We start from the raw sequence: 72,089 nt of genomic DNA on the forward strand, positions 1-72,089 counted from the left end.
GTAGTTGTCCCCTCCCCTTGTAGTGCCCCTAGTAGTAGTCCCCCCTTTGTAGTGCCCCTGTAGTAGTCCCCCCCTTGGAGTGCCCCCAGTAGTAGTCCCCTCAGTTGTAGTCCCCCCCTTGAAGTGCCCCCAGTTATAATCCCCAGTAGTGGTCCCCCCTTGTAGTGCTGCCCCCCTGTAGTGCCCCCAGTAGTGGTTGCCCCTTTGTAGTGCCCCCAGTAGTAGTCCCTCCCTCTTGTAGTGCACCCAGTAGTGGTTCCCCCTTTGTAGTGCCCCCAGTAGTGGTTCCCCCTTTGTAGTGCCCCCAGTAGTAGTAGTCCCCCCTTGTATTGCCCCCATTAGTAGTAGTCCCCCCCCTGCAGTGCCTCCAGTAGTGGTTCCCCCCTTGTTGTGCCCCCAGTAGTGGTCTCCCCCTTGTAGTGCCAGCCTCCCCCCCAGTAGACACACGTAGTAAAAAAAACCAGAAAAAAACACTTACCTGAATCCCCGCTCCCGCCGTCGCCATCCGCTGCTCCGTCTGTCCTTCCCGGACTGGGCCGCTCTGCATTATGGGAGAGACGTCATATGACATCATGACGCCTCTCCCATTGCCCACTGCGGGAGCCGGAAGATGGAGCAGCTCCTGCAGTGGGCGCAGCAGCAGCTAATGAGAGTCTGACAGACTCTCATTGGCTGCTGATCAAAACAAACACACAGATGCCGGTGCCGGTGGCTGTGTGTTTGTCACTTGTGTAGTGCTGACCGAACTCCGTCCGGTCAGCGCTACACACGCGGTGCAGTCTGTGTCACAGTGCCACAGACTGCCCGCAGCCCGCATGACGCTGCGGCCCGGGGGGGCACATGGCACCCTGCCCCCCGGTCCAGCCCGCCACTGCCTGACAGTCAGTAAGGCACTCCTTACTGGACAATTGTTTACTTCTGCAACATTTTCCAAGATGCTTTGATGTATTTGTCAGCATTATCTTATTTTTATTTTAATAAAGAATGATTAAAGTGATGCGCTATACCATATACAGATAGAAAGACATTTATTTGTACACATTTTCATATGTATTATTATGTACAGTAGTAGCGTCTAATCCAAAGTAATGTGAAAGTCATTTACATCTATATACAATAAAAATGTAAAGTGTAAGGTTTAGATCAGTGGAAGTAGGAGCAAATAATTACCATCTCATCACAATAATATCACTTTTACATTTGACTGCCGGGTCGCACCCGGGATTATGTTCACGTGCCCATCCCAGGTGCAACCTGGCTGAGACCTTGTCAGTCTGGCAGCCCGACCCGACACTAATGCCGGGTTGATGACGTCATCTGCATCACGTGGTGAGCCAGCACTTGGAGATGATCTTATCTCCAAACTCCAGCTCTTCCTACGCAGTGAACGGGACCCGGGTCGCATCCCCCCAGGTTACCCATTCACACTTCATCACGAGCCGGATTGAACACATGTTTAATCCTTCTCGTGACCAGGGTTTAAATGCCGGGTCACTCGACCCGGCTTATTTCAACCTGGCCCTTTCACACTGCACAATAACCCAGGTTGCTTTGCGTTCACGTGTATAAACCCGGGTTATTGCTGCAAGTGTAAATGGGGTATAAATCTGAAACCTACTTATCAATAAAGAAAAGCTTGGTCTGATAAAAATAAAATAATATAAGATCTGTCTTTGGTGGATAAGCACTCTCTGTAACAGATGAAATAATGTACTGTTTGATCTGGAGCATGAAACACAACATAATAAGCCTAAGAAACAATACTTGCTGCGTTTGTTTCACAGAAGGTAATTGTTTGCGAACATCCTGACTGCGGAAACAGTATAAAAAAGGTTCTTTTGATCTCTCTAGAAAATATTTAGGGACATTTTGATTGCTGTGAAAATACCACCATCATTATATTTAATTTATACTTAAGTATAGATAGAATTATGTAAAACTTTGCACAAATAACATGTTTATGCAAGATACAAGAACAACTGTTGTGCCTCCAGAAACTCAATGGCCCTCATTCAGAGCCGCACGTTAACAACAGTACGCTCGTTCCGAGCGATGTTTGCACATCTGCGCATGCGTACGCTTTTTAGTACGCATGCGCGAACCAGTCAGTGCGGCCGAAAATCCTTTGTACGCTATATAGCGAGTGCCGGCTATTTTGAGTGACAGAATGAGGCGTATGTGGGTGGTAACAGGGGAAGGTGCTTGAAAATGGGGAGTGGAGATCCGAACGCAGGCGTGCTTAAAGGTCAAAACGGGCGTTTTATGGGTGTGTATATTTAAAACAGCAGCGTCATTGACCACGTCACTGGGTTATTTTATAGCCCGAACTGCACGCAAATTTGTGGTAGCAAACACCAACCACAAGAATAGCGAGCAGTTCATACGCTGGTCGATGTACTCGATTAATCTAATAAATAGCGGACATGACGTAGGATGCGTGCGGCCAGGGGGCGTTTTTAACAAATAAACGAGCGTATGTTTTGCTCGCTCGTTCAGACTTAGAGGCGTGAACAGACTGCAATGTGCGTACGGATCATTTGAATAGCCACCCCTTGTTTTTAAACGAACGACCGCAAATAGCGTACGGCTCTGAATGAGGGCCAATATCTTTTCCTTTTAATTGTGTTCCAAAAAGCAGTTAGTTCTCCTATCACCAATTAACTCATACGTATACCAGGAGAGGCTACAACTGCCAACAAATAGGATTACAAGGTTACTAAGCTTGCACAGAACAACTGAATAGTGTGCCTGATTCAGCTTCGATCGCAACTGCTAATAAGCACACAATCGGCCGATTGTGGCATTCTGCGCATGCATATGCATCGCAGTGTGCATGCGTGAACCGACCACTGCGATCGCAGAGACTACGCAGACCCACTGCAGAGTGATTGACAGGAAGTACTGTTTGTGGGTGGAGACGGGGGGGTGGTTGTGAAACGCAGGCGTGCCGGTGCGTTTGAACACCGTTGCATGGACGTGCATAAATTATCCACTGCGATGCCATACACAGCCTGAGGCCTCATAGTGTGCGATGAAGTTAGTCATTTCTGAGTAGGGTCTGACCTTGTGCAAGTGTGCGCGAGGCTGCTATGGTACTCGATTGTACCGATGGTTTCGCAGTCTTGCTAAACATTATGGATGTGTGTAAGATAAGGTGGGCGTCCTTATGTTGTGCTGCTGCGGCATAGCGATCACAATGTATTAGCATACTATCGCAGTGAGACTAAAGTGCGTAATCGCTATTCCATTCGCAGTTGTGATCGGTAGTGAATCAGGCCTAGTATTTGCTTTCAATTTAACCACACACTAAAGGACACAACAGGTCATATTCGGCCTAGTTAGTATGGTTATTTTTATTCTGAATTGACCAAATTGGCTGTATAAATTGCTATGTGTGGTTATATTTATTGAGTGTATTCAGAAAGAGGTTTCACCATCTGTGCATAGCATTGTAGAGGGCAGTTCATACTTGCTTATCCCTCCACTACGCCCTCCCCCCATCCGCACTGCCCATCTATGCCGCACAATGCCCCCTGCTGTGCCAAAGCCTCTCTGCTAACACAGGAGGCCATACTCGGACAGAGAAACTGCACCTGCCATAAGGATGGTGCAAGTTTTAATGGTGTGACCGAGGGTACATCTAATCCAATCCAACCAATCTGCATTTCTGCATCTATGGATACTGACAGTGTGCATCTCAGTCCTTGCACATTCGGACACACACATGTACACCAGAAGATGGCTTTGTAAGGGTGACTGCCAAAAGTCGCAGACATTAAAGCTGCTGCATCTGACTCAGATTTGATCCCAGATTTGGTCCCTTGATGCTCTTCTCTTCTCACTATTTGTAAATGCTAATATTCTTGGTGCTTGTAATTAATGTTACAAGACTGGGTAGCTGGACTCTGCATACATCATTTGTATTCTCACTGCAGGCATTTATGTAGACCTTGTGTTCTCTTCCTCGCTCTTGCCAATGTTCCTTCTGGTTCTCCTTTTCTTTGCCAATCTCAAATTGGTTTACTGTTTCCTGTGTTGAATTAATCGAAGTAAGTGTTAGTGTACCATTTGTTCTGATTAACTGTCTTCCTGTTTTCATAGTTTGTTTTCTGCTATCAGAAGTGAAAAGTAGACTTGTAAAACCTTTAAACCTGTAACCAACTACAACAAGGCTGTTATTATTAGACATGCACTGGTTACTAATGTATCTAATGTGGTCCAATACCCTTTACAGTGCCTCCACCCAAGACTATGACATGTTATTATTATCCTTTATTTATATGGCACCGCAAGTGTTCCGCAGTGCCTTACAGAGTACATAAAATAACAAGTAAACAAGATACGAGTAACTTGCAGTACATTACAGTGCAGGACAAGGACATGGTTTATATACATAGCTGCAGTACCGATTAAAACACTCACAATAAGCAGCAGAGAATTAGCAGTCAAGTGTTAGGTGCCCTTGTGGGGAGTAAGGAGAAGAAGAAAATGTAAAGAGAAGCACATGAGGGAAGAGGTCCCTGCTCGTGAGAGCTTACATTCTAAAGGGGAGGGGCAGACAGACAGGCGTGACACAGAAGGGGAAGATAGGGAGGAAAGAGCATGAAGTGGGTTAGGATGAGAGCTGGAAGGCCTTGATGAAGTAGTGGGTCTTGAGAGCCCGTTTGAAGATTTGTAGAGAGGTGGAGAGTCTGATAGGGCGAGAGAGAGCATTCCAAAGGTAGGGAGCAGTGCAGGCAAGATCTTGGAGGCGGGAGTGGGAGGAAGTAATCAGTTGGCAAGAGAGGCAGAATGCATTTGTTGAGTGAAGTGGACGGGCAGTAGTGTGAAGGGAGAGAAGGTCAGAAATGTAAGTGGGAGAGGATTTGGTGAGGGCTTTGTAGGTAAGTGTAAGAAACTTGAATTGGCATCAGAAGGGGAAGGGGAGCCAGTGTAAGGGCTTGAAGGAGAGGGGAAGCAGATGTAGAATATCTGGAGAGGAAGATGAGCTGAGCAGCAGCATTGAGGACCGCTTGTAGTGGAGAGAGGTAGGAGACTGGGAGGCCAGTTAGGAGAAGGTTACAGTAGTCTAATCTGGAGATGACCAGCGAGTGGATGAGTGTTTTAGTAGCATCCTGGCTGAGGAAGGGTCTAATCCTGGAAATATTTTTTAGGTGGAACCGCCAGGACTGCGTGAGGTGCTGAATGTGTAATTTAAAAGAGGGAGGAGTCTAGGATAACTCCAAGACAGCGCACTTTGGGACTAGAGGAGATAGTTGTGCCATCAATAGCTAATGAAATTGTGGGACGTGAGGTAATGGAAGAGGGTGAGAAGATGATCAGCTCAGTCTTAGACATGTTAAGTTTATGAAAGCGCTGGGACATCCAGGAAGAGATAGCAGAGAGACAATTGGAGATATGGGTAAGGAGCGAGGGGGAGAGGTCAGGGGTGGAAAGGTAGATCTGAGTATCATCAGCATAGAAATGATATTGGAGGTCAAAAGAGTTGATGAGTTCACCTAAAGAGGATGTCTATAGGGAGAATAGGAGAGGTCCAAGAACAGAACCTTGGGGAACTCCTACTGCTAGTGGAAGTGGGGGTGAAGATGAGTCATGAGAGGAGACAGAAGGAGCGATCAGAGAGGTAGGAGGACAGCCTGGAGAGGGCAGTGCCAAGTAGACCAAGAGAGTGAAGGATTTGCAGAAGAAGAGGGTGGTCTACAGTGTCAAATGCAGCAGAGAGATCAAGGAGAATGAGCAGAGAGTAGTGGCCCTTGGATTTGGCAATAAGGAGGTCATTGCATACTTTCTTGAGGGCAGTTTCAGTGGAGTGGAGAGAACGGAAGCCAGATTGAAATGAGTCAAGGAGGGAGTGGGCGGAAAGAAAGGTGGTAAGGCGGTTGTAAACAATACGCGCAAGGTGTTTGGAAGCAAAAGGAAGGAGAGTGATGGGTCGGTAGTTGGAGAGTATGTTAATATCAAGGGTAGGTTTTTTAAGAATGAGAGAGACAAGGGGATGTTTGAATGCAGAAGGGACAGTGCTAGATGATAGGGAAAGATTGAGGAGCTGGGCAAGAAGGAAACAAGTAACAGAGGAGACGGGAAGTGATAGGGTCACCGGGGGAGGTGGAAGGAGGAGAGGACTGGATGAGGGCCATGGGGAGAAGGATGTCATAGTTGGTGAGACAGATGGGGAGGGGTGGTCAAGGAAAGGAGGGGCAGGAGTGCTGCGGGTCTGATGGGATATGATGTCCTCATGGGGATATGTTTAGGAAGCCGGCGGCCGCAATCCCGACTGCTGGCTTCCCGAATCTACTATCCCGCCTAGGGATAAATGACCGGCGTCTAAAATCTAGTCACCTGTCATTTTGCCGGCGCCGGGAAACAGGCGCCTGGCATCCCGATTGAAGGGATGCCGGGCACAGTGAGCGGAAAGCCGCGGGGGGAGGGTTAGGTTTAGGGCCCCTGGGGGGGAATTAGGGTTAGGCACCCCCCCGGGAGGGTTAGGGTTAGGCTAGGGGGAGGGAGGGTTAGGGTTAGGCACCCCCGGGGGGACTTAGGGTTAGGCACCCCCCCGGGGGACTTAGGTTTAGGCATCGGGGAAGGGGGGGTTAGGGTTAGGCACTTAGAGGGGCAGGTTAGGGTTAGGCACTTGGGGGGGGTTAGGGTTAGGCACCCCTAAGGAGGGTTAGGGTTAGGGGGGTTGGTTAGGTTAGTAAGTACTCACCTTAGGGACGATTGGGATTTCCAGCACTGTTGGACTTCCGCTGCCGGGCTCTGCTGTTTTGTTGGGCTGCCGCAGCCGGGAGTCGAGCCGCTGGTCCTGCGGCAGCCGGCTATTCATACTGTATGTATAGAGTCAATTTTAGATGTAAAGTAGGTGGCAAAGTCAAGGGCAGAGAGTGAGGAGGGGAGGCGAGGAGGGGAAGGACAGAGGAGGGAGTTGAAAGTGGCACCGGGGGTTTGAGGACTGGGAGGAGATGAGGTTCTTGATTGGAGAAGGACAGGGCAGTACTGTAGTATGAGAGAATACATTTGAAATGGAGGAAGTCAGCCTTAGAGTGTGATTTCCTCCACTGATGCTCGGCAATTCATGAACACTTTTGCAGGTATCTGGTGCATTTGGAATGCCAGGGTTGTGGTGTGGATCTGCGAGGGTAAGTAGTTATTGCCAGAGCAACACAGTCAAGAGCAGAAGTAAGGGAGGCATTGTAGAGGGAAGTGGCTTGTTCAGGACAGGAGAGAGAAAGGATAGGTGAAATAAGAGAGTCCAACAGGGAGGAAAAAGCAGCAGTGTCAATAGCCTCAATGTTACGCTTAGTAATGGTAGCCTTAGGAGGTAGAGGAGGGAAAGGAGATAGGGATAAGTTAAAAGAGAGAAGGTGATGGTCAGAGAGAGGGAAAGGGGAATTGGAGTAATCCGAAATATCACAACGGTGGGTAAAGACAAGGTCAAGTGAGTGTCCACTGTTATAGGAGGGTGATGAGGTCCATTTGGCGAGACCAAATGAAGAGGTGAGGGTAAGGAGTTTAGCGGCAGAGGATTCTGTGGGAATGTCAATAGGAATGTTAAAATCACCTAGGATAATGGAGGGAAGATCTGAGGAGAGAAAGTGAGGGAGCCAGGAAGCAAAATTGTCAATGAATTTGGGGGGAGGGCCAGGGGGACGGTAAATGACAGCTACTCTGAGGTTTACTGGTTGGAAGAGGCGTATAGCATGAACCTCATATGTGGGGAATGTAAGGGATGGTTCAGAGGGTATTAGCTGGTAGGAATAACTGGTGGACCCACAGGACGAGGGGTATGAGAGAAGGTGAGGCCCCCAGAGGAGAGAGCAGCTGGAGAAGTGGTGTCAGAGGGTGAAATCCAGGTTTCAGTGATGGCTAGGAGAAGTAGGGAGTTGGAGATGAAAAGGTCATGGGTGGGGACCAGTTTATTACAGACTGCCCTGGCATTCCAGATGGCACAGGATAGAGGAATAGCATTTGTGGGGAGATGTGAATAAGATTATCAGGGTTACTGTAGCGTGGAGGTGAGATTAATTTTGGGGACCAATATGAATAGTGTTTAGTGATGGTGCGGGCACATGAGCTAAAAAGGGAACCTGTAGGAGTATGCAGGGAAGGACATACCCGCACCCTTTAATGCGGACTTGGGAACGCCTCTAAGTTAAGTCTTTTACAGACTTATTTTACTGTTATGGTACAATACCTGATACTACTTTAAATTACCTTTCGTCTCCCAGCCTTCTTTTAATTCAGCATAAAATACATTAATGAATAACACTTGTTGAGTAACGTAGTTTATCTAACAGAACCTGTTTTTCTGCAGTCACTTCCTGACAAGACTGACACAATGTTATCACTAAGGCACAGTTTCAAGTCACAAAAAATAACAGTGAGAAAGAGTGTTCAATTTAACACATACCCTTCACATTAGATGTTTAAGTACATAACTGGTGCTGTCCAATTACACCAATCTTCAAGTAAGTGTTTAAATAACTCCTTGTTTGCTGCCACAGATTTACTGCTAAATTCTCACATTATCTAAACTCTTACCCTATTACATTTGTCCCAAAGTGACAGATTCAGAGTTCCACATTGGCCGCGATTCAATTCAATGTGATGTTGAATATCCACGGGAGTGTTTGGTCGGGCTAAAAGATAACTTCTCACACCGGTCAGTGTAGCGCGGCGCTAGCAGCCTCGTGGCCAGCACTTTAGTCGGAGATTAAACACCCAGATTAAGTCGCGAGAACTAGCATTCTATGACTTAACAGTGCGCTGAATTGAATAGCTACTGGAGCTCCCTCCCATGGCTATTCAACATCGCATTGAATTGAATTGCGGCCAATGAGGGTTATAATGTATCTTTATCCTACTAATCTGAAACATATATCTGTGTCAATTTATTGTCAGGGGAATACCTCCCTGAAGATAGATTCTTCACATATGTATTTCATCCACCAATTGTGAGGATCTCAATCCTTACAATTATATACAATATCAGGTTCTCTGATATGAGAATCATATACACACTAGTGTGTACATAATTCTAGTATAAGAGAACCAGAAATTGTATATAATTGTGAGTAAGGATTACGAACCTCACAATCCTTACTTTGTTTTCACACCCTTCTCACATTATTTTAGTAACACTGAAATGTATGAGCTGACTTTTGGAGGAGAATTCACTAAATTCTCCTCCAAAACATCCAGTTCGCATTTTTTAAGTCAGGAGATCACATTTCCCATACGTGTTATGGGAAATTAAACCTGCTCAAATGTACCAATGTGAAATTGTCAAAAATCAATGGATACAGCCTTGCGCTATCTACGCCATCCTCAGATGGCGTAGAGAGAGGCTCCCTCCATGCAGCAAGTCCGATAAGCCGGTATTTACATGAAGAGAGGAAGGACAGAACCTTTCAGCTCTTTCCCTCCCCCACTCTTCCCCTATCTCCTGCCATGGAGTGCACAGAACAGCCAGAAGAGTTTTAATTGTGCTGACCCGTCTGTCCCACAGCCTCCACTGTGTGCACCCTACAGCCTCCACTGACATCCAAGTGCACACTGCACACTTTGCTATGCTGCATGTGGTAACAAAAAAATAAAGTTCACTTTCCTTAGTATGAAGAAGACTGTCACTCATATGTATGAGTCCATCTGGCAATGAACGGGTGCACTGCACAATCCGCTGGGGCTGCCAGACTCGAGCTACTGTGCATGTGCGGAACAATCGCAATTGCGCAATCCGTGTGTTGCATTTTTTTGCCGAGACAGAGCTTTCTCGCAGCTCTGTCCTGGCACATAGATTTTGATTCATTCATGCAATATTTTTAAATATTGCAATGTGAATTTTGCTGATGTTATCTCATCACAAACGCATTTCAAATGCGAGTTGTCATAACTGGGGGCTTTGGAGATCCACAATAAAAGCTCCATTACTTTAGTCTGTGTAATAGTTTTACCATGATCGGTACAGTTGTATTAATTACCCATAAATACGGGCTTTAATTGTAATTCAGAGGCCTGTGTATTAATATAGGAATCATGGAACTGTCGTGATTATTAAGGTTCTGTATCATGGTGGATATTTTCATTTTTAATTAAAATATTCCTGCTATGTTCCAAGGGTATTTCACTCGGGACATCGGCTGTGGTAACTGCTGTCCCTGTGAGGCATCTATTTCTGAGCATGCTAAAATGTCAATTACGCCCATCTTTATAGGCTTCAGTTGTTGTCATATATCCTACTGGAAAGATAGCTAATAAATTGGATTGGTTGATCAAAAAAAAAATATACTGGGATCAGGCCCTGTCTCATCCTGGAACTACCAAAACCCTCATGCCCACCCTTATTATCACTCATCTCATCTCGATTATTGCAACCTTCTCCTCACCAACCTTCTGAGCTCCTGCCTACAGTCTATCCTCAACAGCACTGCCTGCCTCATTTTCCTCTCACATCGCTACAACTTCCCTGCCCTCTGGCAGTACCTCCACTGTGTCCATGCCCTATTCAGATTAAAGTTGAAACTACTCTCACTCACATACAAATCCTTCCACAAATCCTCTCCTCCTTACATCTCCAACCTAATTTCCACACACATTCTGCCTCACCCACTCTCCTGAGGCAGTGCTGGATATTACTGCCCGTGACCTAAGGTGCACTCTCACACTTTACTTCAGCCTATGAAGAACTACAGTACCATTGCTCTGCTAGACCTCCTCTTGTATCCCTTCTCCCCGTCTGCGTGGCTTTCCTACCTCGTCCTTGAGCCCCTCGCTCGAGGCCACAAATCAAGGCATGTGTGCTTCTAGAAAGACCTGGAAAGCTGAGAACATTCATTAAACACCAGCACAAAACCACCTGAATTTACTATTACATGTCCACAAAAATAAAATGCTGTCCAGCTCCTATTTGCAGCAGTGAAAAGGTCTTCTCCTGTATTTCCTTTTATTATTTCACCTTCAACTTCAATAATAAATACACTTTAAATATATATATACATATATACTAGGGGTGAGCGGGTTCGGATTTCTGAAATCCGAACCCCCCCGAGCCCCCCCGATCCGAGTCCGATCCGAGTCAGGCTCGACTTTTCCCGCCTGACTCGGATCTGAAATCGAGGCAAAACGTCATCATCCCGCCTTCCGAGTCTCGCGGGTTTTGGATCCTATATAAGGTACCCGCGTCGGCGCCATTTTCTCACTCGGCTGTGGACAGTGAAGAGGGAGGGTGGGAGTTAGGGCTGTGTAGTGTAGTGTAGTGTAGTGCTGCTGTTGTCCACTACTTCAAAGTCCATAGGGGCTGGCTGTGTTGTGCTGTGCTGCTGTTGTTAATAGGGGCTGTGTCCACTACTTCAAAGTCCATAGGGGCTGGCTGGACTGTGTTGTGCAGTCAGTTCTCCATAGGGGCTGTGTCCACTCCAAAGTCCTGTGCAGTGTCCCAGTCCTAAAGGAGTGCTGTAGTGTTGTCCAGGGGGTGCTCTGTCCATCAGGGGTGCTCCCCCCAAGTGCTAAAAAAATAATATATTTTCTGTGTTTGTGAATTGTGTGCGCAGTAGCCGCACGTGCATCAACAAAGTAGTGCCAAGCGTGCGCCTGTGTCATAAGTAAAGGGCCGGCTGGCTTGACCGTTAAGGGTGCTGTAACCCCCGAAAGTACACTCCAGTCCAAACCAAAAAAAAAATTATTTTCTGTGTTTGTGAATTGTGTGCGCAGTAGCCGCACGTGCATCAACAAAGTAGTGCCAAGCGTGCGCCTGTGTCATAAGTAAAGGGCCGGCTGGCTTGACCGTTAAGGGTGCTGTAACCCCCGAAAGTACACTCCAGTCCAAACCAAAAAAAAAAATATTTTCTGTGTTTGTGAATTGTGTGCGCAGTAGCCGCACGTGCATCAACAAAGTAGTGCCAAGCGTGCGCCTGTGTCATAAGTAAAGGGCCGGCTGGCTTGACCGTTAAAGGGTGCTGTAACCCCCAAAGTACACTCCAGTCCAAACCAAAAAAAAAATTATTTTCTGTGTTTGTGAATTGTGTGCGCAGTAGCCGCACGTGCATCAACAAAGTAGTGCCAAGCGTGCGCCTGTGTCATAAGTAAAGGGCCGGCTGGCTTGACCGTTAAAGGGTGCTGTAACCCCCGAAAGTACACTCCAGTCCAAACCAAAAAAAAATTATTTTCTGTGTTTGTGAATTGTGTGCGCAGTAGCCGCACGTGCATCAACAAAGTAGTGCCAAGAGTGCGCCTGTGTCATAAGTAAAGGGCCGGCTGGCTTGACCGTTAAAGGGTGCTGTAACCCCCGAAAGTACACTCCAGTCCAAACCAAAAAAAAATTATTTTCTGTGTTTGTGAATTGTGTGCGCAGTAGCCGCACGTGCATCAACAAAGTAGTGCCAAGCGTGCGCCTGTGTCATAAGTAAAGGGCCGGCTGGCTTGACCGTTAAAGGGTGCTGTAACCCCCGAAAGTACACTCCAGTCCAAACCCAAAAAAAATTATTTTCTGTGTTTGTGAATTGTGTGCGCAGTAGCCGCACGTGCATCAACAAAGTAGTGCCAAGCGTGCGCCTGTGTCATAAGTAAAGGGCCGGCTGGCTTGACCGTTAAAGGGTGCTGTAACCCCCAAAGTACACTCCAGTCCAAACCAAAAAAAAAATTATTTTCTGTGTTTGTGAATTGTGTGCGCAGTAGCCGCACGTGCATCAACAAAGTAGTGCCAAGAGTGCGCCTGTGTCATAAGTAAAGGGCCGGCTGGCTTGACCGTTAAAGGGTGCTGTAACCCCCGAAAGTACACTCCAGTCCAAACCAAAAAAAAATTATTTTCTGTGTTTGTGAATTGTGTGCGCAGTAGCCGCACGTGCATCAACAAAGTAGTGCCAAGCGTGCGCCTGTGTCATAAGTAAAGGGCCGGCTGGCTTGACCGTTAAGGGTGCTGTAACCCCCGAAAGTACACTCCAGTCCAAACCAAAAAAAAATTATTTTCTGTGTTTGTGAATTGTGTGCGCAGTAGCCGCACGTGCATCAACAAAGTAGTGCCAAGCGTGCGCCTGTGTCATAAGTAAAGGGCCGGCTGGCTTGACCGTTAAAGGGTGCTGTAACCCCCAAAGTACACTCCAGTCCAAACCAAAAAAAAAATTATTTTCTGTGTTTGTGAATTGTGTGCGCAGTAGCCGCACGTGCATCAACAAAGTAGTGCCAAGCGTGCGCCTGTGTCATAAGTAAAGGGCCAGCTGGCTTGACCGTTAAAGGGTGCTGTAACCCCCGAAAGTACACTCCAGTCCAAACCAAAAAAAAATTATTTTCTGTGTTTGTGAATTGTGTGCGCAGTAGCCGCACGTGCATCAACAAAGTAGTGCCAAGCGTGCGCCTGTGTCATAAAGTAAAGGGCCGGCTGGCTTGACCGTTAAAGGGTGCTGTAACCCCCGAAAGTACACTCCAGTCCAAACCAAAAAAAAATTATTTTCTGTGTTTGTGAATTGTGTGCGCAGTAGCCGCACGTGCATCAACAAAGTAGTGCCAAGCGTGCGCCTGTGTCATAAGTAAAGGGCCGGCTGGCTTGACCGTTAAGGGTGCTGTAACCCCCGAAAGTACACTCCAGTCCAAACCAAAAAAAAATTATTTTCTGTGTTTGTGAATTGTGTGCGCAGTAGCCGCACGTGCATCAACAAAGTAGTGCCAAGAGTGCGCCTGTGTCATAAGTAAAGGGCCGGCTGGCTTGACCGTTAAAGGGTGCTGAAACCCACAAAGTACACTCCAGTCCAAACCAAAAAAAAAATTATTTTCTGTGTTTAGCCGCACGTATATATCAAATCGATATAACATAAATGGAGGACCAAACTTTCTCCGATAAAAATAAAATAGAGAAAGATCAAGAACCACTTCCTCCTAGTGCTGAAGCTGCTGCCACTAGTCATGACATAGACGATAACATGCCATCAACGTCGTCTGCCAAGGCCGATGCCCAATGTCATAGTAGAGGGCACATACAATCCCAAATGGCAAAGTTCAGGAAAATGACCTTGAAAAAGACATTTAAATCAGCTGAAGAGAAACGTAAACTTGCCAATATGCCATTTACGACACGGAGTGGCAAGGAACGGCTAAGGTCGATCCCTAGTATGTTCATGACTAGTGGTTCAGCTTCACATGACGATGGAAGCCCTCCTCCCACTAAAAAAATCAAAAGAGTTAAGCTGGCAAAAGCACAGCGAAGAACTGTGCTTTCTAAGAAGATATCACAAATCCCCAAGGAGAGTCCAAGTGTGGTGGTGGTTGCGATGCCTGACCTTCCCAGCACTGGACGGGAAGAGGTGGCTCTTTCCACCATTTGCACGCCCCCTGCAAGTGCTGAAAGGAGCACCCACAGTCCACTTGCTGATATGCAAATTGAAGATGTCACTGTTGAAGTACAACAGGATGAGGATACTGGTGTAGCTGGCGCTGAGGAGGAAGTTGGCGAGGAGGATTCTGATGGTGATGTGGTTTGTTTAAATCAGGCTCCGGGGTAGACAGTTGTTGTCCGTGGGATGAAAAAGCCCATCACGGTCATGCCTGGGCAGAAGACCAAACATTCCACCTCTTTGGTCTGGCAATATTTCTATCCAAATCCGGACAACAACTGTCTTGCCATATGTACCATATGTAAAGGTGAAATAAGTAGGGGTAGGGACGTCAACCACCTAGGAACATCCTAGGTGGTTGACGCGTTCATAAAAAGTTACTGTCAAGTTCAGAAACTTTGGCTAAGCCCGTAAGCAGTCCAGGGACACCTAAATCCCGTTGTCCTGTTGTATCCAAGCGCCTGCAAACCACACCGTCAACTCCCTCCTCGTCAATTTCCTCCTTAGTCAGGATCGGAAGTAGTCCTGCAGGCCATGTCACTGGCATGACTGACTCTCCTATCCGGGATTCCTCTGGAGGATCCTGCATTGCTACGCCTACTGCTGCCGCTGCTGCTGTTGCTGCTGCTGGGAGTCGTTCATCATCCCAGAGAGGAAGTAGGAACACCACTACTTTTACTAAACAATTGACCCTCCAACAGTCCTTAGCGAGGAGGATGAAGTACGACAGCAGTCATCCTGAAGCAAAACGTATAACTGAGGCCTTGACTGCTATGTTGGTGTTAGACGTGCGTCCGGTATCCGCCATTAGTGCAGTGGGATTTAGACAATTGATGGAGGTAGTGTGTCCCCGGTTCCAAATCCCGTCTAGATTCCACTTCACTAGGCAGGCGATACCGAGACTGTACAGAAACGTCAGAAAAAGTGTCCTCAGTGTCCTGAAAAATGCTGTTGTACACAATGTCCACTTAACCACGGACATGTGGACAAGTGGAACAGGGCAGACTAAGGACTATATGACTGTGACAGCCCACTGGGTAGATGTATCACCTTACGCAGCAACAGCAGCAGCGTCACCAGTAGCAGCATCTCAGAAACGCCAGCTCGTTACAAGGCAGGCTACGCTGTGTATCACCGGTTTCAGTAAGAGGCACACCGCCGACAACCTCTTAGAGAAACTGAGGGAAATCATCGCCCAGTGGCTTACCCCACTTAGACTCTCCTGGGGATTTGTGATATCTGACAACGCCACCAATATTGTGCGGGCATTACATCTGGGCAAATTCCAGCACGTCCCATGTTTTGCTCACACAATAAACTTGGTGGTGCAGAATTTTCTGAAAAGCGACAGGGGCGTGCAGGAGACGCTTTGGGTGGCCCGAAAAATTTCTGGCCACTTTCGCCATTCAGCGACTGCGTGCCGAAGACTGGAGCGCCAGCAAACACTCTTGAACCTGCCCCGCCATCACCTGAAGCAAGAGGTTGTGACGCGGTGGAACTCAACCCTCTATATGCTTCAGAGGATGGAGGAGCAGCAAAAGGCCATACAAGCCTATACATCCACCTATGACATAGGCAAAGGAGGGGGTATGCACCTGACTCAAGCGCAGTGGAGAATGATTTCCGTGTTGTGCAAGGTTCTCCAGCCCTTCGAACTTGCCACACGTGAAGTCAGTTCAGACACAGCCAGCTTGAGTCAGGTCATTCCCCTCATCAGGCTTTTGCAGAAGCAGCTGGAGAAAGTGAAGGAGGAGCTAAGACGGAGCGATTCCGCTCGGCATGTGGGACTTGTAGATGAAGCCCTTCATTCGCTTTGCCAGGATTCCAGGGTGGTCAATCTGTTGAAATCAGACCACTACATTTTGGCCACCGTGCTTGATCCTAGGTTTAAAGCCTATGTGGTGTCTCTCTTTCCGGCCGACACAAGCCTGCAGAGGTGCAAAGACCTGCTGGTGAACACACTGTCAGCTGAAGCGGAACGTGACACGTCAACGGCTCCTTCTTCATTTTCTCCCGCAACTGGGGCTGCCAGGAAAAAACTTTGGTATCCTAAGCAACCCGCTGGCGGTGATGCAGGGCAGGCAGGACCAAGTTTGGACATCTGGTCCGGACTGAAGGACCTGGCAACAATTTCTGACATGTCTACTGTCACTGCATATGATACTGTCACCATTGACAGAATGGTGGAGGATTACATCGGTGACAGCATCCAAGTAGGCATGTCAGACAGTCCATACCTGTACTGGCAGGAAAAAGAGGCAATTTGGAGGCCCCTGTACAAGCTGGCTCTATTTTACCTGAGTTGCCCCCCCTCCAGTGTGTACTCCGAAAGAGTGTTTAGTGCAGCCGGGAACCTTGTCAGCGAAAGGCGTAGGAGGTTGCTTCCACAGAATGTGGAGAAGATGATGTTCATCAAAATGAATTATCAGCTCTTCCAGGGAGACCAGCCTCCAGAAGGTACAGAGGGACCTGTGGTGGTGGATTCAAGTGGGGACGAGTTAATACTTTGTGAGGATGAGGATGTACACACTGAAGAGGGTGAGGAATCGGTGGATGAGGAGGATGAGGATGACATCTTGCCTCCGTAGAGCCAGTTTGTGCAGGGACACATTAATTGCCAGCTTGTTTTGTGGGGGCCCAAACGAACCAATCATTTCAGCCACAGTTGTGTGGCAGACCCTGGCGCTGAAATGATTGATTTGTTAAAGTGTGCATGTCCTGTTTATACAACATAAGGGTGGGTGGGAGGGCCCAAGGACAATTCCATCTTGCACTTCTTTTTTTTCTTTGCATTATGTACAGTTTGGGGCCTAGTTTTTCAAACTGCCATCCTGTCTGCCACTGCAGTGTCACTCCTAGATGGGTCACGTGTTTGTGCCGCCCACTCGTGTCGCTTAGCATAGTCATCCAGCTACCTCGGTGCAACCTTTTGGACATGAAAACACTATTGTGAGGTGTGAGGTGTTCAGAATAGACTGGAAATGAGTGGAAATTAAGGTTATTGAGGTTAATAATAGCATAGGAGCAGAGAAACCAACAAATTCTGTGATTTTAGCTGTTTTTATGCTTTTTAAAAAAAAAATACAGATCCAAAACACAAAACCCAGAACCCAAAACACGGAAGGGTGGTTTTGGCAAAACCAATCCAGATCCAAAACACGAAGAAAGATCCAGATCCAAAACCAAAACACAAAACACGAAAAGTGGCCGGTGCACACCCCTAATATATACTACAAATCTTATTCCCAACAGTACCTAGAAAAAGAAAAACACCTGTCTAAGGGGCACAAAGCTTTAAGGATTAAACTGAATAAACAAAAACTGAGGAAAGTGATTGGTGATGCTGATGATTATTGTTGAGTGATAGGCAGCTGACTATTGCTACCTATATGATCACTAATAGGTCTCAGTGCCTGTGTACACATCTGCCCCTTTTTCCCATATTCCTTCAGTACACACCTTATATCTGCATCCCCCAATAACTGGCTTTTTGTATGCCTAAATACCTGCGGTGCCAAGCTTTGCACAAGCACTACTGTGCATCTTTGTCACTATTATAACTAAAATGTCAAAGACACCTAAAGCCGGGTACACACAGGAGTGACCGGTAATCGGTCCGATGTTCAGGGCGATTTGCCTTCACCTGGACATTGCATGATTGCCGGCACACATTACCCGATTTAATGAATGACGTAATCATCACTCGTCCTATCCTTTATTAATATGTATGGTACCGCATGTGATATAGTGTGATTGGAGATGCAGCGCTGCCAACCAGATGAAATCACATGCAACTGGCCAAATTGGGCTGATATCACTCCAGTTTGTACCTGGTGTAAATATAGAAGTTACTAATGTCTTAATGTCTAAGGCCATGTAATGGTTTCCTGCCTTCTGATTCATTGTTCTCTAGAACCAATTTACATAAATGTTTGCCCATATTGAGTTATTGTTTTCCCTCAGTATTCAAAATAGTTTGGCTTATTTCTAATCAACGGTTATATGTGATAAATTCAGGACATGCATTTATAAGGTAAGTAATCAGAGCAGGGGTGTATTAAGAGAGGAGGGGGCCCATGTGCAGTCTCCGTCTAGGGCCCCCTCCTCTCTCTCCTGACGGCCAGCAGCGCATTGAGCGCAGTGGCGCAGAAGTACACTCTGGGCACTAGTCTCTGCCCAGAGTCTACTGTGCATGTACATGTCACCGGGAAAATGGCTCGGCCGTCATTTTCCCGGCCGTAAGGAAATCGCCGGGAAAATGAAGACTGTGTCATTTTCCCAGCGATTTCTCTGATGCACATGCGCAAAACACCAGGAAAATGGTAGCGGCGGCCATTTTTCCTGCGATTTTGACAGTGCTGATACTGCTGATTTTGGACTCCGGAGAGGTAAGTATTAAAAATATGGGTGCAGGGTGTGCGGTGCGGGCCCCCCGTGTGCCCCGCACAGTAGCGGATTTACTGCTAGGCACCCCAGGGCGCCGCTTAGGGCCAGGCGAGTCCATGTCCAAGAGGGGCACAAACAGGGGGGGGGGGGCTGGTGGCACACACTATCCCACTGCCTGGCCCTGGGGATTGCTACAAACTGGGGGGGCTGGAGAGCACACTATTACGCTGTCTGAGCCTGACCCTTAGGATTGCTACAAGCGGGGAGGGCGCACACACTATTATACTGTCTGAGCCTGGCGCTGAGGATTGCTACAAACAAAGGAGGGTGGGTGGGGGGCACACACTATCACACTGTCTGAGCCTATAAAGGGGGGGAGGCGGGGGGCACGCACTATTATACCGCATGGGCCTGGTCCTGAGGATTACTATAAAGGGGGGGAGGCGAGGGGCACACACTGTTACACCGTCTGAGCCTGGTCCTGAGGATTGCTATAAAAGGGGGGAGGCGGGGACACACAGTATTACACCGTCTGAGCCTGGTCCTTAGGATTGCTATAAAGGGGGGGAGACGGGGGGCACACACTATTACACCGTCTGAGCCTGATCCTGAGGATTGCTGCAAACAAGATGTTTTGCAGAGGTCTAAATCCGCCTCTGGCCCCTCTCACCCTGCACCGTTATAGGAACGCTTCAGAGGGATGCTATCATGCCTTCTTATTTAAAGCAGATATGTATTAATCTAATCGTATTAAAAAGCACTTCGGAACCTTATGGGAGAACTAGAAGTTGCACATATCGCTGACTTGGGGCCAAATGTAACAGGGTGAGAGTTTAGAAAATATGAGAGTTTTCTCACACTTTTTAAACTGGGCCAATATAATAGAGTCCGAGAACAAAGCAACAGAACAAACTCGCATGCTTTTTAGACTCAAAAACTCTCACGATTTAAAATCTCATCCAAATGTTTTCCCGTTTTAAAGATAAAACTCGACCAATGTGAGAGTTTACTAGTAAGCTCTTACATTTTCTAACCTCTCACCCTATTACATTTGGCCCTTGGTGTCCCAGCCTGGCCACAAAAGTACCCTCAGCCTCCTCCATCTGCATCACTCTCATCTCCCTCCCCATCTGCGCAACATAAAAAGCAGTCCCAGGGGTAAATGTAATAGACTGCGCAAAGCATCGGGCAAGTCTGCAATGTTTTAACGTGCCAGTCATTTAAAAGGCAAAACCAGGTTGGTTGTGTTTCCGCTCCCCTCTTGGCTGCATAGACATTAGCCTCAGTGTGGCTTTTTCTGCTCCCTGGCCATTTTGTTTCATCCCCAGTGGACACTCTCAGTTGGAGGCGTGCACAGTGAATGTTAGTGGTGACATAATCAGGTGTGTGCTAACAGGGTGATGTATTTCTTGCCCCCCCCAAGAGAAATGTTAGATATCTAAACAAATAGTTAAGAGCTTACCAGGTCCTGCAGAATATAGAAATGTATTTCTCAGCTTCCTCTTACAATGTGTCACCAACATGTAAAAATGGATGACCTGTCAGCTTGTGTTGTAACTGTGCCTTTCACAAGGTTTGTTTGTTAACACACTCTACTAATATTGTCAAAATAGATAAGCAAGTATACAGTATATCTACTTTAAACAGGATATTTCAAATCTTCAGTACATGACTGTGGTTTCCTGTAAATACAGTATTTGGACACTTAAAAAAATGTGTTAATACAAAGTATGTGGTTTTGCACAGTACAAACATCCCGATTTGTGCACATACAAAGGAGCTAACCCACATACTACATTTAAGGTCTGTGCTACATTCCGTGGGTCTGGCTGGTCTCTTCCTTACTTTCAACTTAATTCTTTCTCCTTAAATACTGCTCTGTTTAGACCCATTTCTGTTTTCACAACTAATTACCTGAGTTAGAAGACAAGAAGTGCAGGTCTTTAGAAGTGGAGATGTTGTCCATAGCTACCTTTCAGATTATACTTTACATTTATTTAGCGCCTTCTAGAAGATAATAGCTAGAATCTGATTGGTTGCTATAGGCAACGGAATCAGTATGATTTACTGCCGGCCGCATGGCCGGCGGTACAAATCCCGACAGTGGAAGCCCAGCAGTGAAGATCCTGACAGGTGAGTATTTTTTCTATTTACTAACCTAAGCTCCCCCTAACCATAACCCTCCCTTAGGGGTGCCTAACCCTAACCTGCCCCCCTTCCCCGCAGCCAACCCCAAGTCTCTCAGGGGGGTGCCTAACCCTAACCTCCCCCGGGGATGCCTAACCCTAACCCCCCTTCCCCTAGCATAACCCTAACCTCCCGGGGGGTGTCTATGTTCAGCATTACATTGGGTGCCTATAAATGTGCTTTCCCATATAACGTGCCTAGATGGTACTAAAGGTGTCCAATTATTTTGTATGCATTCTGTGTTGAAAACCCCAAAGATGATACAAGCAGCATTCTAAAAACTACTCCCACAATGGAACACTGCTGCATTTTTAATATTCATGTCAATGAACAATTCTTTTCAATGAAGATGTATGCTACATGTAGAAACCCCACTGAAATTAATTGGCCATTAACATGAATGGACCTTCACAGGATTGTTTTTTTTCCCACTTTGATAGAGATTCAGTGGATCTATATTGATGTGTGATCAAAGCAGTATGTCCCCAAAATTGCCACTATCTCCAGAAAATCACACCCATTGTCAACATGGGAAACCTGTTGCTTTTGTTGAATGGGAAAGTTCCTGTTAAATCAATGGCAGCGCTTTGAGTGGAACAGTTCATATTAAACTTTGTGTTTTTTTTTTTGTTTCTTGCAAGGGGGTAGGGGAAGGGGGACGGGGGCGGCGCCAAAACAATTTTATTTTGCCCCCCCCCAAATAAAATCATTCCGATGCCCCTGATTACAAGAGAATATCATGGATTTCATTAAAGACATTTTCTGTATATTACTAAAATATTTCATATTGAATAAAAAAATCAGCACTTGGAATACAAGAATCATTTTATTTTTTATTTGTCTCCTTCCCCTAACCCTAACTTAGTGGTGCATAACCCTAACCTCCCCTCTTAGTGCCTAACCCTAACCTCCCCCCGTTGGTGCATAAACCTAACCCCCCCTTCCCAGGGGGGTGCCTAACCCTAACCTCCTCCCAGGGGTGCCTAACCCTAACCCCCCCTTTCCCTAGCCTAACCCTCCCGCGGGGTGGCTAAGCCCAAGTCCCCCCGGGGGTTCCTAAAGCTAACCCCCCCTCCCCCTGCAGCTAAAACCTAAGACACCCGGCTTACCTTCGTTCAGTATGCAGGGTTTCAGGATTTCGTCGTGGAGCTAATGATAGGCGTCTGGATTTCTACGACTATCTTTAGTCCCATGTCGTGCTTTTAGCGTCGGGAGTTCGGTGGCTGGGATATCCTGACTACATCCTGTTTGGACCTGTCCAGGGCATGGATGTAACTATAATGGGTTCAGGATGTTCTGTGCACATGGACCCCTAGGTCCAGGGGGGTCTACACTGCACATCTTTCACCCATTCACGATACTTACTCTTCATCACGCCAAAGAAATCACTGGAAAAATGGCATAGGTGACATTTTACTGAAGATCAACGCATGTGCAGCACAGACGGTGTAATGGTTAGCATTACTGCCTCACAGCACTGAGGTCATGGGTTCGATTCCCATCACGGCCCTAACTGTGCGTAGTTTTTATATTCTCCCTGTGCTTGCATGGGTTTCCTCCGGGTACTCCGGTTTCCTCCCACACTCCAAAAATATACTGGTAGGTTAATTGGCTCCCAACAATGGGGAACGATATACTGGTATGTAAATTGTCTCCCAACAATAAATAACCCTAGTGTGTATGTGTGTGCGCATGTTATAGGGAATATAGATTGTAAGCGCCACTGGGGCAGGTACAGATGTGAATGGCCAAATATTCTCTGTAAAGCGCTGCGGAATATGTGTGCGCTATATAAATAACTGATAATAAATGTGCGGCAGACATAAAACATTACCAGAGTCTGCTCAAGACATACATACGAGGTATGTCTATTAAATAACGAGACTGATTAAATAACTCATCTTTATTTATTGGTATTACAAATTAAATGTTTGTCCCCTTCAATATACTCCCAATTGCACTAATACATCGCTGTAGTCTTGTTTTCCACTGGTTAAAGGCATGGAGCAAATCAATTTCTGTTAGTTATTTCAAATTTTTCAACATATCTGCCGTTTTCTTCTTTACAGCATCAACTGATTCAAAATGTGGCCCTTTAAGCACTGATTTCACTTTTGGGAAAGGATAAATGTCGCAAGGTGCTAAATCGGGCGAATATGGAGGATGTTCAAGTGTAGTAATATGATTGTTGGTCAAAAACTGCATCACAGTAAGTGCTTTGTGACCAGGTGCATTGTCCTGGTGAAGAATGAAACCATTTTTCCACAGTTGCGGCCGTTTCTTTCTGACTCTTTCTCTCAGCTTTTTCAAAACTCCCTTATAATAATGCTGGTTAACTGTTGTGCCTTCTGCAACCCATTCTTGCAAAATTACACCCTTGATATTGAAAAAAACAATGAGCATTGCTTTGAAGTTTGACTTGCTTTGACAAGCTTTTTTCATTCTTGGTGATGACGGAGTTTTCTTGTGCATTGACTGTCTTTTGTTGCTGAATCTTTTGTGCCACTCAAACACACACGCACGAGACAGGCAGTCATTCCCATAGGCTGTAGTAAGCATTTGAAAACATTCTGTTGGTGTTTTGTGCAATTTTACAAAAAAATTCAAATTGACACGTTGTTCAACTTTTAAACTTAGCATTTTTCCGGCACTCTACAGAAAACACAACCAAATTAAATGGCGACTCACAATCAACTGAACGTCATAGAGTGTTGCTGCTTGTCATGCAGGTTCAGACAAGTTCAAGGTTACTACATATGCAGTTAGAACTGGCTCTGACTGCTTTGTTTACTAGGTGCAATCACAGTCTCGTTATTTTATAGACATACCTCGTACACCAGCAAGAGGGAGGGGGATGTGGACCAGCACAGAGACAACACACAGACCCTCCTCCTCTATTAAGCCGTCCCTGGCCCTGACTGTCTACCTTGCTGTTGGTTTCTATTATAACAGGTGTAGGTGGAAGAGCAACACTTATTGTATAAAACAACTCATTCTGATTCATGTTGGATAATGGTGCATGCTGTATCATTTTATATATTTGTGTATGCAGTATGCACAGAGTTTCTCACATTCATTGGAACTGTCAATTAATTTCAATTGTGTTTCTATATGTAGCCCACACACTGGAAACTCACTTACCACTTGTAGAGCCATAACTAGACTTTTTGGTGCCCTGTGCCAGAGAGAGAATTGGTGCCCCCCATTTTTTTGAATAGAGACATAAGATAAGTGCACCAGAAAAAGGACCATGGCCTCATGGGGAAGGGCCGGGGAAGAGATAGGGGAGGCCAGGAGATGCTGGGGATAACCGAAGAGGAAGCTACAAGTGAGAATGATAATAAACGGGAAAATTGACAGACCCAATCAGTGCCCCCTGCCCTGCAGTGCCCTGTGCCATGGCACTGGTCGCACTAGCCTAGTTACGGCCCTGGACACTTACATTCAGGATGCATTCACAAACAGATCCTGCACATACTATGGTGGGAGCCACCACTGTTTAAATGTATTCCAATGTGTCATTAGTGTAAGGGAGTGAGGGAGATAAGCAGGGAAAGGGTCAGTTGCATAGCACAAAAATAGAGAGAGATTTACTCCCTGCCCTAATCTGTGAGTAAGCTTTGCCACTTCCACCTCATTACAGAAATGGCATGTTTGTCTTTGCTGAAATTCTATTATTGAATACTGCTCCTGGGAAAATAAGTCATGCTTATAATTGTGGTACTGACTGATGACTCCATCCGCTGATCAAAGATGAGAACACTGCCCGAACAAGAGTTTTGTTTCACACCTCAGTTTTACCCTTAATAATGCTTAATTCTCTAGCATAAGGGATCTGTTTTAAGCACAAGTGTCCGTTACAACCTTTCAAAAAGAAATTAGGTTAGCTTAGCATTACTGTAGCTTCTCAATATTAGTACACACAGGGCCTGATTCAGACTCGCTCGCTAAGATGCATACGCTCGCTGCTGCCGATGGTATGCAGTGTGTATGCATTGCAGTGCGCGTGCGCATACCTTAGCGAAAGTTCACAATACATTCGCTCGCTGCGCATAGAGAGCCCAGCAGAGTGAGTGACAGGGGAAGCCGTTTGTAGGTGGTAACAGGGGCTGACCATTAAAAATGGGGGAGTGAAGGTGCAAACGCAAGCGTGCCTGAGCATCTCAATGGTGTTTAGAGGTGTGCATAATTAAAAGACAGCATCATAGTACATATCACCTGGCTTGTTTTTACACTGAAGTGCTTGCGGCAGGGTATGGTCAACCTCAAGCGCTGCGATAGCATCCGATGTACCGATGGTTGCATACACTTCCTGGACATGACGTGCACAAGTGGGCGTCTTAAAACAGGCTGGTGGGTGTCTGCATACAATATGTGATTGCTCTCTAAGAAATACTGGGCGTGCTAATGCATTGCTGTGCGAAAGCACTGCCTATGCGATTTGCATACACATCGTGCGAGCGGCTCTGAATTAGGCCCACAGACCCATATCCACTAGATAACCTAGAACCAATTTTAGGATTACTAGGCACTAGCTTAGGATAGTGAAAAATGAGCACAGCTCAGAATTAATATAATTTTGACTATTTCAAGGTTCTATAACCAACCTGGTGAATAAAAGGGATGCGGTCATAATACTGACTGCAGGGATTCCGATGTTCAGAATAACGGCGCCGGAATCCGGACACCTGTCAGAATCCCGATGCCGGCATCCTGAAAGTAAATAGCGGGGTTAGGGAGAGGGTTAGTGTTAGGGTTAGGGGCTAGAGTTAGGCACTAGGGTGAGGGTTAGAATTAGGCACTAAGGGGGTAGGTCTGGGGTGCGGGGAGGGGGAGGGTTAGGTTTAGGCACCATGGGGGGAGGTTAGGTTTAGGCACCAGGAAGGGAGGGTTAGGGGTAGAGAGAGGGGGAGGGTTATGCTATAGACCAACAGGTGTCGGTATCCTAACCCTGTCGGGATGCTGGCATCGGCATTTTGACCGCCGGGATCCCGAGCATCGGCACCCTGAGCGCCGGCATCCCGTACCCAACCCGAATAAAATGTTGGAACTCTACTCACAGGGGATTTCAGTTGGGGAATATAGAGTATGCTGCTGCAATCACTTCAGTGTCTATTGCCATAGTTGTGTCTGCGACTTTATGCTTATGCTAGTGTCAGCCCTTCCCCTGATGTACAAGTGTGTATAGAAATCTGCAAGAATAGGGATGCTTGGTGCGATTTTAGCCACTACCGCCAGACATACCATAAAAACATGCAACTACTCTGCCAGAGTATAGCCTCCAATGTAAAGCCGGGTACACACTGAGACGACCCGCAATTGTGATGATGTTCAAGGTGATTTGTCTTCACCCTGGACATCACATGATTGCCGAGACACACTGCAGCGATTAATGAACGACAGAACGATCACTCGTTCCGTCCTTCAATAATATGCATGGCTCCGCATGCAATATCGTCAGGTTTGATGTGCAGCACATCAAACCTGACAACATCACATTTGACTGCGGGAGAGTGCATATCCAGGGTTGGACTGGCCCACAGGGGTACAGGGGAAATCCCCGGTGGGCCCCACTGCCTGAGGGCCCACCCCTTCCTCTAAGTCAAGATTCAGACTGTACACAAAATATAAATTTTTACTCTATTGTGCTTAATTATTATTACGTGTTCTATTACATTGCATTCCCAGGACTATGGTGTATTCACCACAGTGCATTGCTGTTATCAGTTTGGTACATTTTCATGCATGCCCCTTCAGTATTTACTATATATATATTTATATATAGGCCCAGACCAAGCACTCTCTAATAGTAAGCCAAGCCTCCGTGGTGGCTGACCACACCCCCCCTGGGGCTAAAGCATGGGCCCCTACCACTGCATTCCCCCGGTGGGCCCTTCATGCCCCAGTCTGACACTGTGCATATCATACATACACACTGCACGATTTGTCTTGCCGATTTGGCCAAATTGGAACGACATCGCTCCAGTGTGTACCCAGCATAAGAGATAAAGCGTCTAAGTTCGCAACCAGTTATGTGACACGCCTGCAATACTCCAATAACACACTGATCAGACAGTACATCTACATGCGTCTGAATAGCCAACTCCCAGGAACGCTGAATACATTGTGCACCTCAGTCTCTACTGCAACTCACTGTGTGCACACTGTAGGAAGCATGCGCTGTGTACATTTTTAGCTACTTAGGTGCATGTGCAGTTGAAAAACATTGGCCATTTGCACAGAAGTAAATTTTGCATCCCACTCAGAATCAGGCCCCAAGTGCAATGGAATGGAATGCTTATGTGTTATGCTATGTATCAGAATTAAAATGTATAAGTGATTATATGAAGTCTCTTCACCGGCTCTGGTCCACGATTCACTTGATAGTAGATTGATATCTTCCACACACCGTTTAACCTCCAAATAACATAAAGCACATAGTGTAACACTGTAAAAAACATTGTTTTATTACATAGGTAGGAATTACACTTGCCTAGAATAAAATCATTCAAGCTTATGTGAATTGCATCGTAGACTGGCAGTTGTTGCTCCATTTCCTTTGTGGCCACTTCAAGGAACACTTAACAGAGGCAAAAGTTACATTGAAATGTGTGAAACTTTGCTTAAATGTGCTTGTTTTGGGGCAGTTCAAAGGCTAGGCTTGGACAGCCTTGTGTTCTGATTTTTCATGTATAAATGTTAGGAGGGATGCTGATTAAACATTATTACATTACTCAGTTGATTGTAATGTTATGGGATCATTACAACTATCAGAAGAGTGGTTTCTATTAAATAAAGCCCAAACACACAAATTTGTTAACTGAAATTTAAGATTTAATTGAGTTGTGGTTCATGGCCTCCTGTACATGGATAGTGTTAATTAACAGAAACTGCTGTGTAGACTTTGGATTGCCTGCCCCGCTTCCCCTACCACTTCAAAATCCATTCTGACAAAAAAAAATTTGTGCAGGGACAAATCTCCCAAATGCGCCAGTCCTTAATTTAGGACAAACAGTATGGTGTCAGTGGTGGTGTCCAAGTCATGATGGAGCCGTGGCCACATCATAGTAAGGATGAGGCCTAGCATTGTGTAGATGTGCCTAGCATTTCTGAAGCATTAGGCTCTCCCTTACCTCTCCTCTTCTTTCTTCCAAAAAGTAATTAATTTCCACACATGCCAGTGACAGGTGCGTAGGTCACCTTCCAACTTTCCTATTCCATACTCAATACATTTACACATGCCAACGAGACAAAATAAGCCCTGCTCTGATCCATCCAAATTATGACTGGTTCCTCCAAACAATGCCCACTTTTTGCCAAAACCTCAAGGTCTGCAAATATGAATTGTCCTGACAAAATTAAATCTCAGTATTTGAACAACCTCTCGAATCTATCTTAAATGGGCTAGGCCGGGCCATGTAGATGCAACTTGTGTTGTCATACTGCCTTATCTTATCCCCTCCACAGTTGGTCCTAAAAAGTCAGCAACTATGTATCACAGGTTAAAGACCGTCTACACCACTTCTACTGACTAGCATAGAGTTGCAATTATCTATTGCACTGCAAGTTGTCATATTGCTCCTAGATATACATTAAAAAATAAAAAAATAAAAGCATTCTCAAAAGTGTCTTCAAAGATGTTTCAGGGTTGATGCTAAAAGTGTCTTGGGAAAATATTATTTTTATTACATATATTACAATTACATTATATTACATATACTGCTTAAAGACATAATTATCATTGAAACTACTCCTGAAAATACAGAAAGGCAAGCTCTGCTTTTGAGTACAAGAACTAATTCCAGAAGCAAAACATAAATTGTTTACAAAACATGTTTTGTCCGGTAATTGATGTTCTGACCTCCCAACAGTAGAGGACGGTGTGTGTGACATGTCCTTCTGGGTATGTTTCACGTTGATACACAAGGAGGAAATAATGTTACTTATTTTAGTGTCTTCGTAACTAGAATCCTTCGTGCAGCTGTATAAATGGCTTTTGAGCTCCGAAGAAATGGCCGCCGCCTTACATTTCTGTTTGAGGATTTGGAGACAGCCGTACTGTAGAAGCGCCGAGTTATAATAACCAAGCTTATAAACACTTTTTACAGTAACCAGGAAGAGAGATCACTCTGGCTGGCTGCCGGCAAAAGTCTATTTCAGCGGTCTTCCTGAATGGCAAATATATATATGTGTGTGCCTATAGGACGAGATTCCACTAAGACAGGCCGGTGTGTCTTATTATTACCTATACATCATTAGTGCAACTTCTCCCATGCTCATCATACCGGCAGCGCAGCGCGCACCTGCCTACAGTGTACTTAGTAGGTGTGGCTGGTGTGCTCCCGGCACAGTCTTTACATTAAACTCATTATAATGTGGAACCAATATAAATACAGAGCTCTGCCCCTGGGGTTAGATGGAGCTCCACCATCGCAATCTGCAAAATCAGGTACATACCCCTTATCCTGACTTGTGTCCAAGTTTGTCATCCTTTCTACTCTCCCCAATTTGTGGCTCTGTTAAATATGTCTTTAAGGTTTCAACTTTTTAATTCTGAAATTCACAATTTTATTAAGGTTTCTAATTAATATCCATATGTTGTGTTATTGTCAAGTGTGTTATCATGTGTGGCATTGTACAGTAGTCCCTGCTTCATAGCTATTTGCCCCTGAAAGGCTGCTGTTCAATTGCTTACAATTGTACAGAGGCAGATTTAGAGGTCAGGAGGCTCCTAAGCCCAACATTATTGGCCACCCACCCTAAATAAAAGTAAAAAAAAAAAAATTGTGCTGCCTCCAGTAACAAATAAAGATAATATAAGTATGTGGCCTGCTACTTAAATACATACTTTATATATGCAATATTTAAATTCCTAATGGTAAATTAAATTCTAATCAGGACTGTCAGTGCCACCAAACAGGGATCCATGCTTCAGCATCACTGGTGGCCAAAGTCTTCACCTGCAACTCCCATGTCAGCTCCGCAGGCACTGCAGTTCAGCATAGCTGTAGACATAGACACTCAGTGGTGACAGGCATCAGCTGGCTGCACTGCCTCTGCCTGTCGCTACATCATGATCACATCACTGCCTGCTCAGGCTCTGCCCCTGGAAAATCTCAGCCTGTCTCCCCCCCCCTCCACCACTGGGCTAAATAAAGGGCCAGGTGCTCTGATGCGGGAGGATGTTTTTGTATATAGTTCTAGACAGGAAGTGACTCACAAATTATAGCTGCACCTAAATATTTAAAGTTACTATGTATCTGTCTCCCACTCATATGATTTACAGCTGGCTCCTAGATTTGGATGATCTATGAACTCTATGTTGTCGTCCTGCTTATAGGGCAAATATGATTTTTAACAGTCCCCCTTTGGCTTTGGGTTATGCACAATATCGGAAGTATTATTTATTATGAACACTTATTTCCCCACAGTTGCCTCTGATACTTGGCTGATGTGGATTTGTCACCTTGGGATTACCGGTCTGTCATTTCTAATTCTTATCATCACGTTACCAATATCCATCTGGTGTTTCCTAAAGGTAAAATGTTATTTATTCTTGGAACCCTTTTCTAGCAATAGTTGCACAGTAACAAGGGCTGGAATGGAGTAAGGGGCTGCGAGGCAATATGAAGTGCATGTTCTATCTGTACTTCCTTCCTCTGGGAACAGGTTGGATAGGTAAATATTGTTTCAGTAAATATTGATGTTAGTAGAAAAGTGTAAACTTTTAAAATTTTTTGGAAACGGGTTATATTTCCTTATGCTTTTACAAAATAGAACAGACCCTTTCTAGATATGCCTTTACTATACTTCTGTTAGATATATTTATAAAACAAAGAGGAAGACTACCTTCTTCTGAAGAACATAATTTGACAATGTTTGTGTAGTATTTATACTCCCTTCCCCTTTATATCACATGGCATAACATTGTGATATCATGGCAGGAATAACTCCCAATGCTCTCATCAGCACTGGCTATAGTCATTGCATTGTGTTGATTAACACTGATTGGACAATTACCTTGTACACACAAAGCTGATAACAACCTAGGATAGTAGCTGTTCAGCCATTCCCTATGTTATGTAATGAATTACTGGTGATGGAAAGGTTATTTGTCTTTTACTCTTTCCTCTTGGTGACAATTAGCTTTTGACATACATTCATAATGTCTTCCAGTGCAGGGATCAGAGGGTTCACACATATTAATGTGCGCCCTATGAGAATTCTCTGCATGAGCCAGCATGACTCACCTCTTATTCATTTAACCTCTTGGGTTCCACTTTTTATCACTTGGGGGCATAATTATTAAACACATTTTGCGGATACCCACAAACTGTAAGTATCCCCTGAATTACCGTGGTTATGCAGCCGATATCTGAGATATTTACTACGGTTACCTGCTTCCGATTGCAATAGCAGCCCCCATAGGTTTCTATGGGGGCTGCTATATTGTGAGATTTACTAAACTCCCCTAAAGCTGGCCATACACCATATCAACTTTACTCCAACTTTACTCAGTTGGTTGGTTGGAATGAAAATCCGGTAATGCATGGGAGCAAATGACAATTAGGACCCGCAGCATAAAATAAAGTGATCGCTGATCACTTTTACACATCCTATCGGCACCCCTGTCCCTGGATGTGATTGGTAATGCATCCGGGCGGTTCAGTATCTCTAATTGCCATGAATAGCGGCGATAAGAAATTCTAATGATCAAATTTAAAATTTGGTAATAAATGGCACCCTTAATTACTAATGCTACACAACTAATGCAAAATAATAAGTATTTGAAATAAGTGGCATTTGTGAAATGAGTCTTACCAGTCATATCATTTTGAATAAAAGTGATGTTTAATCCATTGTCCTTTTTACAGATAGTGCCTGATTATGAGAGGGTAGTGATATTTCGGCTTGGCCGTGTGCGCCCAGCTAGAGGTCCAGGACTGGTCCTGCTTCTCCCTCTTATTGACCAGTTTCAGAGAATAGATATGAGAACAAGAGCATTCAGCATACTCCCATGTAAGGTGAGTACTCACGGAGAAATTGTTATATGTTTATTTGTAGGGTGTGAGGGTACTCCACAGTACTTGTCAGTAAGGAAAACAGTGTACATTATATATAATACAAGGTAATACAAGGTAGATGTGGACAGAAGGGGAAGATTCTGAGTTGAGAGCACAGTAAAAAAATAAAGTATCTTTGCCCTTGTACAAACCATGTTGCAATGCAAGATGTGCAAATACATATATTGTCTTTGCATGCAGGGTAAATACTGGCTGCTTTTACATGTAGCCCTCTAATGGATAACTTTAGTTTTAAGCGGCAATTTAAATTTGCGCTAATACATGCCCCCATATCTAAGGGGTAGCTTTACTAAAGCTTCTAAAACAGAAGGTGTTGTTCTAGCAACCAGTTGGATTAGATCTATCATTCTCTAAAATGCAATAGAGAAATAATAGCTATCATTTGATTGGTTGCTCTTGGCAATACCTCCCACTTTTCATTTTTAGACGCTTAAGTAAATTTGTCCCTAAATCTCACTGCACATTTTAAATCTGACCCACCTGCAGTCAACTCTGTTTTGACAATGTGCAGTGTTACTCCTTATTTTTATTTTTGCATTGCTTTCAACTGTGAATTAGCCCCAAGGTATGTAGTGCCATTCCATCTATTGGTGAGATGCAAAGATAAGATAAATGGTAGAGGGAGGAGAAGAGTGGGCATTGTAAATGCAGCACACAGGGCTTAGTCTGATTAATGCCAGGTGTTGTGTGATAGGCTATGGTGAAGAGATGGAGTCTGACAGAGTTGGGGGTTTGGTATTGACTAGCGTAGCAAATGTCTACCTACCTATATGCAAGCTGTCCTTTTACTTGCCAGGACACTGGGATTTTTGTAGATAACAGACCATCTAGATGGTATTTTTTGGGTATCTTCCCACAGATATATTTGCCTTTGATTTCTAAAATAGAGAATATAAAAAGGAAATTAAACTTGTTACTTTAAAATGTTTAATATGAAAATCTAGTGCTATTTAAGCAAAATTTATCTGTTGATAATCACATTTATCCGATAAAGGCAATATAGTGGCAGATGTATGAAGCTCTGGAAAGTAATAAAGTGGAGAGTGATAAATGGCCAACCACTCAGCTCCTAACTGCCATGTTACAGGCTGTGTTTGAAAAATGACAGTTAGGAGCTGATTGGCTGGCAGTTTATCTCTCTCCAATTTATCACTTTCCATAGCTTCATACATCTGTCCCAGAGTAAAGGCGGGTATCCACTACCCGATTAAAATGAGTGATTTAACAATATCTTTCATTAATCGCTCACAAATCGACCATGAAAGTGTAAAAAACGACCAGTGATGTGCTGACCATGCTGGTCAATCTGTCTATAACCACCGATTGCCCATGTTCAGGGATGAGGGAGGGTGCCTACACTGAACGACATGTCGTTCAGTGTAGGGACAGCACAGACTGTGAAACAACAGCATGATTACAATGTCGTAATCGTGCAGTCTTTTCACAGTCTGCTAGTGGATGTGCCCCTTTAGAAAGAGCAAGTAACACTGCAGGCGGGCAAGATTTAAAATGTGCAGAGATATTTACATTTGGGCAGGGTGTGTTTAAAGTGAAATCTAAATTACAGTGTAAAAATAAAGTTGTCCAGCATTTGTGGACTACATGCAAAAGCAGCCAGTAATTACTCCACATGCAAAACAATGTATGTATTTGCACCTCTTGTATTTCAACATGGTTTGTTCAGGTGCACAATTACTTGCTATATCTTACTGTATTCTAGGGGTGAGCGGGTTCGGATTTCTGAAATCCGAACCCCCCCGAGCCCCCCCGATCCGAGTCAGGCTCGACTTTTCCCGCCTGACTCGGATCTGAAATCGAGGTAAAACGTCATCATCCCGCCTTCCGAGTCTCGCGGGTTTTGGATCCTATATAAGGTACCCGCGTCGGCGCCATTTTCTCACTCGGCTGTGGACAGTGAAGAGGGAGGGTGGGAGTTAGGGCTGGCTGGGCTGTGTAGTGTAGTGTAGTGCTGCTGTTGTCCACTACTTTAAAGTCCATAGGGGCTGGCTGTGTTGTGCTGTGCTGCTGTTGTTAATAGGGGCTGTGTCCACTACTTCAAAGTCCATAGGGGCTGGCTGGACTGTGTTGTGCAGTCAGTTCTCCATAGGGGCTGTGTCCACTCCAAAGTCCTGTGCAGTGTCCCAGTCCTAAAGGGGTGCTGTAGTGTTGTCCAGGGGGTGCTCTGTCCATCAGGGGTGCTCCCCCCAAGTGCTAAAAAAATAATATATTTTCTGTGTTTGTGAATTGTGTGCGCAGTAGCCGCACGTGCATCAACAAAGTAGTGCCAAGCGTGCGCCTGTGTCATAAGTAAAGGGCCGGCTGGCTTGACCGTTAAAGGGTGCTGTAACCCCCAAAGTACACTCCAGTCCAAACCAAAAAGAAAATTATTTTCTGTGTTTGTGAATTGTGTGCGCAGTAGCCGCACGTGCATCAATAAAGTAGTGCCAAGCGTGCGCCTGTGTCATAAGTAAAGGGCCGGCTGGCTTGACTGTTAAAGGGTGCTGTAACCCCCAAAGTACACTCCAGTCCAAACCAAAAAAAAATTATTTTCTGTGTTTGTGAATTGTGTGCGCAGTAGCCGCACGTGCATCAACAAAGTAGTGCCAAGCGTGCGCCTGTGTCATAAGTAAAGGGCCGGCTGGCTTGACCGTTAAAGGGTGCTGTAACCCCCAAAGTACACTCCAGTCCAAACCAAAAAGAAAATTATTTTCTGTGTTTGTGAATTGTGTGCGCAGTAGCCGCACGTGCATCAATAAAGTAGTGCCAAGCGTGCGCCTGTGTCATAAGTAAAGGGCCGGCTGGCTTGACTGTTAAAGGGTGCTGTAACCCCCAAAGTACACTCCAGTCCAAACCAAAAAAAAATTATTTTCTGTGTTTGTGAATTGTGTGCGCAGTAGCCGCACGTGCATCAACAAAGTAGTGCCAAGCGTGCGCCTGTGTCATAAGTAAAGGGCCGGCTGGCTTGACCGTTAAAGGGTGCTGTAACCCCCAAAGTACACTCCAAACCAAAAAAAAAATATATTTTCTGTGTTTGTGACTTGTGTGCACTGTGGCCGCACGTGCATCAACAAAGGAGCAGCGCCAAGCGTGCGCCTGTGTCCCATAAGTAAAGAGCCGGCTAGCTCATTTCTTAAAGGGTGGTGTAACCCACAAAGTGCACTACTCTCCAGCAAAAATAAAAAAATATTTTCTGTGTTTGTGTGCGCTTTAGCCGCACGTATATATCAATATAACATAAATGGAGGACCAAACTTTCTCCGATAAAAATAAAATAGGGAAAGATCAAGAACCACTTCCTCCTAGTGCTATTGCTGCTGCTGGGAGTTGTTCAACATCCCAGAGAGGAAGTAGGAACATCACTACTTTTACTAAACAATTTACCCTCCAACAGTCCCTAGCGATGAGGATGAAGTACGACAGCAGTCATCCTGAAGCAAAACGTATAACTGAGGCCTTGACTGCTATGTTGGTGTTAGACGTGCGTCCGGTATCCGCCATTAGTGCAGTGGGATTTAGACAATTGATGGAGGTAGTGTGTCCCCGGTTCCAAATCCCGTCTAGATTCCACCTGCATCCTCAAAGCAGCAGCGACAAGCGTGCGTCTGTCTGTTAAAGGGTGGTGACACCCTCAAAGTGTGCTACACAAACAATAAAAATATTGTTCTTTTTTTTTCGGTCTTTGTGAAATGTGTGGGCTGTAGCCGCACCTGCATCCTTAAAGCAGCAGCGACAAGCGTGCGTCTGTCTGTTAAAGGGTGGTGACACCCTCAAAGTGTGCTACACAAACAATTAAAATATTGTTCTTTTTTTTTCGGTCTTTGTGAAATGTGTGGGCTGTAGCCGCACCTGCATCCTTAAAGCAGCAGCGACAAGCGTGCGTCTGTCTGTTAAAGGGTGGTGACACCCTCAAAGTGTGCTACACAAACAATTAAAATATTGTTCTTTTTTTTTCGGTCTTTGTGAAATGTGTGGGCTGTAGCCGCACCTGCATCCTTAAAGCAGCAGCGACAAGCGTGCGTCTGTCTGTTAAAGGGTGGTGACACCCTCAAAGTGTGCTACACAAACAATTAAAATATTGTTCTTTTTTTTTCGGTCTTTGTGAAATGTGTGGGCTGTAGCCGCACCTGCATCCTTAAAGCAGCAGCGACAAGCGTGCGTCTGTCTGTTAAAGGGTGGTGACACCCTCAAAGTGTGCTACACAAACAATAAAAATATTCTTCTTCTTTTTTCTGTCTTTGTGAATTGTGTGGGCTGTAGCCGCACTTGCATCCTCAAAGCAGCAGCGACAAGCGTGCGTCTGTCTGTTTGGAGGTCCCTGTACAAACTGGCTCTATTTTACCTGAGTTGCCCCCCCTCCAGTGTGTACTCCGAAAGAGTGTTTAGTGCAGCCGGGAACCTTGTCAGCGAAAGGCGTAGGAGGTTGCTTCCACAAAATGTGGAGAAGATGATGTTCATAAAATGAATTATCAACTCTTCCAGGGAGACCAACCTCCAGAACGTACAGAGAGACCTGTGGTTCCAGCGGGGACGAATTAATACTCTGTGAGGATGAGGATGTACACACTGAAGAGGGTGAGGAATCGGTGGATGAGGAGGATGAGGATGACATCTTGCCTCCGTAGAGCCAGTTTGTGCAGGGACAGATTAATTGCCAGCTTGTTTTGTGGGGGCCCAAACGAACCAATCATTTCAGCCACAGTTGTGTGGCAGACCCTGGCGCTGAAATGATTGGTTTGTTAAAGTGTGCATGTCCTGTTTATACAACATAAGGGTGGGTGGGAAGGCCCAAGGACAATTCCATCTTGCACCTCTTTTTTTTCTTTGCATTATGTACAGTTTGGGGCCTAGTTTTTCAAACTGCCATCCTGTCTGCCACTGCAGTTTCACGCCTAGATGGGTCACGTGTTTGTGCCGCCCACTCGTGTCGCTTAGCATAGTCATCCAGCTACCTCGGTGCAACCTTTTGGACATAAAAACACTATTGTGAGGTGTGAGGTGTTCAGAATAGACTGGAAATGAGTGGAAATTAAGGTTATTGAGGTTAATAATAGCATAGGAGCAGAAAAACCTACAAATTCTGTGATTTTAGCTGTTTTTATGCTTTTTTTCAAAAAAATACAGATACAAAACCCAGAACCCAAAACACGGAAGGGTGGTTTTGGCAAAACCAATTCAGATCCAAAACACGAAGAAAGATCCAGATCCAAAACCAAAACACGAAAAGTGGCTGGTGCACACCCCTACTCTATTCCCAACTCTGTATCAGGCCCATAGTTTGAGCATCAAACTATACTGGTAGGATAAGATTCCTCTTTAATCTATCACTATACATAACAATTTTCTGATTTACTAGTGCACCAATTCTGCTTTAGTATTATCACTGCAGCTTACTTCAAACATAATAATCATGTGAAATGTCTTTATTGATATTTCACACAAGTACACCCAGGCTTATACAGATATGGGGCTAAATGTATGGGGCTGTGGCTTTGAGACATCGGCGAGTCTCGTGCGAGACTGCCCAATGTTTTAAAGTAGTAGTCTTTTAGTAGGCAAAACCAGGTTGATTTTGCCTATTAAAATTGCAGTCTCACAGCCTATTACATTTTACCCCATGGTCTTTTAGTGCTGGCAAGATCAGACACATGATGAGGTATAATCATACTACTGCTGCAAACATTTAGATCATGACATAAATAACATGAAACTGTGCTATTGTAAGGCGGCATTATCAGCCCTCAGTAATAAACCAGCCATTGGCAATTGGCATATCTGTGCAGCTCCTAGTGCTGAGGTATGGCTGGAATAAGGAGTGACAGTGTGAGGTGGTGACATGAAGAATGAACTACTGATTTGCGGAGGTAGTAACAGAGGCAGCTGCTGGTAACCATGGCTGTCTTTTATCATGTATCTCTACTGAACCTCCTTCCTCTTCTGATTCCATAGAAGGTATTTGCTTATATGCTGCATAGCTGCTTTTGTGTTTATCCGCCATTTTGGAATGGCTGTGTTCCCAGTGTTTCTCATGCTTGCTGCTGGAAAGGACACTAGTTCCTCAGCAACGGGCACTAGGAAAGTATGAGAACCTTCTCAAATGTAATATACGTTGGACCTAATGTAAGTAATCTGTTGGATAATAATATACATTTTTATATGAATCTATTGTTTAAGAAACGAAGACCCCCTGCTCCTTTCATGATTTCGCTCTGACCTGAGGTCCATTTTATTAAGTGGAAGCGGAAGGGACTGTTGGATACTGCAGAAAGAACTGGCTGTCAGCACTTTCCAGCCTCCGGCTCTCCAGCAGCACCTTATTGCCTCCATGCAGCCCAATAATATATAGATTTCCTAAAAATGTGCGCAACTAAAATGAGAAGTGCAGCTGGTATTGCACAAAGAGAGACTCTGCAGGGCTGGTGAGACATGCTGGGCCTGGGGGCTACAGAGGGGGCCTGACCAAATTGTTGCTACGCCATCTGGATGGGGCTTTAATTGCTAAGTTGCAGATTTTCAAAGCCACTGTGGGATTTAAAAGGGCAATGATATTAAACACAAAATCAGAAGTGTTTTAATACTGAATATTTTAGGGGAAGGGGGCCTGGACTGCACACACTAGCTCTTTCTAATGGAATGTGCTACCTAGCTGAGATAGTGTTCACTCTAGCTCCGGCGGCAGGCAGGGCGCCGGAGCTAGAGAGGGCAACCTTGTGCGCGCGCCCGAAAAGGGGGCGTGGTCATGAAAGGGGGCGTGTCTATAAGACGCGTCCCCTTTTCATGCCCTGCACTTACGGACACGCCGAGCAGTGGGGCGTGCCCGGCACTTACGGACACGCCGAGCAGCCCCCAAGCGCTGCAGACAGGGAGAATAGATGCCGGGCGCACGCGCCTGGCGTCTATTCTCCGGCGGTGACCGGGTCAACGCACATTTCTCCACCCACGGGACACTGCGTCCCGCGGGTGAAGACGGCACCCGCAGGCTGTAAGGGCAGGGCGCTCTTTGCCCTCCTTCTGGAGGGCAGGGTGCTTTTTGCCCTCCAGAAGGAGGGCAGGGTGCCGTGCCCCGCTAAAACAGCCTAGCGGGAACGCTACTGAGACTTAATGCTACAACAAAGTTAAAAAAGAGAGAGACCAGATTCACCATACAACCATTAATAATTATGCATCATATCTGAAGTTTTTGAGCTTTTATGAGCTTACCCACCAACATCAAGGTAACCTCATCGGGTAAGTGCCTAACACTTGGGGGTTCATGTCTGGGGCGTGGGGCACCCCCAAAGGCCAAATCACCCCCTTTAAATCCTACTGCCAGAACTATATCCCATTGTCATTTGATTGCTATGACAAATTACTTGCATAAGCTTGCAGCAGTCTTCCCTGTTATTGCATACAAAACCTCCATGTACTATACAGATGCAATATATACTGCAGCAGACCGTTGTCTTTATGACATAACCTACTATACTTTTGACAGGATGATAGTTTGCTGTTATTATTTTAATGTTGGAAGGAGTTCCAACAATTTTGTTCATGTCCATTAAATCGTGTGTTATTCTTTGTTTAGGTGAAGTCCAGGGATGATGTGCTGGTGTCCTTGGGAGCAGATGTTCAGTTTAGAGTATGTGACCCCGTGCTGTCTGTACTGTCTGTACAGGATCTTAACTTTGTAATGCAGCATACAGCTGAGAACCTGCTGGCAGAAAGCCTGGGACGCAAATATCTCAGAGAGATTCATGGTGACCGGCTGCGGATAGGAGAACATCTCAAGGTAAACGGGCTGATAACTGAAACAATGAGGATATCCATACTACTTATCTCTGGAGATGGGCTAATTCAAGGTTTTACTGTCCAAGTTGCAGACTGTTTAGTTACAGCATTTAGTTACATTTCCATTTGGAATGAAAGATGTAACACACACAGAGGAATATATTTACTAAAGTGCGTGTTTATGGAAGTGCAGGTGTTGCTCATAGCAACCAATCAGATTATACTTATTTATCTAGCACCTTTTAGAAGATTATAGCTAGAATCTGATTGGTTGCTATGGGCAACAACTCCACTTCTAATAACCTGCACTTTCTTCTTCCTCCGTAGGGGACACAGGCATTACGCTGGGTATAGGTTGGTGGAAAGGACTCTGGGCACCACACAGTTAACCTTGTTGGTCACAGGCCACCTCAGTGTTTTGTGTTGGTGCCTGCGAAGAGGCGCACTGTGGAAGCTGTACTAACCGCTTCATAGGGGCAGTGGAGCGCTAAGGCGGCCATTGCCCTGGGATCTATCCCTGAAGGGGGAGGTAGGCTCTCCCCGCTGGCTCCTCCCCCACTCCCTGACGCTTTTCCTCTTAAGAGGAAGTTGTCTCGGTCATTGCTCCTCCTCTCTCTCCTCCTCATAGACACTGGGCAGCCATTATTTCAGTGCCTGCAGTTCAGCTGGTGTTTGGAGAGTACAGGCTCCCAGTCTCCCTGTATTCCTCACCCTCACTGGTCAGGTTACACATATTGCTCCTGCCTACCCTGTTGTGGCTGTTTTGTTGAGCGTTTATTGCCTTATATTGTCTATATTGCATTGTATGTTCTGTATGTTTGACTGTTAATGTGTTTTGCATAAGTCAGTCTCTGCATAGCCCCACTTATTTGTTATCTGTGGTGCATTTACATTCTCTACTTTAATTTATTTTTGCACATCTCAGTTCTTTGGTGTGTGTGAGGTTCTCCTGGGATTCTGTGTTATGTCTTTCAGGGGTAAAGCTCCCAAGGAGGTGGGTGCTGGGTGCTTCTATGCTAAGTAATTGTAAAGATTGTGCTGCTGTGGTTCCGGACCATGGTGGTCTCTGTGTGTTCGGTGTTTTACTACTCCACAGCAGGGGGGCCCTCTTGGATGTGACTGCTAGTGAGGAGCCTGCTTTGCTTTCCTCGCTATCCCAGGTAAATCTACAAGCAGTGGATAGACTCTCAGCTCCTGTGTTAGCGCCCGTGGTGGCTGGCCATTTAGGAGTGGCCCAGGGTTCTAATGCAATGCCGTCCCAGTTGCTGCCTGCTGCTATGGAACCTCCTTAGATGCAGTCCTTTACGCAGTCAATTCAGGGATTAGCACAGATGCCGGAGTCCTTTAAACAGATGCTGGATAGGGAGCACGCTATTAAGCATAGGCCTACTAAGAGGGACAGGTTTACACCATTGTCTGACATTTAATGTGACTCCTATGTTCCTTCAGATCTGTAGGTAGATCTATTGGTGGTTTCATATGGGGAATCTTTGTCTGTCCCAGAGGATTCCCTGCCTCAGGTGGATGTGGGTCCCTTGATTAAAGCAGTTAAATCTTTTACCAATCAAGGATGCATCCAATGCTCCAGTATTCAAACGGAAAAGGAAGGCAGTGGCAGAATTACCTTCATCAGCTTGATGCTCTTTTGGCGGAAGCTTGGTCTCGCCCTAATAAGCGTTTCCCACAACTTTTTAACCTCTGCTGGCTGCCGATCGGACTAGATGGGAATCTCCTCCCCCGTTTGATGCGCATGTTGCCCGCTTGGTTAAGAATACTTCTCTTCCTAATTCGGCGTCACTTAAAGATCTGACGTATAGGAAGTTAGAGAATCATCTTAAGTCTGTTTACTTCAATGCGGGCGTGGCAGCTCGTCCAGCCCTTGCTTCTGCCTAGGTTGCTAAGGCCATCGGTAGCTGGTTTGACGCCCTGGAGGTTGGCCTTACATCCAGTGCCCACAGGAATGATTTTTTGTCTCTCATAGAGCATGTCCAGGAGGCAGCTTCTTCTATTTGGGAGGCTGCCATAGACACTGGTATATTAACATCCAATGTGTTGGCCTCTTCAGTGTCTGTGAGGAAGGCCCTCTGGCTTTGTTCCTGGCGGGCAGATTCTGAGTTTAAGAAGCCCCAGAGGCTCTCCCCTTTTCTGGAGATGTTCTCTGGTCCAAAATTGGACAAAATAATGGCTACAGTAGCGGCATCTAGCACAGCCTTTCTGCCTTCTGGGGCAGCTCCTAGGTCGCGATATTCTAATTTTCAGTCCTTTGGTCCACAGGGTAAGGCCAAGGGGTGGTCGGTATCCAGGTCCCAGGGTTCCTCTGCCAAAGGTTCTAAACCAGCAGGTAAGCAGCCCTGAGCCTCCAGATGGCCCTGTGCTAAGCCAGCCGACAAGCCTTCTGCATGACTGGGCAGGCCTCCCCCTGGGTGATTCCAGGGTGGGAGGTCGGCTTCTTTTTCGGAAGTTTGTAAGGTGACCACAGAGGACCCCTGGGTAAGAGGAGTAGTTTCCTACGGGTACGCATTGATGGGAGCATGCTCTAGCCCGGTTTTTCTCCATGGATCTTCCTGACTGGTGTTCAGCTAGAAATCTTAACTCAGTCATTTTGACTTTCTCAAATTCTTTCTTTTTTGCAGGCAGGGCTGGATTTGGGACTTCGCCTTGCCTCACTCACTGAAAGTGCAGGTTTCAGCTCTTTTGGTCCTCTTTCAAAGACAGATTGTGCTGTTGACTGATGTTTGGACTTTTCTGCAAGGGGTCCTCCATGTACAACTCCTGTTTGTACCGCCGGTGGCTCCTTGGAATTTGTCTCTGGTTCTTAGGGCCATGCAGGCTTCGCCTTATGAGCCCAGGGATACTGTGGAAATTTCTTGGCTTACCTGGAAGACTGTCTTCATCCTGGCCGCAGCTTCTGCCCGACAGGTGTCGGACTTGAGCGCTTTATCCTGTTTTTCGCTGTTTCTAATCTATCATGTGGACAGAGCTGTCCTTCGAAAGCGACTAGGATACCTTCCTAAAGTTGTTTCCAGGTTTCACATCAATCAAGAGATTGTGGTTCCAGCTTTCCAGGTTCCGGATTCTTCTCCGGAGGACGCCTCTCTGGATGTTGTGCAGGCCCTCCAGATTTATGTAGATAGGACAAAGAACCTGCGTAGGATAGGTGCTCTCTTTGTCCTGTATGACTTTCGCAAATGGGCTGACCAGCTACTAAGCAGACGCTGGCCAGATGGATCTGTTTGACTATTCGCCACGCTTATGCTGTGGCGGATCTTCCTGCACCGTCCATGGCGAGGGCTCATTTAACCCAGTAGGTGGGAACTTCATGGGCTGTACGACGTGGTGCTTCTGAGAGCAGCTGTGTAGGGCATCCATGTGGTCTTCTGCCAAGACGCGGCTTTTGGACGAAAGGTTGTTAGCGCAGCCCAGGAGCGTCCCCCCCCCCCCCTCCCTTAGGGATTTAGCTTTGGGACATCCCTAGCGTAAAACCTGTGTCCCCTCTGGAGGAATAAGAAAAGGAGATTTATCTGCTTACCTGTTAAATGGTTTTCTTCAATTCCATAGGGGACACAGGGCTCCCACCCTGACGCATTTGGCTTGTGGAACTTGTTCTGTTTTTGTTTCTCCTGGTCACATATCCTGTGTGCCTGGACCTGAGTGCGTGCCGGTCTTCCTTCTTGCTCCTTGTCTAAAGGCCTATACACACTAGACGATTTTTATGAACGATATGGATAACGATATCGTTCAACGATATATCGTTGTGTGTATGCAGTGAACGTCCAACGATGCATGCTCCCGCAGGTCGTTAACTGTGTCTATTGTCGTCCTGACATGCAGGCCAATCTGACAATATCGTCAAGAATTGCCTGTTCAGAGATGTGGCAGGATGACTTCACTGAAAGATATCTACCAGTGTGTACACCCAATATTGTTTGTCCTGCGCTACAGAAAGTTCAAGGGAAATCTTTCACAAATATCGTTCATACAGCACATCGTCTAGTGTGTTATGAGCCTTTAGGCTTGTTAACTTAACTGAGGTGGGCTATAGGGGGAGGAGCCTGGGCTGTGCCTGACAAAGTTAACTGTGTGGTGCCCAGACTCCTTTCCACCAACCTATATACAGTGTAAAGCCTGTGTCCCCTATGGAATCAAAGAAAAGGTTTTAACTGGTAAGCACATAAATCTCCTTTTTATAATATACCCCACTCTGTCTGCTAGAGAAACGAAAAGACGTGCATCAAAGGGGATATGCCATCATACTATCCAACATTATTAAATAAATAACCTCAAATATTTTATCAAAATTGTATTGTAGTTTGCTGTATTTAGCTTTAGTTTTGGATTGGAATAATACACTCTAAAAACTTTTTCTGTATTTCCTTGTGGTCAGTGCTTGTTCCCACAGCTCTCTGAAGGGTGCACTTAAACCAGCAGGGGGCTTAGGCAGCATCCGCATATTTTGCTTGTAAATATTTTTAGACCTGCTCACATAGCTGGGAAAGTGGCCTTAGCTCATCACAGTCTTGTCGTCCCTATAGATCTGTGTCATGTCTCTCATAGTTCTGGTGCTGTATGTACGTTGTTCTCATATGTTTAGTACTGAGGGACTGGTTCAGAGATGAGAGCAATGGGGATTATGGACGCAGATCGAGCACTTGTTTGCCAGTGCCCATGCTTATAAAGTCGCATTGCGTGTACGCAACGATTCATTGTGATTACGGAATCACAGAGGATCCACTCGCAAAGTGGGTGACAGGTAGTCAGTGTTTGGGGGTGGTAACGGGGGGGGGGTCATCTAAAAACTACAGGCGGGTCTGACCATTTAAATGCCGTTACATGGGCGTGCATAATTTAGCCCTTACAATTTCCTACGCTGCTTTGCGTGTCAGGAGAGCTGCCAAGTCTGCTGCAGGTCAGACCTGGCGCAAGGGCAAGACGGCTGCTCGATGCGCGTCGATGTTACCGATATTTATGCAGGTAAGCGGCGTCGTATTCATGTAAGAAGGCGATTGCATTCGAGTCTATCTCTGAGTCAGGCTCTGAGAGCGTTCTAGCTGAGCCTGGGACTGATATTGTAGTCACAGCAAGGAGAAACATATATGGGTGTGTTAGTACATTTTCACTTGGGTCAGCCACTGCTCCCAAAAAAGGGGTACATTTATTTTTTAAATTCATGTCCGCAGCTTTATTATTTATTTATTATTATTTATTAACAGTCATTTATATAGCGCACACATATTCCGCAGCGCTTCACAGAGAATATCTTACCATTCACATCTGTCCCTGCCCCAGTGGAGCTTACAATCTACCACATACTCACAAACATACACACGATGGTCAATTTTGTGGGGAGTCAATTAACCTACCAGTATATTTTTGGAGTGTGGGAGGAAACCAGAGTACCTGGAGGAAACCCACGCAAGCACAGGGAGAATATACAAACTCCACACAGTTAAGGTCGTAGTGGGAAATGAACCCACGACCTCAGTGCTGTGAGGTAGTAATGCTAACCATTACACTGTCTGTGCTGCCCTATTTATTGCATTTATGTGGAAAACTAAAATAAAGATTTATTAAGACCTTCCTACAATTGCAAGTTTGTGGTCCATGTCCTTTAAAGAGTAATTGCAGCAATGTTTTCTGGTCCAGGTAATCATCTAACAGAGTCAGCACAAGTATCAGGATAATCTACCTATAGGCAATTAAACTGTTCACATTACCGATAGCCTCTCTTGGTAAATAAATGCATTTGTAGTGTAGAAGTGCCTTATTCACACATTAACCACTTGCCTGGCACGATTGCATCAGATGCGACCACACCAGGCTGGGCTTTACCTGACATGGTCGCATCTGACGGCCCTAAATGTGTGGAGTTTGTATATTCTCCCTGTGCTTGCGTGGGTTTCACCCGGGTGCTCCGGTTTCCTCCCACACTCCAAAAATATACTAGTAGGTTAATTGGCTCCCAACAAAAATTGACCCTAGTGTGTGTGAGCATGTGGTAGGGAATATAAGGCCTGATTCAGAGCCGGACGCTATTTGCGCTCGCTCGTTCAGAAAAAGGGGCCTGCTATTTAAATTGAGCGCTCGCTCTTTGCGGTCTGTTGACTCCTCTATGTCTGAGCGAACGAAACATGCGCTCGCTATTTTGTAAAGACGCCCCCTGGCCGCTCGCATCCTATGTCATCTCCGCTATTTATTAGATTAATCGAGTACATCGAAAGGCGTCTGAACTGCTCGCGCTGCTTGTGGTAGGATTTTCCTACCGCAATCATGCGAACAGTTCAGGCTAAGAAACAACCAAGTGACGTGGTCGATGACGCTGCTTTGTTAATTATGCACACCCTTAAAACGCCCGTTTTGACCGTTAAGCACGCCTGCGTTCGGATCTCCACTCCCCGTTTTCAAGCACCTTCCCCTGTTACCACCCACAAACGCCTCATCCTGTCACTCAAATTAGCAGGAACTCGCTATTTTGCGAGCGCTCGATTTCCGACCGCACTGACTGGTTGGTGCATGCACATTACGACCCATAAGCATGCGCAGATGTGCGGACATCGCTCGGAGCGAACAAGCGGCCGCTTACGAGCGGCTCTGAATCAGGCCCATAGATTGTAAGCTCCACTCGGGCAGGGACTGACGTGAATGGCCAAATATTCTCTGTAAAGCGCTGCGAAATATGTGTGCGCTATATAAATAACTGGTAATAATTAATAATAATAATCTGATGCGACCAGTCAGAAGTGGGCACTAGGCGGCTGCGGGAAACTAATATTTTCGCTGCCGCCTACATCTGCTGCCGACCTGCTGGTCCCTCTGCACCCGTGGCTGCCTGTCTTGTGTCTCCCGTTCACTGCTGGCCACAGTGATTGGGCAGCCTGCGTGACCAACCTTCTCTGCATTTGTTGTGAGCAGTAGCCCCGGCTCCTGCTATTCCACCCCCTCCTCCCCCCCGGCAGCCGGCGCCACATCCTGTAGAGAAAAGGATGCAGCGCAGGTCCACCTGCTCCTCCCTGCGTGGCAGCTGCGTCCCCGGGCCGGCCCAACCTCCACACCCTCCCCCAGGCGCGGTGGCAGTGGCTGCTGCTTTGTGCCTGCAGCCTGGCCCGAATCCCCCTTCTGGCAGCTTCTGCTTTGTGCGCAGCCTCTCTGTGTATCCCCGGCGCGGCTGCTTGTGTGAGTACTGCAGCCTCGGGCAGTGTATTCTGTAAGAAAAAAAAAAAAAGAAAGATATATATTTAAATACAATATGTGTGTGTGTATGTGTATATATATATATATATATATATATATATATATGTGTGTGTGTGTGTGTGTGTGTGTGTGTGTGTGTGTGTATGTATATATGTATATATATATATATAATAGAATTGTCTCAATCTTACTCAGGCTGGCCGGCTGGCGAAGCCAGGTAACTGCGTCGATCGACGCAGTCACTGGCCTTGCCACTCCCAGAAAACGGGGATGCCGCCCGTCCCACCTCTTAACTACCACTGCCTGTCAATCAGGCAGAGGCATAGAAGAGGCTGCGTGCAACTATGCAGGACCTATTCTGCACACTCCCAATAATCGTGAATCTGCAATCAGCATTGTACTTGCGTGCAATGCTGAATCAGCCCCTCGATACGGTTCCTCCAATTAGGGATGGTATTCTATACAGTATACTAAGGATGGCCTCTGACCATCAGTGGTTTACAAACCATCGATAGTCTACGACAAGAGGTTTAGCTATCGGTGACGGTCAGCATTGCTGCTCCAACGATTGTAGCCCCCCCACCAATGTTAAGGAAACTGGTTAAGGCTGCGGTCTCAAACAATCGCTGGTTTCTATCGATGGTTGAACCCATCGGCTATCGATGGTTCAGCCGTCTACGGCCAGCACTACAGTATACCATAAAAATTGCTATTTTTCTAGTAAACGGTGTTTAAAAAAACTTTTTTTTTTATAACATAGTGTTAGAAAAGTTTTAAAAAGATGTTTTTGACCAAATTCAATCATAAACAAAACCCGACAATTTCTGAGTGGATTTTGTAAAAAAAAAATTTGCCAGTTAAGTGGTTATGGGTAATATGCAAAATGCACAATTGTAGTGAAAATGCTGTCGTGTTTTACCCTTGTGGGATTGGACACCGTTTTACATGGAGATGCACAGATTTGAGCGTTGAGATGGTGGTCTCTTTGGTTTTCAGAGATTTAATTGACTTATAGATGAGGTGTATCAGAGCACTTTTGCATGAAGATGTAAGTACATTATGAGATTATTTACTTTAAATGTGTGGAATGGGGGCTTTTATAGGGGTGTCCCGTCACCCCCTTGTGGGAGGGCACACAGTCTTGTCTCCCCCTAAATTACTTGATTTTTCCACCACCTGTTGAGGTCTCAGAGATCAATGTTTGCCTTATTCTTTTACTGGGACACATTTTGTTCTTTCTATTTGCATTTTTAACTTAAAAGACAGAAATGTAACATTTAATAAAGGCAGTCCCAATTCCCTTCACTGTGATGATTAATTTAAGCCCTAAATGAAGGGAAATAGAGCAGTAGTCGGTCTGTACAGTAAGCGACTGGAAGGGTGATCCTCTTGTGGTAGTGCTATAGATTGGGCTTTCAAGTGACGTTTCAGTTGTGCGCATGTATATACGTATTTGTGTGTGTATATAAGATACTTGAATCAAAATATGCCTCAGACTGACCTACAGTTGTTCTCCATGTAGCAAAGGGGGCGTCTAATGGGTTTGGCGGCCAGCAGGCATGTTAGAAGTTTGCGTATTTACCTCAGGTGAGCCCCTAGTAATGACTGAAGCTGTGTATGGAGCATCTTGCCTGAGTTGTAAATACTCTACTTTGTGCTTATTTAAAGACTGTACAATTATTGTTGCTGTAATATTTCTGGCCTGATATTTTGCAGGAGGATATTAACGAGCAGGTGAAGCCGTGGGGGGTTTGCGTTGAACGTGTAGAGCTGTTGCTGGAAGCTGTCCTTCGATCTCATGAAGAAAATGTGAATGTTGCCCTCACACCACAAGTTGTCTCTCCAAATGGTGGATTGGAGCAGCTGGTCATGCAGTTTGTCTCAATGGCCCAGCAAAGTTCCGCAACAAATACCACTCCGTCTGCAGGTTTCACAGTATTTCATTTTTTTAAAACTATACACTACCATCAACATTATGAGCATTTGTGGTTAAATGTGCTAACGGGATGCTTAGGGTCTCTTTTGCAAATATAACCACTATGTGCTATACAGATTATGTAGCATGGTACAGATGACACAACAGCTTTTCTCGGCGCCCAAGTTCACATCTGACTCTGTTTGCATCTAACATCTTTTGGCCCGAAAATGTGTCTTAGTCTCAAACAGATGTCAGGAGACTGCACTGACTAATTTGATATGTGACACTTAATCTGTGTGTGACTGTGTTTGAATCTGTATATGAAGTGCTACAATGCAGCGGCCATGACTTTTCCATGCTAAGGTCCATTGTGCCTCACATACAGTCTCCTAAAGTGGTTTGTCGCATCTGTTTGCGACTAAGATGCATTTTAGGGCAAAAAAGATGCTTGACCCAAACTGAGTCGCATGGGACCTGGTGGCTCATTGGGGCCAGGCGTCTCACGCTGCATGGTGTATTGAGGCTAGGTATATGAGGACACATCTGTATACATGTAGGGGCTATGGAGTCCTCTGTATTTCAGCTGTTACTCCCTGGTGCCTAACAAACTTGTCAGAGGATGACATTCTCATAGTTCCTAAAGATGGAGAGTCTGCGGGAAAAGGCATTATGGATACACTCTAATATATGATGTCATTTGCTGGATAATGTATCTAGCAAATGATTGTGTTGGGCTCTACATATAGACATTGAATGTTGTCTGTATGTAGAATTTGTATAAAATTAAGATGAATTACTGTTTATTTTGTACCGTGGTTTTTTTTCTTCAGGTTTATCATTATAGTTTTTTATGTAGAAAGACATGCTCCATGTCTAGGTGAATTTTCATGTATTGTTGTACAATCGCCCCGGTAAGAAAAAACGCTCTCTGTTTGCGCCGTCTCCTTAAAGCTTAGGCCGAATATTGTAAGGGTGGTGTGGTAGTGGGTTGGTGTATAACGGAAACCATTCATTTTAATAAAGTTCTATGTAGACAATACACCTGGTTTTCAGCAATGGTGATTGCAGTGTTCTACTTAACATTGCCATGGCAAAGGGCATCCTACTTTATCATTTAGTTTTGGACCAGGTTCTTACTGTCATCTAACTTCATAACTGCTCAAGTGTACATTTCATATGTGCATGAATTCTATCGTGTTCTATAGTCCTCCCTTACGCTTTCACACTGTGACAAGTAGGCTGGTACCTGCATTGTCAATTTCAGATGATAAATGTACGGAAAATGTTATCCCTTATGAAGGGTTTACCACTTTCAGTTTGGGATGTAGTGTTAGATCCTCCTGTAATACTCCTTTTATACCAAAGTCCTGGGTATGACCCGGGATTTGGAACACATTTCAAACCCGGGACAGGCCCCTTTTACACTGCGGCGCTGACCCGGGCCGTTCACATCTCTTCCGGGGCAGGTGAGCAGCGCTTCTTCCCCTCCCTGACCCTCTTACCTGACTCCTTGGGTGCGCTGCTTGGACCAGTGCTGGTTGCAGTGGACGCTTGAAGATGATGTCATCTCCAAGCGCCACTGAAGCCGGCCAATCAGGTGCAATGCGGCACAATCCGGGTCACCGTGACCCGGATGGCGCCGTTTACACTGCAAGGTGACAAGGGAATGACCCACGGTCAACCCTGCAAACTACCCGGCTGGATCCATTACACCGACAAAAATCCCGGGTTGCTGCGCTTCATGTGTATCACTGCGGGAATTTCCGGTCGGTGTAAAAGGGATGTAATGATAGCGAGCGCATGGTGATCAGCACAGGTATAAGTGAGGGCCAAGCCCCTGCTAATTATAGCAAATAGCTGGAATGTCCCACCAAAATATTCTTATACGGAACGGAGGGGATTTAGTAAACATTTGAAATAAGTTTAAATCCTTTTACATTAGTGTTTTGCAATATTAATAGGTTTAAAAAAAAAAAAGAAACACTCATCACCATGCCTTTAGAAGTACAGTGTATGGTTTCCGAGAATTGCACGTCAAGGTCCTTAGCTCATTAATTACTGGAGTGTATGCACTGCTCACACTGACATTGAAGGGCCCTCCTTATCACTGCTCTACCCCTGTCCCCAAGCCTTTCCTTACAGCTCTTGATTTATGAGGAACCTTCAGGGTCCCTGAATATTCTGTTTTTCTAATAAATAGTAAGTGAGACACTATACACAAAAACGGTTGTGTCATTGTGGAACAGCCATTAAACCAAAGTTATGTTGAGATAGTTTAGGTCATTTGTTTATATTCTAAATATGCCAATATAAACTCTTTTTTTCCTTTCAAACAACATTTTGGAATCCTGAATCCCCCCCCAAAGTTGATAGAAGAGGTGAAGAGGATTTGAGGGAACATTTGGAATGCCATAGAAGATACGTTTATAGAACTGCTTCTAATTCCGTCACTGCACATTTACTTAGTTCATGGTAACAGCCCATGCTGAGCTTCTGCTTTGAGGTGTTATGCAGAGTATGAGCTGCGCTCTGTATGAAACGCTGCAGTCAGAACTGTAGTGTTAGAGCTGCCCCCATTACTAAATGCACATTGGAGAGGTGTTAACTCCGTTACTAATGTCACTTTTTGCTCTGCTGCCATTGCAGATTTCTCATTACAGCAAATGCTGTCACAGTTAGAAGGAACCCTATCAGAATCTTTGGTCTCTGAAGTTGGTGCCTCATATCAGTTCTATGTGACTCTAAGTGGTGGTGAGAGAGCTGGATATTTGCTTGATCTAACAGGAGGTAGGTACATCGTTACTATAGACCACTCTGTAGCTTTCACGTCTCCTCTTATCCCTTATACAGTGCGTTATTACTGATTCCAGAGTTTCTCTTCCTTTCCATGTACCTCCATCTAGTCTCTCCTATAGCCATCTCTTTCTGTTAGTCTTTATTTTTCCATAACTGTCCCTCTCCCCTAACATTAGACAAAGGTGCTTGTTCAGTGCAGACTATACACTTCTTTTTACTCTCCTTGTTTTCATTCTCCCAGGATCTGGCCGCTGTGGTTGGGGAGTTCTCTCCAGTCCCGCTGATGTTACACTAGAGATTACAGAAGGTGATCTCCTGTCTCTCATTAAGGGAGAGATGAAGCCTCTGACGGCATACACAACCGGTCGCTTGCGTGTGGTGGGCAACTTGCAGACTGCACTTCGACTAGAGAAGGTCCTGCGGATGATAATGAAGACTTAATGTTTGTTTATTTTTCTGTTAATTCTTTTTCATTTTATGTTCTGTGAAGCTGTCATTTAGTTAGACACAAAACTATATGTTTGGATGGGCCACATGCTCGTAGTTTTTAGTTGATCAAGGACAAGGGAATTTGTACTCCAAGTGGTGGAACAAAACATTTGCTTCCTGACTCCATACGTAGAGTTGGGCTACTCCCAGGATATTAGATTTCTGATTTTTGATGGCATAATAAGGTGCTTATTTAGGTGTCTCCTCTCTTTTCCTGTATGTACATAACGTAACGTATATTTTAATTTTACATGAACAGGGGAAGATTGAATGTACAGCAGGGTGTAAGTATTTGGACTTCCAATTGGTAGGCATCTTGTACATGGACATGTAAGCAGTGATGTAACATTTGTGCTTGCAGTGGCCCTGGGCATCACACATCACATGCCATCAATTCACATGTAACTTACATTGTCCTCACTGAACACCCACCTTTACTGCCAAGGGCAGGAGTCAGCGCTTTAAAAGTTAGTACACACAAAGATAAGACAGCCATTACAGAGGAGTGTAGGATAGTGACAAGCAGGGGAGGCCTAATTCCTCTTCCTTGCCAGCCAGCTTAGTTCTGTGAACATTTATCTGATATTTGTGTTTAGATCCAGTTCACAAATGATCCATTATTTCTGTTTGTTAGAATTTGTAGATACTCTGCAGGGTCCCAACTTTACTCTTTGTATACAAACATGTAAAAAAATATATATAGTTCATGATTAAAAATGTGTATTTAGAGCGTTGGTTCTATTTTTGCCACTGCATGTAAGGCATGGTCATGTTTCTACACGTCATTAGAGTATCTCCACTTTATGCAGGGCTAATGTAAAATAAAAGGTGACTGCTAATTAGTAACATTGTATATATGAAGAATGTTATTTATATGTGTGTGGTTTTAATAAATTAAAAAAATTGAACTTTACACGATTTGTTACATAAAGATATTTTATTTTATCAAGTCTTACATAAAATATAATGGTAAATATAATGCAGCACAATGTTATAATATAGGCAGTTAAAACATCAGTGTGTGTGTATAGATATATATCTATATATCTATCGCACTCTCACAGTATACTGTTACTTTAGGATATTACAGGTAATGAAGTCTGCGGGCAGCTACAGTTGGGCATGAGGATAATTATGGAGACAGACAGACAGTCATCAAACTGAAACTAAAGGAAGTTTTCTGCCTGGGTATTATCTGCCCCTCCCATTGTTATGAGCTTTCTTACCTGTTTGTCATTAATACACAGTCTTGCTTTATTACAATTCATATCCTCAATTGCAGAGGGCTGCATAATATGTTTGTGCTATGTTTAAAAAATGTGAATGATATTTTTATATAGTTTTGAAACAAAAATAACTGTAGGAATGAATAACTTTACCTATTCAGTACAGTACAGTTCAATTCTATGTATATTGCATATAAATCTGCACCGTAGGAGTTAATGCTGGAGCTCCAAGCTCTATGTCCCTGAACAAACAGATTAATCAGAGCTTGTTAGGGGAAATCTCGCTAATTATACAATTCAGCAATATCCTATGTCACCACCAGATGGTGGCAGAGACACAGCTAGATGCTTTGAAAACTAGAAGCTTTTTCTTGATTATCCTGTAATAAGAATGCAGTAACATACACTTCCATTAGCCAGCAAGTTACATTGTTTGAGTTTAAAATGACAAAATCTTATTGTACATTTTATACTAATAAAAAAGGATGTGTTTAGCTGATCCTTTATTGTGTTTTAGAACAAAATGGGAGCAGTAAATGAACATACATGTAGGAAACTACATACTCTTTAAGCATTATTTTTGTTAAATAAAACACCCTAAATGTTTTTTATCCAATCCATTGGCAGTGCCCTGTATTCCCCCATTATACAGAGGAGGCAGTGTAGAGCTAGGATATTAGGATTGTGTGCCCCTCACTCCCTTCAGGGCTCAGCAAGCTAATTAGAGAAGCAGAATGGAAATTAATTGGTGTAAAATTCTGAGATGTTTTTTGTGTTACAAATAATACACTGCTTAGTGACTGACATTGTTCAAGGACATATCAGTGTTTGCTAAAATGTTTGTTATTACTCTGGAAAAGCATTGGTGTTTTATTTGTGCAGTTATTGGCTATATGTGGCTGTTTTTCTTGTACTTAATTATTTTATTATTATTATATACCATCTGACCACGCTTCTGTGAGATATTCTAAGCATGGGGTCTCGCGTCACTAGAGTGTGTAACCTGTTTCTATCTGAGTAGTTACTAACATTAAGTACCATTTCATCACAGGGTTAAATTAAAGTGTCACTCACCAAAGCTGAGTTCTGTGCCACCTGCTGACCCTACGTGTTTTGACAATGAATGCTACAAGCTGCAGTGCATCACAGAAAAATATCTACAGGCATTCATTAATAAATGATCATTGTTTCTCTAAAGGAAAAGGGATATATGCAGTATATTGTAAGAGGAAGCATCTGATGCATTATTTACATCAGGTTTATAATATAGTATGATTATACTATGAAAGTCTGCAGATCTATAATATATATTTGAATTGAACAGGCCCCATAGATTTCTAGTATAAATATGTTGCTTTAGAAATCTAGCTATCTTCTCTATACCGATTATACATGTAGCTGTGAGTCTCGGATGAACACAAAGCTGGCAGACAGTGGTCTGTGTTATTCCTACATATATTCCAATTAACACTTTTCACCCTGAGCTCCACGTCCCACAGGAGAGAGTCTGGAGAACAGGCAGGATGGGGACACAGGAAAAGAGAACATCTATTAGATTAGAGAAAAGGGAGATAGATTAAATTAGGAAAGATATGGAAAGGAAGAAGAGAGGCAGAGAAAAATGTATAAATTCTGATATCAATGGGATTTCTAGCTTCGGAAATGTGCGCTAAGCATTGTGATTAATATATGCATGGCAGTATGCCAATTCCTCGCTCATATGCATATGGCTAAAGCAATAGTTATGGCTTTCATTTGTGTCTCTTAACTGGCCTTCAAATGTGTAGCAAATTGCTACACGCCTTGCAACCTAAAATTATTTTTTTTTTGCAGAATTTTTCCAAATGAATCTGTGCTGTACATTAAAAAAAGAACTAGGAGAACAACAATTAAAATGCTCAGAATAAAAAAATATTTTTTAAGGACTAAAATGGGTTTTACATCCATTTTTATTATGATGTAAAATTGTGTAGTCTTTTGGTCAAAGACAAAAATATCTTTACATTACTCCCACTTTTATGAGGCATAATTGAATTACCTGCAATGTTGGCTCATGCAATGTTTTTTTTTTTAATGACAAAAAGCTGCAGCTATTACTTTTTGCTATTCAATTAGAGAATTGCAATACGTTTAATGCAGCTTTTGGTTGTCCGTTCTAATTTTAATTTAAAAATGTCAGAATATTGTAGTGCAGCACCTCAAATATAATAGCCCTCTTAATGAATAATAATGTGCTTAAAGGTGTGTAAACAGTATACTGTGGCTAATAAAGAACTTTTTTTATTCATGAAATTGTCTGAAAAACGTATAGGTTTTTAATATGGGGATTACATGTTGCAGTTATTTTTATTTAGTGTTTTTATGCTTTTTGGATTTTTTTTCAAAGTATTGTGACACAGTCAGATTAGGGGTCCCTCTCCTGGGTAGAGGACTCCTTCCTTACACACACAGCAGCCGGGAAACAGTACGCCAGACTGGATTCGAGTACAAGCTGGTCGGCGCCAGTCTTTATTGTGCAAAACAGAAATAACATAAAGAAAACATAAACATAAATCCTAGCCCTGTCGGGGCACTAACTTCACAGGTGGTTCCCTCACTACCAGAACCTGGCAGGGCCTAATGCCCTCACAAGCAACAAAGGCACAGCACAACACTCACAGTTAGGTTTTCAAGTGTCTCTGAGCAAACTCCCTGCCTGCTCTCCCAGGTGAGACCCTCAGCCCTAAACAAACTAGGCTTATATTGGCCACTCTCAGGTGGTAACCCTAACAAGCCTGTTACCAGGCTGCAAGGCCCAAAACCTGGAGCGACCGTGGGTGGAGCCCTCCCTCTCCTCTCACCCACAACCCCCAGGTCCCAAACCGGCTTTTCAAAAAGCCGAGACTCAAGCCTGCTACACTGCAGACTTTCTCCTGGGGGTTTAAAACACATAAGACAGGAATCTGGGACAAATATACCTGCCACAGACCACTTTACCAGTGATCCTATCACATATCACCCCCCCCTTTGTTTCGACCTGTGGGGCGGAACAACTGAAGCCCCCAAACAATGAACGCATGACAACGCGTCTGCATTGGCCAGCTGGCTTCCTGGCCTGTGTTCCACTGCAAATTTAAAAGTTTGTAAAGCCAAGAACCATCTCGTAATTCTCGCATTACTGTCCTTATTTTCGGACATCCACTTCAAAGGGGCATGGTCAGTGATCAATTTGAACTTTCTTCCAACCAAGTAGTACCTGAGAGCCTCTAACGCCCACTTTATGGCCAACGCCTCCTTCTCCACTGTGGCATAGTTTCTCTCATGTACATTCAACTTTCTGCTAGGATAGAAAATAGGGTGTTCCTCACCCTCCTTGTTCTGGGACAGGACTGCTCCTATACCTACTTCTGATGCATCGGTTTGTGCTATGAATTCCCTTTCAAAATTAGGAGTCATCAGGACTGGTTGGGAACACAACGCTACTTTCAACTCCTGAAAAGCTTTCTCTGCCTCAGGACTCCATTCTACCATGACTTTTTGTTTGCCTTTGGTCAGGTCAATCAGTGGGACTGCCATGGTGGCAAAGTTGGGTATAAACCTCCTCCAGTACCCCGTAATTCCCAAGAAGGCTCTCACCTGCTTCTTATTCAGAGGCCGTGGCCAGTTTTGTATGGCATCAACTTTATTGAGCTGAGGCTTTATCAGGCCTCTGCCAATGGTGTATCCCAGATATTTTACTTCCTCCATGCCTAGACAACACTTTTTTGGGTTGGCTGTCAAACCTGCCATATAGATGGAGTCCAACACTGCTTGTACCCTGGGTAAGTGAGACTGCCAATCAGGACTATGAAAGACCACGTCATCCAGATAAGCAACCGCATACCGTCTATGGGGCCTTAGAATCCTGTCCATCATTCTTTGGAAGGTAGCAGGTGCCCCATGTAGCCTGAAGGGCAACATCTTGTACTGAAACAAGCCCTCTGGCGCTGAAAAAGCTGTCTTTTGTTTGGCGCTCTCGGTTAACGGTACTTGCCAGTACCCTTTGGTTAGGTCAAGAGTGGTTAAATACCTTGCCGTCCCTAGTCTCTCAATCAGTTCATCCACTCTTGGCATCGGGTAGGCATCGAATTTTGAAACACTGTTCAACTTTCGGAAGTCATTGCAGAAACGCACACTCCCGTCGGGTTTTGGAATCAACACAATGGGACTTGACCATTCACTATGTGATTCTTCAATAACCCCTAACTCTAGCATATTTTTAATTTCTTTCGACACCGATTCTCTTTGTGCTTCTGGTAACCTATAGGGCTTTAGATTAACTTTAACCCCTGGGTCAGTGATGATGTCATGTTTAATGACCGAGGTTTTCCCAGGTACGTCAGAGAACAGCACCCTATTTCTGATCAGAAACTCCTTGACCTCTTGTTGTTGAATTGCTGACAGGGTTTTTGCCACTGTCACTTCGGGAACTAAGGGCCCTGGATTTACTGGAGGGGCTCGGACGGCCGACAGTACCGTTCTATCTTTCCAGGGCTTTAACAGATTTATATGGTATATCTGTTCCGGCTTTCTTTTCCCCGGCTGGTAAACTTTGTAATTGACCTGCCCCACTCTTTCTAAGATTTCAAAGGGCCCTTGCCATTTAGCCAAAAGTTTATTTTCCACAGTGGGAACCAGTACTAACACTCTGTCCCCAGGAGGAAAGCTGCGTAACCGAGCATTGCGGTTGTATACCCTCTGCTGTGCCTGTTGAGCCTGTTCCAGGTGCTCTCTCACTATCGGCACTACCGCTGCAATTCTCTCCTGCATTTGAGAAACATACTCAATCACCGTTTTGTAAGGACTAGACTGCCCCTCCCATGTCTCTTTGGCAATGTCTAGTAACCCCCTTGGGTGTCTTCTATACAACAAGTCGAAGGGTGAAAACCCGGTGGAGGACTGGGGAACTTCTCTTATGGCCAACAATAAACACGGCAATAAGTAATCCCAATCCCTACCATCCTTGTCGACCACTTTCCTAAGCATGTGTTTTAACGTCTTGTTAAACCTCTCGACCAGCCCATCGGTTTGGGGGTGATAAACCGAAGTTCTTAACTGTTTGATTTTGAACAGGCGGCATAACTCTTTCATGACTTTTGACATAAACGGTGTACCCTGGTCAGTTAGTATCTCCTTAGGTATACCCAGCCTGCTAAAGACATGAACTAGCTCTCTGGCAATGGTCTTGGTTGACGTATTGCGCAACGGGATCGCTTCCGGGTACCTGGTAGCGTAATCCATTATTACCAGAATATACTGGTGTCCCCTGGCAGACTCCAACCAAATCCATCGCTATTCTTTCAAACGGCACCTCTATAATGGGCAATGGAACTGGTGGACCCTTAAAATGTGGCCTGGGAGCATGATACTGACACTCAGGGCAGGATGCGCAAAAGTCAGATACCTCTTTATGAAGCCCGGGCCAGAAAAACCTCTGCATTATTCGCTCAGTGGTTTTCTCTACCCCTAGATGGCCTGCCGTTATATGACCATGGGCCAGATCCAACACTGTTCTTCTGTAGGCTTTGGGAACTATTAGTTGTTCCACAACATCTTCCCCCTTCTTAGTCACCTGATATAACAAATCCTGCCACATTGCCATGTGGGGATAGGACAAAGGACTATCAGGGTCTATGGGTTTACCATCAACTACTTTTACATTCTCCCTGGCTTTTACCAAAGTAGGGTCATTCAACTGCTCCACGGCAAAGACCTCTTCTGACCTCTAAATCAGGCAGACGATCACCTGGCCCAACAACACTTCCCACCTCAATGGGAGGCACATCAGTTGGCGGGCCACCGTCACGCTCCGCATTCTCTAGTTCGCCAATCATAGTAGAAAAAGGGAATAACTCTGACTCAGAAGAAACTCCCTCCTCCACTACATCGACAACCTTCTCAAATGGATCGGGGTTGTTCACCTCTGGAACAAAACGGCTTTCCCACTACTTCCAGAAGTGAGCAAAGTCTCTCCCCAATATTGCATCGTACATCAGACCATGCACCAAACCTACAGAAACTATAGCAGAACCACATGGTGTCTCGATGTTCACCTCGGCAGTAACATAATATCGAGTATCCCCATGTATGCAGGTCACACCAACAGTTTTCCCCTTACGCCTCAAGGGGTTCACCAGCTCAGCTTTCATCAGTGTCACCAAGCTACCAGAGTCTAACAGTGCCTCTACACGGTTGCCATCTACAGTGAGTACACACATATGCTTATCAGTCTCAGCCTGCCGGTCAGCCGTACAGGCTGTCTGTGCAAAGAAAGACCCCCTGCGGTAGACATGAGCAGTATCACATTGCATAGGTTCAGTTGTAAGTGAACAATTAGCGCAATATGGCCGAAGCCACCACATCGGAAACACTGAGTCATATTAATGTCTAGTCGTTTACGGGGCAAGAACCTTCCTGGCCTGGCAGGCCTGTCTCCAGGTTCTACACTCTCAGTCTTAGGTACATTCCACCGCCCAGCACCCTTCTCCCCTGGAACAGTCTTACCAGTGTCTGTGGGAGTTCGCCGGTGCGCCATCGGGGCTCGGTGGGGCATACTCATCAGCTCCTCAGCCGCCATGATATGGCGGGCAGCATGGACAAGCTAATTAGAGGTCCATGCTGCCACTCCTTCACCTCAGGTACCAGGGTCTCAGCTAGCGGGGACCCCGGTATTCCAGACTGTGGCCGGATTCACGGGGATTCAGGTAAGCGTCGGGAACCCGCGGTGGGTTACCGCCGATTCACAGTCTTATTTGGCCCTAGGCAGGGGGCTCCCTGGGGACAGGCTGCGCATGGAGCAAGATACTGATCCTCCGCTTCCACTAGACCACCAGGGACAGCGGGCTGCAGCAGTATGGAAAATGTTCCAGCGTCCCAGGGGGTTAATAGCATGCCAGGGGTGTGTGCTTTCCCTGTCTCACAGTCTGCGCCTCCCCCGCTGCACAGTGCCTTTACACAGTGGGCTGTGGCAGCGGAACTCCCCCGGGCCTGTCTCCTATCAGTTCCTCGGCGGCCATTTTATAAAAGTGGCGAACGCTGCTGGATTCTGATACAGGGGGCATTGTGGTCCGGTTCCCCCGCATACCTCTCCTCCACTGAGGTCAGTGTATGCAGCACTGTTTCCTACCAGGCTCTGTCTGCGTAGTTGATCATAGTGCTTGTAGTGCAGGTGATTTATTTCTGCATTGTATGTGACTCTATGTGCTAGCGCTGTCTGACTGTACTTTCACTCCTGACTGTCAGCCATTTTACTATTCCTGTCTCTCTCTCCCTTGCGGTGCGGTGCTGCAGGGTGCTTATTGCCTCACAGTTAAAATGAAAAGTGTTTTTCTGTGTGGTGTGTCACATACACATCGTTTACACTCATCATGTCTGAGAGTGAACGTGATTATTCTCCTCAGCTAAAACGTCCCACATGTTCAGTACTGTTAGCGGAGGGTGATGTGAACTCTGAGGGTTTCTCACATTTATATAAAATATGTATTTGTGAGAATTGGTATTGCACTCTGCCATATTTATGCAGTAAGTTCCTGCAGCTTGACAAGCATCAGACAGGACTAGTATTTTGCTTTACTATGTATGTATATGCTATGTGTTCGTATTATACCCAGTGCATGCTGTGTGCTACTACCATGCGGTTGTGCCTGCAGGTATGACATACACCCTGCTGCTCCACTCTACCTGTTACGATGCAGGTACATGAGGAGAAACAGCTAATTCTCCATCCCTTGTAGTTCACGCAATGTTCACAGTAGTGTCTCTCTCTCTACCTTTGTATAGAGACTGACTACTACCTCCAGTCCATGTTGCAGGGATTTCCCTTAAGCTAACATGGGGCACGCTTTAGGCGTAATCCGCATATTGCGCCCTTTCGCCTGCTCTTCGCTTCGGCGATGAAGTTTCGCGTGTATGCCACGCTAGATAGGCGGTCTGGGATTCGCCAAAGCGATACTTTTTCGCCTGCGCGATACTTTTTCACCAAAGCGAGACCTTTTCGCAAATGCGAGGTTTCGCGGGCGCGAAACTTTTATATGTTAAGGGTATTCTGCGAAATTCCCATAGTCGGTGATATCACAGGAATGTTAGCTGCAGGTTATCCATTCCTGTAGTTCATTACATGCCTAGTGAGTACTGCAACCTTGCCTATTTTCTCTCGAATGCTACATATTGCAAAGTGGTACTTTGTAGGAAGTCCATATACTCCCTTACGGGGGGGGCTTCCAGACCAGCTATGACTAAGCTGGGTATCCAGAGAATGGAACAGGGGATCCATATATGTTAATGAGGCAGCCTTGGTTATAGGTCTCCTCACTTCTAGAATTTCCTCGGCAGCAGTAGTGGCGCGCCGCTCCCTGTGGTAGCGCTCATGGAGAGCTGATGCAGTCTCCAAGAAAGGGTTGGAATGCTTACCCTTTAATGGTGAGGTCCTCTTTGGCCCTGATCTGGGAAAAAATTTTGAGCACTTTGGCAGCAGCTAAATCCGCATGTCTGCCATCGGCCCAAGTTCAGGGTCTGGGACCTTGTCCTTTTGGCCCTGTTGGGCCCAGGGTAAGGCCAGAGAACAGTCCTGACAGGACGGGCCTCCCCCTGGGGGTCCCAAGGATGGGAGGCCGACGACTTCACTTCGCCCAGTGCTGGTATCAGACTACTACAGACACTTGGGTAGGAGAAGTGGTCTCTCATGGGTACGCCCTCTCCTTACGTAGAAGGTCTCCCAGCCAGTTTTTCACCACAGGCTTTCAGTTAGTTCAAGATAAGGCCCTAGAATACCAGAAAGAAGGGCACTTTATGCTCCAAGCTGGGGTTATAGTGCCTGTTTCATTGCCTCTGAGAGGAACAGGGTTTTACATCCAACCCCTTTCTGGTTCTGACACACAATGGGTCCTAACGGCCTATTCTCAACCTCAAGTCCCTCAGAGGGTCTCTTGGTTCAGGATGGAGACCCTGCATTCCATCATATTGGCTATGGAACCTGGGGATTTTATGGTGTCCTTGGACATTCAGAATGCCTACCGGCATGTCCCAGTTGCTTTAGCTCACCAGTGGTTCCTCAGGTTCGCAGTGGTCAATCAACATTTCCAGTTTCAGATACTGCCCTTTGGCCTTTCCACTGCACCTCGGGTGTCCCTTCACTCAGCAATGAGGTTACTGGTATCCATGGTGTCGAAGTTCACCATGGTAGACTATGCCCAATTTTCACTCCAGATCTCTGCAGAAGTTGAACTTCTCCAGATGGAATGGGTTGCCCCATCGGATAAAGACACTGACAATGGTGCTTTCTCCAGTGGTACGGCTGTCTCTGGCCTGGTGGCTACAGACGTGGCTAGGGACGCCCCTTTTGGATCTCTGACTGGGTCCTCCTGACGATGGATGCCAGTCTCCGAGGTTGGGGGGCTGTGACAGGTCCACACTTCTTTAGGGAAGGTGGCCGACAGCAGAATCTGCTCTTCCGAATAAATTGGTACTTCGAGCGGTATTCAGAGCTCTTCAGCAAGCTAGACTAGTTCTTCACGGAAATCCCGTGCAAGTCCAGTCAGACTACGCCACCACAGTGGTTTACATAAACCGCCAAGGAGGAACCAGAAGTCAGACGGCCCTGACACAAGTGTCCTGCATTCTGGCTTGGGCGGAAGGCAATCTCCCAGCCGTCTCAGCAGTGTTCATACCAGGAGTCCTCAACTGGGAAGCAGACTTCCTCAGCCGTTAGGACATGCATCCAGGGGAATGGTCTCTTCACTAGGAGGTATTTTAATTCCTAGTGATTAAGTGGGGCCTTCCAGAGATAAATCTCATGGTCTCCTGACTGTGTACGGGTCAACAACAAGAGACGAGGAGGCTCTTCTGGTAGATGCTCTGTCTGTCCGGTGGACCTTCCAGTTTCAGTACCTCTTCCCTCCGTTCTCCCTTCTTCCTCAAGTACTTCGGAAGTTCAAGCAAGAAGGAGGGAAGGAGGAGGGAAGGAGGTACGCTCCAGTTGATAGCTCCAGTGTGGCCCAGACGTCACTGGTACTCAGATCTTCGGAGTGTCTTCGTAGACACTCCGATGCTGTTGCCTCAACGTCCGGACCTATTGTCTCAAGGTCCTTGCCATTACCCGGACCTGGGTCGTCTGTCTTGACGGCGTGGCTGTTGAGACAGCCCTTTTAAGGTCCAGGGGTTTTTCTAGCTCTGTAGTTAACACCATGCTCAGAGCTCGGAAGCCTGCTTCTGCAAGAATTTACCACCGAGTGTGGCATACTTTCTTTAAATGGTGTCGTGTCGTCCTCGGGTGTTTGGGATGTCCAGGGTTTTGGCCTTCCTAAAGGCGGGTTTAGATCACGGTCTTCGCCTTGCTTCCCTGAAGATGCAAGTTTCTGCCCTGTCAGTGCGGTTTCAGCGTAGGATTGCTACTCTTCCTGGTGTCCACATATTTATGCAAGATGTACTTCGTATTCAGCCTCCCTTTGTTCCACCAGTGGCTCCTTGGGATTTGGCTGTGGTCCTGAGGGCTCTCCAAGGACCGCCATTTGAACCACTGGGCTCAGTGGATTTCAAATGGCTTACAGCTAAGACTGTGTTTCTTCTGGCCATTACTTCAGCCAGAAGGGTGTCAGATTTGGGGGCTCTCTCATGTCGCCCTCCCTTTCTGATTTTTCATAGGGACAGGGCGGTGTTTCGCACTTGTCCTTGTTTCCTACCTAAGGTGGTATCTAGTTTCCACATTAAAGAGGAAATTATAGTGCCGACCTTTAATTCCCCAGACCTCTCAGCTGGTGAGGCCTCCTTGGATGTGGTATGTGCTCTAAGGATTTATGTTGACCGTACCAATTCATTTCGGAAGTCTGACTCTTTGTTTGTCCTCTATGGTTTCCGTAAGTAGGGTTGGCCTGCCACTAAGCAGTCTTTGGCAGGGTGGATTCGCATGGCGATTTCTGAGGCTTACATTCATGAGGGCCTTCCTGTACCATCCTTTGTTAAAGCTCATTCTACTCGGACTGTGGGTCCTTCGTGGGTGGCTCGTCATGGTGCCTCTGCTGTTCAGTTCTGCAAGGCAGCCACGTGTCCATAACTTTGCGAGGTACTATGCATTTGATACCTTCGCCTCTCAGGATGCTTCCTTCGGGCAGTGGATTCTCCTTTCAGCACAGGAGCGTCCCCGCCCTTAAATGATACTGCTTTGGGACATCCCCAAGGTATCCTGTGGATACCCTATGGACCCTGAAGTAGAAAATATGAGATATGGTAAGAACTTACCCTAGTTATCTCTATTTCTACAAAGTCCATAGGGTTCCACAGGACTAAGACTGAGCTCATTGTCTCCCCCCAAGGGTCCCTATTCCCACCCATCTCACTCTTCCTTTTGTTACACTATCTTCTCTCCTGTCCTGCAAATCAGCTGCCTGAATGTGTCCTCCTTGGCTTCTCTCTTCCTTCACCCAACAGCTCCAGGATCAGACCCAGCCCTGCCCTCGTCCTATCCCTCCTGGACTACTGAAACCTAGTGTCTGGTCTTCCTCCCTTCCGTTTCTCCCCTCTTAAATCTGTTCTCAGTGCTGTTGCTCGCCTCATCTTCCTACGTCATCATTCTGCTTCAGCCGTTCCCCTTTTTTAACTCCTTCACTGTCTGCGTTTTCCCCTGCAGAATACATTTTAAGCTGCTTGCCTTTGAAACACTCAATTACTCAATCCCCTCTTACAATTAGTCATTCGCCTCTTACATCTTTGACCTCATCTCAATCCACACTTCCTCTCGCCCTCTCCACCATTCCTCTGATTGACGTCTTGCCTTTTGGTTGATTACCTCTTCCCACTACCGCATCCATGACTTCTCTCGTGCTGATTCTCTGCTCTGGAACACTTTTCCTCATCCTATCAGGATGTCTGCTAGCCAGCAGCAATTAAAATGTGCCCTGAAAACACCTATCCACTGTCCTCTCTCCTAATCTCTTACCAGTTCACCTCCAAGTTTTACCCCATTACCTTAAACTGCAAGCTCTCACAAGCAGGGTCTTCTATTCTCTTGGTTCTCACCTTGCACTGTACCTGTCTCCGGTGGCCTTCCACTTACAGAGTTACAGCCAGATACTCTGATCCCCTCTGTATGCCTTTCCCAAGCACAGGGTCACCATTCCCTTGTATAACTATCTAAATTTGTTGAAATATGTATTTTTTATTTACCCCTGTAATGTCTGTTTGATCCCTTTTTATATTATTATTGTTTTGTATGGCGCTACGGACTTATTGTGGCGCCTACTAAATTACATTAATAATAATTTTTATTAGCATAAAACAGCAGTTTCAAACATCTCAAGTAGCTCATACTAAACGTCTGTACCCTGTTTATGGGCAACTTCATATAACCTTTCTTATACTGATGTTTTTGAGTTGTTTGTTGTAATATAGCATTTTTGTTACAAAAAAAATATACCATATTAAAGTTATATATTATTATTTTAACTATACAATAATGCCCCAGAAAGGAGTCTTCTTTCTTCTCTTGTTTGTATTGCACAATTTCAAACATTTAACTCTTAATACAAATTTATGTTTTTTTTGCCAAACCCCACTAGTAATTATCTTTCAACTGGTATCAATTCCCTCCAATTCCTTATTGCTACTCATATCACTTCATGGTTAACACAGCCATGCTAACTAATTTTGCACAATGCTTACTAACACATTTCCAGCATTCTTGTGCATTCTTTTAAACACACACAAATAAAAGCTTGCTTTTATACTTCTAAACCAATAATTCACATGTTTTCTAAACAACATTGCATTGGAAAAAAAAAAAAAAAAGTTTGCAGTACATCCAGTATATCATACCGCCCCAATTTTGGCAGGACAGTCCCGCTTTTCGGGCACTGTCCCACTGTCCTATCCATGGGCCGCATTGTTGGGAGGCCCTCTCTCATCTGCCAGTGGTTTCCAAACTGTGCGCTGTGGCACTCTGGGGTGCCTCGGGACACTTGCAGGGGTGCCTCAGGTTGGTGGTCCAGCACCAAATCAAATTATTTATGGTCAATGTAATGTAAATATGTGGACAAACAGAAACGCAATCCTGTCCACCATCACATAACAACCTAAGGATGACAGGTAAGCACAATTGACATAACTTTACTACATTTTTTCTGAATTTCTCAATAACATAGCATGGCCCCAGTGTTATGAAAAGGGTGCACGGCTTTTCCCGTGAGGTAACACTTCTTGCTATACCCTCTTTTTGGCGCACGCAAAAGTCCTGATCTGCATTTAGCAAATTGAGAGATATTAATATTTGAATATAAAGATATATATGCATAAGAATACAGACGTATAGCAAACCTCAGCACACTCTAATAGCTGTCTTCTGGCAACTTGATTTGATGCGCACAAATTTGTGGCATTAACTTTTTTCAACTATAAAATGCTCTTTACACAACTTGCACATAATATTAGGTAACGTACAATACTCATGAGATGCCATTTGTAATTGAATTACTTGAGGGGTTCCAAATTTATTTACTAAAATATAGGCAGTATTCATGGATTATCGATGTGTGAGGTCCAAGTTCAAAAGTCGCATCTAGTTAAATCTGGCCCTATGATCTCATATGTGTGCTTCAGTGATAGATCACTTTGATTTGGATCACACATTTATAAGATGGATGGATCTGCATTAACCATGTCCCGTTGCAAAACGTACAATATCTACTGTAACCCTGGAATGAAGATAATGGACAGCAGTGGCAAACGCAGGATTTCCAGAGGGGGGTTTCCAAATGCTTAATTTTAGAGTGAGTGTGGCCTGTCAATGAAGAGGGCAGAATTAGTACTTAACCAGCTTTAATAAGCGTCATACAAAGTGTATTATGTGTAATAATTCCAGCATATATAGGACCAGTGATCACAGTAAGCCATTAGATGCGTCTGTAGGCCATCCTGCCTTAGCTGAATGTATTTATTTTAGATGTGGGCACCATTCCAGACTATTGGAGCAAGTCCGGGAGCCTGGAGGAGCAGCAGAAGAACCTAGCACTGCCCTGGACATATATGTACATATTGGGCTCTATAGCAGTACATCTCTAACAGTGCATGTTTGCCAGATCTCCTAGTTGGTGCACAGGTTATTTATTACTGGCTGATACATGTTAAAAGATCCACAGGTGGTGCTAATTATTTCATTTGTGATACTGAGAAGAACATGCAGCCATAGTAACATTCTATTATATTACTATTTCTATTGTGGTCATGGTGTGTTCTGGGGAGGGGGGTTTCCAGGCAGACGGAAACCCCCCCCTGCGTTTGCCTATGGACAGTGCACTGAAACCAGAAGCTTCAGTGATAACTAGAGGGTAGGTATGTGTACAGAAATACAGGCCAGCAGTAGTCAGGGTAAATAAAAATACATACAGTATAGGCTAAGGTAAAAGACAGTAGGATGCACATAGAAATGCGCAATGGCATAGTAAGTCATTAAAAATATATACCAAATGCAACAACATACATGCTTTTAGTATTCCTGTAACTTAAAAGCATTATAGTCCATAAAAGAGATTAGTTTAAATGTGTAGTACAATTGTGGGAGGAATCCACAAACCACATACAGGACCATTTTCAGAGTCGGTCATTGCGGCCGCTCGGTCGTACGCCACCGATGTTTGCTAAGCTACGCATGCGTAAAATTCGCAATGCGCGTGTGCAAACTAGCTATTACGATCAGAAATTGCTCTCTCCTTGAACACAGCCAGGTCGTTAGTTTGAGTGACAGGATGAGGCGTTTGTGGGTGGTAACAGGGGAAGGTGCTTGTGAACGGGGGAGTGGAGATCCGAACGCAGGCGTGCCTGACTATGCAAACGGCATTTTATGGAAGTGCATAATTAAGTAGTGTCATGGCACATGTGACATGGGAGGTTTTTACACTGACTTGATCGTAGTGCTTAAGAGAGGGTATGGTCAACCCTAAGCTCTACGACCAGCTCCGATGGTCTCGATTAATCCTTATGTGCCCAGAGATGACGTGTAATGCGAATGAGAAGGGGGCGTATTTCTACTTCAGGGTCCATAGGGTATCCACAGGATACCTTGGGGTATAGGTGTGACGTCAGTCGCAGGGCACCAAAGAGTTAAGCTTTCAGCCTCCCAGGATGCACTAGGTCCCCCTCCTATACCCCGCCCCCGGGCCAAGGCACCTCAGTTTAGTTTGGTGCCCGGCCGGAGTCGGGTGCACCTGTTGGAGTGGGGGCTAGAAGAGCCCCTGAAGCTTTTTCTTCATGCAGCTGTGGCTGCACATCTGGATGAACAGCATGGACTGTCAGTCCTGACGTCCATGCTGTCTTCCCTACACCCCGCCGGTACCAGAACGCCGGTACTGATCCGGGGATGCTGGTGGGCGTCTGGGGTCACAGCTAGCGGTGACCCCAGATGCTCCGGACCATGGCCGGATTCAAGGGGGACAGAGGTAAGCAGCGGGGTCCCGCGGTGGGTCCCCGCTGATCACATGGTCCTAAGTCCCCAGGCAGGGGGCTCCCTGGGGACTGGCTGCAGCGTGGAGCCAGGCGACCAACCTGCGCTTCCACTACCCCCTGGGACAGCGGACCGCAGCAGAGCGGTAGCGCTGCGGCGTCCCAGGGGTTAAATGCATGCCAGGGGAGCGCGCCTTCCCTGTCTCACAGCCGGCGCCTCCCCCGCTGCACACAGCCCTCTATGCATGCTGCCGACTGGTCCTGTGGCAGCGCTCCTCCCCCAGGCCAGCCTCCTCTCTGCTCCTCGGCGGCCATCTCCCATGCAGGGGTTCCCACGACAATTGGTGGTACCCCACAGTCTCCCTATTTCCCCGCTCCCGGGTTCTCAGGAGCCAGTGTGGGTTAACTCCCTGACGAGTTCTGTACAGCACTTGTCGGATGTGTTGCAAGGGGAGTCTGTGATGCGGCCTCATAAAAGGCCGGTGGCGTCTCTGTCCGCTCCTTATGAGGATGACGAAGGGACGTCTGATGATGGGGAGATTCTGGATCCTTACGATCAGGAACCTCTCCATACTAAGGACGCTGATGCTAAGTCCAAAGTATATATTCCTGGACTTATTCGGGCGGTCCGCACAGCCTTGGTGATTGAGGACGAAGTTCCCCCAGCGGCTAAATCTAAGTATGCCTTTTTCAAAGATGTGAAGGGCGATGCCACAGTCTTTCCTCTTTCGGGTCAGTTGGTGGACCATTTAGAGGAGGCGTGGAAACAACCTGGCAAAAGATACCAGCCGCAGAGACGCCTGGCGGTGGCTTATCCGTTCGCGGATAATTATTTTGCTAAGTGGGAATCCCCTCCACAGGTGGATTCTCACGTGACCCGTCTTGTCCGTAGTGCCACATTGCCGATGCCATCCATGTCCTCCCTTAAGGATGCTACGGACCGCAAGGTAGAAATCTGCCTGAAGTCCGCTTATTCCCTTGCAGGGGGGGCAGCACGGCCGGCTATGGCCATTTGCTGGGTTGCCAGAGCGATGGAGCGCTGGGCGGATTCATTAGAGGCTTCTTTTGAATCCGACTGTCCGGCCGAACAGGCGGAGTTGATTGGCAATCTCCGTGATTCGGCCACCTACATCAACGAGGCGGCTCTAGACATTAGTACTCTGGTGTCTAGAATTTCTTCAGCAGCGGTGGCTGCTCGTCGCACCTTGTGGCTGCGATCCTGGAAGGCGGACGCAGATTCCAAGAAAGGTCTGGAAGCGTTGCCGTTTACCGGAGAAGTTCTCTTCGGTCCGGATCTGGATAAGATTGTGGCCACGCTGGCGGCAGCCACATCTGCTTGTCTCCCATCGGCCGCTGCTCCTTCTGGTTCGGGACCATCGTCCTTTCGGTCATCTAGGGCCCAGGGCAGGCCCAAACCACAGTCGTTTCCTCGACAGGCTGGCCCTAAGAAATCGGTCAAGCCCCGGAAGCAGGCATGGAGTACCAGACGTCCGGCCCCCAAGCCAGATGACAAGCCTACGGCCTGACGGTCCGGGCCTCCCTTTGGGGGATCCCAGGGTGGGAGGCCGCCTGCTACAGTTCGCCCAGTGTTGGTCGACCACTACGACAGACACTTGGGTTCTGGAGGTGGTTTCCCACGGATACGCCCTCTCCTTCCGGCACAGACCCCCGGCTCGCTTCTTCACCACGGGTCTCCCATCAGACCGGAACAAGGCTACGGAGCTGCGGAAGGTATTGCACACTATGCTCCAGGCTGGAGTTATAGTGGCTGTTCCATTCTCCCAGAGGGGCCAGGGTTTCTATTCAAATCTATTTTTGGTACAGAAACCCAATGGGTCATATCGTCCGATTCTCAACCTCAAAGCACTCAACAAGTCTTTGCGGGTCCCGAAGTTTCGGATGGAGACCCTACGGTCCATCATTCTGGCGCTGGAACCTGGGGACTACTTGGTGTCATTGGACATACAGGACGCTTACCTGCATGTCCCTATTCTTTTGCGCCATCAACAGTTCCTCAGGTTTGCAATCCGCAGCGACCACTTCCAGTTTCGGGCGTTACCTTTTGGCCTGGCAACAGCACCACGTGTTTTCACCAAGGTGATGGCGGTCATGGCGGCTTCTCTGCGGCTGCAGGGAGTCCGCATGTTGCCGTATTTGGACGACCTGTTATTGGTGGCAGGATCTCCAGAGCTCCTGTTGCGCCACTTGGACCTGACCATTGCACTGCTGCAACGGCACGGCTGGCTAATCAACTGGCAGAAGTCCATTCTAATCCCGTCTCGGAGGATTCTGCATCTTGGAGCCTTATTGGACTCGGGACAGCAAAGGATCTTCGTGACGGAGGACAAGATCTCTGCTTTACAGTCAAGGGTGCGCAGTTGCCTGCACAGCCGCCGGGTGTCCTTACACTCGGCGATGAGGTTACTGGGCTCCATGGTGTCGGTGTTCGACATGGTGGAATACGCCCAGTTTCACTCCAGACCTCTGCAGCACCTGATCCTGTCCAAGTGGAACGGGCTGACTCAGTCTCTGAAGTCCCAGACGATTGTGCTCACCCAGGAGGTTCGCCTGTCCCTTGCGTGGTGGTTACAGACGACCCACCTCAACAAGGGACGTCCGTTCTGGGTTCCAAATTGGGTCCTGTTGACAACGGACGCCAGTCTTCGGGGCTGGGGAGCAGTTTCGGGTCCACACTTGTTCCAGGGCAGGTGGACGCCGACAGAAGCGGAGCTTCCAATAAATATCTTGGAACTCCGTGCGGTCTTCAATGCTCTCCAGCAGGCACATCGGTTTCTCCAGGGTCGCCCGGTGCAGGTCCAGTCGGACAACGCTACCACCGTGGCCTACATAAACAGGCAAGGAGGAACTCGCAGTCGGGCGGCTCTCGTAGAGGTCTCTCGGATCCTGGTTTGGGCGGAGCGCAATCTTCCGGCCATATCAGCGGTCTTCATCCCGGGAGTGCTAAATTGGGAGGCGGACTTTCTAAGTCGCCAGGACGTTCATCCGGGGGAATGGTCCCTGCACCCGGACGTTTTTCAACTACTGGTGGACAGGTGGGGTCTTCCAGAAATCGACCTCATGGCGTCCCGGCACAACAACAAGTTGCCGGTGTACGGGTCTCGCACAAGAGACGAAGGGGCGTCTCTGGTGGATGCTCTGTCCGTCCGGTGGACGTTCCGGTTCGCATACCTGTTCCCTCCGGTCTCCCTTCTTCCACGGGTAATCCGGAAATTCAAACAGGAAGGAGGGACGCTCCTGTTGATAGCTCCCGCGTGGCCCAGACGGCACTGGT

At 45.9% G+C, this 72,089-nt stretch overlaps 1 protein-coding gene across 1 annotated transcript; it reads left to right on the forward strand.

The window, feature by feature from the left end:
- Window positions 1-28,862: 28,862 nt before the first annotated feature.
- On the forward strand, window positions 28,863-53,043 carry STOML1 (stomatin like 1). The gene is made up of 7 exons (XM_088446208.1): window positions 28,863-29,340; window positions 30,323-30,429; window positions 31,766-31,915; window positions 39,537-39,740; window positions 48,644-48,854; window positions 51,492-51,632; window positions 51,883-53,043. Exons 1-7 carry the CDS (start codon window positions 29,265-29,267, stop codon window positions 52,080-52,082), a joined length of 1,089 nt encoding a protein of 362 aa, XP_088302334.1. The 5' UTR covers window positions 28,863-29,264; the 3' UTR covers window positions 52,083-53,043.
- The last annotated feature ends 19,046 nt before the right edge of the window (window positions 53,044-72,089 follow it).

This window comes from Taudactylus pleione, unplaced genomic scaffold, assembly GCF_031769625.1.
Source record: "Taudactylus pleione unplaced genomic scaffold, aTauple2 ptg000019l, whole genome shotgun sequence".
Taxonomy (NCBI): Eukaryota; Metazoa; Chordata; class Amphibia; order Anura; family Myobatrachidae; genus Taudactylus; species Taudactylus pleione.

What these genes read in the sequence shown, in the direction of transcription:
- STOML1 (XM_088446208.1), top strand. Translation starts at nt 29,265, where the DNA reads ATGTGGAACCAATATAAATACAGAGCTCTGCCCCTGGGGTTAGATGGA. An exon ending in ATCGCAATCTGCAAAATCAG is followed by an intron (nt 29,341 to 30,322) that starts GTACATACCCCT and finishes ATTTCCCCACAG; the next exon opens with TTGCCTCTGATACTTGGCTG. An exon ending in TCAGCATACTCCCATGTAAG is followed by an intron (nt 31,916 to 39,536) that starts GTGAGTACTCAC and finishes TTCTTTGTTTAG; the next exon opens with GTGAAGTCCAGGGATGATGT.